This window comes from Oncorhynchus keta, chromosome 23, assembly GCF_023373465.1.
Source record: "Oncorhynchus keta strain PuntledgeMale-10-30-2019 chromosome 23, Oket_V2, whole genome shotgun sequence".
Taxonomy (NCBI): Eukaryota; Metazoa; Chordata; class Actinopteri; order Salmoniformes; family Salmonidae; genus Oncorhynchus; species Oncorhynchus keta.
This window is the reverse complement of record NC_068443.1, coordinates 14,300,458-14,372,546: the sequence shown is the minus strand read 5'-3', so window position 1 is coordinate 14,372,546 and position 72,089 is coordinate 14,300,458. Positions and strand designations below refer to the sequence as shown.

Here is a 72,089-nt window from a genome sequence, read left to right as displayed (position 1 = left end):
CACCTTTTGATGTTCCCAGACTCTGTTTAACAAAGGCTTTTCAAAAGTCATTCCGTAGAGTCAAGAGAGGAAAGGGAGAAAAGTATTTATGGGGGGTCATAAACCTTACCCACAGGCCAACGTCATGACAGTAGTCTCAAACAGAGCTCATCCAGTTTATTCTCCAGTGATTGCACGTTGGCAAATAGAACAGATGATAGAGGCAGGTTACCCACTCACTGACAAATTCTCACATGGCACCCTGTATATCCTTCTTTTCTTCATGCTTCATGAGTACATTACATTACATTTAAGTCATTTAGCAGACGCTCTTATCCAGAGCGACTTACAAATTGGTGCATTCACCTTATGACATCCAGTGAAACAGCCACTTTACAATAGTGCATCTAAATCTTTTAAGGGGGGTGAGAAGGATTACTTTATCCTATCCTAGGTATTCCTTAAAGAGGTGGGGTTTCAGGTGTCTCCGGAAGGTGGTGATTGACTCCGCTGTCCTGGCGTCGTGAGGGAGTTTGTTCCACCATTGGGGGGCCAGAGCAGCGAACAGTTTTGACTGGGGGGCTGAGCGGGAACTGTACTTCCTCAGTGGTAGGGAGGCGTGCAGGCCAGAGGTGGATGAACGCAGTGCCCTTGTTTGGGTGTAGGGCCTGATCAGAGCCTGGAGGTACTGAGGTGCCGTTCCCCTCGCAGCTCCGTAGGCAAGCACCATGGTCTTGTAGCGGATGCGAGCTTCAACTGGAAGCCAGTGGAGAGAGCGGAGGAGCGGGGTGACGTGAGAGAACTTGGGAAGGTTGAACACCAGATGGGCTGCGGCGTTCTGGATGAGTTGTAGGGGTTTAATGGCACAGGCAGGGAGCCCAGCCAACAGCGAGTTGCAGTAATCCAGACGGGAGATGACAAGTGCCTGGATTAGGACCTGCTCCGCTTCCTGTGTGAGGCAGGGTCGTACTCTGCGGATGTTGTAGAGCATGAACCTACAGGAACGGGCCACCGCCTTGATGTTAGTTGAGAACGACAGGGTGTTGTCCAGGATCACGCCAAGGTTCTTAGCGCTCTGGGAGGAGGACACAATGGAGTTGTCAACCGTGATGGCGAGATCATGGAACGGGCAGTCCTTCCCCGGGAGGAAGAGCAGCTCCGTCTTGCCGAGGTTCAGCTTGAGGTGGTGATCCGTCATCCACACTGATATGTCTGCCAGACATGCAGAGATGAGATTCGCCACCTGGTCATCAGAAGGGGGAAAGGAGAAGATTAATTGTGTGTCGTCTGCATAGCAATGATAGGAGAGACCATGTGAGGTTATGACAGAGCCAAGTGACTTGGTGTATAGCGAGAATAGGAGAGGGCCTAGAACAGAGCCCTGGGGACACCAGTGGTGAGAGCGCGTGGTGAGGAGACAGATTCTCGCCACGCCACCTGGTAGGAGCGACCTGTCAGGTAGGACGCAATCCAAGCGTGGGCCGCGCCAGAGATGCCCAACTCGGAGAGGGTGGAGAGGAGGATCTGATGGTTCACAGTATCGAAGGCAGCCGATAGGTCTAGAAGGATGAGAGCAGAGGAGAGAGAGTTAGCTTTAGCAGTGCGGAGCGCCTCCGTGATACAGAGAAGAGCAGTCTCAGTTGAATGACTAGTCTTGAAACCTGACTGATTTGGATCAAGAAGGTAATTCTGAGAGAGATAGCGGGAGAGCTGGCCAAGGACGGCACGTTCAAGAGTTTTGGAGAGAAAAGAAAGAAGGGATACTGGTCTGTAGTTGTTGACATCGGAGGGGTCGAGTGTAGGTTTTTTCAGAAGGGGTGCAACTCTCTCTCTCTTGAAGACGGAAGGGACGTAGCCAGCGGTCAGGGATGAGTTGATGGGCGAGGTGAGGTAAGGGAGAAGGTCTCCGGAAATGGTCTGGAGAAGAGAGGAGGGGATAGGGTCAAGCGGGCAGGTTGTTGGGCGGCCGGCCGTCACAAGACGCGAGATTTCATCTGGAGAGAGAGGGGAGAAAGAGGTCAGAGCATAGTGTGAGCAGAACCAGCGGTGTCGTTTGACTTAGCAAACGAGGATCGGATGTCGTCGACCTTCTTTTCAAAATGGTTGACGAAGTCATCTGCAGAGAGGGAGGAGGGGGGGATTCAGGAGGGAGGAGAAGGTGGCAAAGAGCTTCCTAGGGTTAGAGGCAGATGCTTGGAATTTAGAGTGGTAGAAAGTGGCTTTAGCAGCAGAGACAGAGGAGGAAAATGTAGAGAGGAGGGAGTGAAAGGATGCCAGGTCCGCAGGGAGGCGAGTTTTCCTCCATTTCCGCTCGGCTGCCCGGAGCCCTGTTCCAGAAGCTCTTTTCTGTCTTTAGAGACAGTAGCATCAACATTATGTACAAAAGAAGTTACAAACAATGTGAAAAAAGACAATTGCACAATTAGTTGGGAGCCCGTAAATCAGCAGACATCCCCCTGGTCCCATTTTTCCAATCTGTTAATGCCTAAATTTAAGCTTCAACAAAAGCTTTGACTTTTGTAACAACTTTGGAATTTGACGTTTGAAAAACATGGATGAATGTCTAATTATGATGTGAGCCTGTGAGAGCCAGATGGATGAACCACAAAGAGAGAGAAGGACAAGTTAAAGAGAGAGAGAAAGAAGGAAAGCGAGACAGTGGATGAGTGACAGAGAGAGTCACCCTGCTTTTGTAGAGACCAAACAGAGTGAAAACCTGAGGGAGACAACCATTCCTTCACTCCGCTTTCCTCTCCTCCTCCTCATCCCTCCAAACAGACTGTGTGTTGGTTTGGATCTGAACCATTCTAAATGGAAAGCTGTTGTTTTATTCCACAGGTCGGCTTGGCTTGCAGGATTGTGTGTGTGTGTGTGTGTGTGTGTGTGTGTGTGTGTGTGTGTGTGTGTGTGTGTGTGTGTGTGTGTGTGTGTGTGTGTGTGTGTGTGTGTGTGTGTGTGTGTGTGTGTGTGTGTGTGTGTGTGTGTGTGTGTGTGTGTGTGACAGTGGCATGTGGTGAAGAGGTAATGAATTCCTCAGCGAAGCAGCAACACGAAACAGCTTGCAGATACATTTTTAATAAGAGCTCTGCAGTGCACAGGCTGCGTGGCAAACATTGCGTTTCTGTGTGTGTGTGTCTATGTGTTTAATAAGAGCTCAGCAGTTGGCAGGCAGAGTAACAAACATATTGTAATGAGCAGTTCCTGCCTGCCCTGACTCCCCTTGGGTCCCCTGTGACTGACAGGGAAGATGGCACTACCAATGCGGCTGGCTCCCAATCAGGACACACAGGACTTGAACACACACCCTCCTCCACACTTGGGGCCTGGAGCCAGAGACCTTTACCAGAGTAAAGGCCTGTTTACAAAGTCTCAGGAGTACAGTAGGATGATGATACATATAATTTTGTCAGAACCCATACACAATGTTATCAGTAGTAGAACTTACACTCTGCAAACACTCTATAATATAGTATGTCATAAAACAATCATTCTCCCAACTAGCTCTCGCAGTCTCATGTCAGAATTAGACATGATCATGTTTCTCAAACATCACATTTTGAAGTTGGAAGAAAAGTCCAATTTCTAAGTGTTAATGGTTAGGTTTAGACATTAACTCCAAAATCTTAAGGTTAGGCATTAACTCTGAATGGTTATGGTAAGGGTTAAGGTTAGGCATTAACTCTGAATGGTTAAGGTAAGGGTTAAGGTTAGGCATTAACTCTGAATGGTTAAGGTAAGGGTTAAGGTTAGGCATGAACTCTGAATGGTTAAGGTAAGGGTTAAGGTTAGGCATTAACTCTGAATGGTTAAGGTAAGGGTTAAGGTTTGGGATAGGCTTAAAACAAAAATCGAGGGTTAGGGTTAGGGTTAGGGTTAGGGTTAGGGTAAGGGTTAGGGTTAGGGTTAGGATTCTTGCAACCTTTGGAATCAGAGGCAGATCCTTACACCCATCCGCCAACCCATCCACCAACCCTGTCCTCAACGCCCTAGCAAAACCAAAACCTACTTGAACAGCGCTCACTGTTGCTGCTGGTGGCCGGTTTCCACATCACCTCCCGCTGTGACCTGACTGCATTCCCCAACCAATACACATGGATGGATGTCAAACACTGACTTGTATCACAGGTGACCTGACTGCATTCCCCAACCAATACACATGGATGGATGTCAAACACTGACTTGTATCACAGGTGACCTGACTACATTCCCCAACCAATACACATGGATGGATGTCAAACACTGACTTGATTGATTTGGTACTGGTACCCCTGCACATTGATTTGGTACTGGTACCCCTGCACATTGATTTGGTTCTGGTACCCCTGCACATTGATTTGGTTCTGGTACCCCTGCACATTGATTTGGTACTGGTACCCCTGCACATTGATTTGGTTCTGGTACCCCTGCACATTGATTTGGTACTGGTACCCCTGTACATTGATTTGGTACTGGTACCCCTGTACATTGATTTGGTTCTGGTACCCCTGTATATAGCCTCTGTATTGTTATTTCCTTGTGTTACTTTAGATTTGATTTTGGATTTGATTTGATTTAGTAAATATTTTCTTAATTCTCCTAAAACTGCATTGTTGGTTATGGGCTTGTCAGTAAGCATTTCATGGTAAGGTTGTATTCGATGCATGTGACCTAGTAAGGTCGGTTCGAGACGCAGTTCCAGAACATAAAATAGAGTATGAGGTGTTACAGAGGAGGCTATGATATGATATGGCATTGTATTATATTGTTAACTTATGGAGCAGACAGTTTCACTCTAAACTAAAGTCTGACAGGGTTGATTAATCGGGCTGTTTATCAGTATGCAACAAGTGTTAACAATATAAACAGATAAACAGCCCACTTCATCAAGCAGAGATACAAGTCCAACCTTTACGGTGCCTTTTGGTGCAGACGCATTCGATATAAAGCCATCTGAATTGACAGTCAGATAAACATAGAGGAATAAGTAGATAAACAAATCACTTAGAGCAAGGAAGATAATTGCCTGACATTGATTCTTCCTATCTTTCCTTCCATAAAGAGTGTGTGTGTGCGCGTGTGTGTGTGTGTGTACATGTGTGTGTGGTATGCGTGTGTGAGTGAACATGTGTGTGAACATGTGTGTGTGAACGTGTGTGTGTGTGTGTGCACGTGTGTGTGTGTGCGTGTGCGTGCGTGTGTACATGTGTGTGGTATGTGTATATGTGTGTGTGGTATGCGTGTGTGAACATGTGTGTGAACATGTGTGTGTGAACGTGTGTGTGTGTGTACGTGTGTGTGTGTGCGTGTGCGTGCGTGTGTACATGTGTGTGGTATGTGTATATGTGTGTGTGGTATGCGTGTGTGAACATGTGTTTGAACGTTTGTGTGTGTGTGTGCACGTGTGTGTGTGTGCGTGTGCGTGCGTGTGTACATGTGTGTGGTATGTGTATATGTGTGTGTGGTATGTGTATATGTGTGTGTGGTATGTGTATATGTGTGTGTGGTATGTGTATATGTGTGTGTGGTATGTGTATATGTGTGTGTGGTATGTGTATATGTGTGTGTGGTATGCGTGTGTGAACATGTGTTTGAACGTGTGTGTGTGTGTGTGCACGTGTGTGTTCTGTCCTCGCTGCTTCCTTGATGGTGCAATATATTTAAATAATCAAGCTGCTCTCAATCTGTTTTTGGTGCTAGGAAACCGGTGAGCGTGACAACAGATGGATTACTCTTTCTCTTTCCCTTCATTCCTCATAAAGAGAGGGAGTAGACACCTGTAACAACAGACCGGAGCTCACTTAAACTTGACTGAAAGGCAAAGACCCTCACAATAACACTGTGGTCAGAGACTCACACACAAAAACAGTTATCACACATTGGATAGTTGCCAAGGACTGGGCAAAAGGCAGTATTTCCCAAACATGGTCCACTGGACCCCAAGGGGTGAACATTTGGTTTTTGCCCTAGCACTACACAGTTGATTCAAATAATCAACTAATCATCAAGCTTTGACTATTTGAATCAGCTGTGTAGTACTAGGGCAAAAACCGAAACATGCACCCCTTGTGGTCCCTAGGACCAAGTTTGGGAAACGCTGGTCTAAGGGCTCAAATCTGTTCCAAAACCCATCAGAGAACCAATTTTAGAGAGGATGGAGAACAGCGTGAATGTAACGTGTGTGTGTGGGGAATGTGTGTTGGAGGGCTTTATGACTAAATCATGAGGCTAATAAACATGATAAAATGTGTTTCAGAGACGCCGCTTCCCTTTTTGGACAGAGGCACCATTACTAAAAACACTGCAGTCTCAGTCTCTGTCTTTCTCCCTCAGTCTCTCAGTCAGTCTCTCTGTCTTTCTCGCTCTCTCTCTCAGTCTCTAACATTCTCTCAGTCTCTCTCTTCGTCTCACTCTCAGTCGCTCTGTCTCTCTCTCAGTCGCTCTGTCTCTCTCTCAGTCTCTCTCTGAGTCTCGCTCAGTCTCTCGCTCAGTCTCTCTCTCTCTCGCTGTCTCTCTCTCTCTCTCTCGCTCAGTCTCTCTCTGTCTCTCGCTCAGCCTCTCGCTCAGTCTCTCGCTCAGTCTCTCGCTCAGTCTCTTGCTCAGTCTCTTGCTCAGTCTCTCTGTCTCTCTCTAAGTCTCGCTCAGTCTCTCGCTCAGTCTCTCTCTCTCTCTCTCGCTGTCTCTCTCTCTCTCGCTCAGTCTCTCTCTGTCTCTCGCTCAGCCTCTCGCTCAGTCTCTCGCTCAGTCTCTCGCTCAGTCTCTCGCACAGTCTCTCACGTAGTCTTTCTCTGTCTCTCGCTCCGTCTCTCGCTCCGTCTCTCGCTCAGTCTCTCTCTGTCTCTCGCTTAGTCTATCTCTGTCTCTTGCTCAGTCTATCTCTGTCTCTTGCTCAGTCTCTCTCTGTCTCTCGCTCAGTCTATCTCTGTCTCTTGCTCAGTCTCTCTGTCTCTCTCTCAGTCTATCTCTGTCTCTTGCTCAGTCTCTCGCGCAATCTTTCTCTCTCTCGCTCAATCTTTCTCTGTATCTCACTCCGTCTCTCGCTCCGTCTCTCGCTCCGTCTCTCGCTCCGTCTCTCGCTCCGTCTCCCTCTGTCTCTCTCCCTCTTAGAGTCAGGGGTTTAGGTAAGTGTGCTGCTGGGCTCCTGGCTCGTCTGATATCAGAGTGATGCATGGAGGACTGACGATGTGGACAATCATCACCACACACACACAAATACACACAGACATGTACACACAGGTGATAAATCTAAGTGGTGAAGCTATGGCCTGCAGGTTTATCATTGATTAAAATGAAATAATTAATAATTGAGTGAAAAAACACTCCTCACGAGGGATTTGTCAAGTGTAATCTTATCGGATAAATAGAGAAGCAACGTAAAGGTTCAATGGTATTTCTATTTCATATGAAAGGATCACACCCTGACTTTCCTACTGTAGGCAATGTATGAGTGGGATATCTATATGCCTGCATGAATTAATTTATCATGAGATAATGTGGAGGGATGTGACACACACACACACACACACACACACATTTCTTCCATAAGCTGTCGCCGGAAACTTGCCACCCTGATTTGACCCTGAGCACCATGGGAATCCTGAGCTCCAGACTAACATTATGGATCTGTCTACTTACCCACACACACATACACTCATACACATGCATACACACCCACACACATGGACACACAAGTACACGCACATACACACACATGCACATGCACATGCACACAAACAGTATACACACACAGATACACACGCATGTACATTATAAATAAAGGCAGATAGCCAGTTCTCAGTTTAATCACAAATATGTGACTTGTTTCAGGAAACTAGGTGTATGTCGCGTGTGACTACTTCGCAGCAGAGCCATTTGAACGTAAACTTTTTTTTAAATCAAAATGTCACAACCTGATCTGTTTTCCCTGTTGCAGCTGCAACGTATCCTGGGATTTGCCAACTTTTATCACAGCGTTATCCGGGGTTACAGCACCCTGGCTTCCCCCCCTGTCTGCACCCACCTCTCCCAAGGTTCCATTCACATGGTCCCCAAATGCTGACCGGGCGTTCCGGGACCTCAAGCACTGCTTCACCACAGCTCCCATATTGGTTCATCCTGACCCGCACCGTCAGTTCGTGGTGGAGGCCGACACTTCGGATGTCAGAGTGGGGGCTGTCCTGTCCCAGCGTTCTGCCCTGGACCTCAAGTTACATCCCTGCGCCGCCTCCTCCCATCGTCTTAACGCCATGGGGAGGAATTATGATGTGGGGAATCATGAGCTTCTTAATATATTGTGGTGAAGATCGCGTTGGAGGAGTAGAAGAACTGGTTGGAGGGGGAGGAAAATCTTTTAATTATGTGTGGACGGATCACAAGAACCTGGAATATCTCCGCACCGCCAAGTGCCTCAATTCCAGGCCAGCTAGGTGGGCCCAGCTGTCATGCCACTATAACGCTGCGGCTACACCCTCGGACCCCAAGACCAACCTTCCCACCTCGTGCCTGGCAACGGCACTCAGCTGGGGAATAGAGAATCAGGTCCGCGAAGGGGCAGTGTTCCCAGCCGAACCTCAGGGGGCCCCAGATACCTTAATGTTTGTTCCTTGTAGTTTTCCAAAGCCGCCCTTTTCATTTCTCTCCCCAAGCTACCCTCTGCCAAAGAGAAGGCCCAGCTCATGGTGCAGTAAGTCTTCCGGATCCATGGACTCCCAGTGGACATGGTCTCTGACCCAGGATCCACAGTTCTTGTCCCAGTTATGGAAGGCGTTCTGCACGCTCATTGGGTCGTTGGCCAGCCTGTCCTCCGGGTTCCACCCTCAGTCTACCAGCCATTCGGAGCGAGAAAATCAAGACCTGGAGATGACACTTTGCTGCCTTGTCTCCGCCAACCCCACCACCTGGAGCCAACAACTTGTGTGGGTCACCCCTCTTCCCCGTCTCATCGACTGATGGGAAAATTATGATTAAATGACTGAACAAGTCATTTCAAATAAGAATTGTAACTAAGTAAACTTATACTCTGTTTTATTATATCTGATTAACAATATGAGTTCATAAGAAGGGATTGTGTGACACGGACAAGGAGTAATTAAAGTTAATGAACACCATTTCAACTAGGAAGAAACGAATGGGTTGGGGACTGTGTAAACAAATAAGGTTGTTAGCCTATGGTTGACCCTACAGAAACTTAGCTCTGGGATTTTTAGATAAGACAGTGAGTGCATTCCTAAGTTTTCTGTTAATTAGAACTGTCAGTTCAGTGGTGATCGATGATGTTGAGGGGTCAAAAGTTATCTGGGAGTGTGTTAGTAAGTTACTTTTCACCTCACTTTGTCCCGGTCGAGAGGAGGGGATTCTGTTAAAGCAATGAAATGACGTCATGATCTGTATATAAACTGCTGCTCGTGATTAAGTGGGAGCGCGCTCCGAGAATAAATTATATTACCTATTATTGAAAGACTGGTCTGTGTCTATTTTATGCAAACAAGAAATCTTAGAAATTATCATAAAATAGATTAAGGGCTTTCAATTGATGAAAGCACATTGGCATAATTAAATTACACTAACATCGACGGCCAACCGGCGTACACGGTGAGGCTCCTCACGATTGACAGCGGGGCAGGAGATTCCAGTACCTGGTTGACTTGGAGGGTTATGGCATGGAGGAGAGGTGCTGGTTCCCCGCTAGGGGACATTATGGACCCAGGCCTCATCGCTGAGTTCCACTGCCGGCAACCCGGTCAACCAGGTATGCACCCAGGTAGGACACCAGGTGGTGCGCCTAGAGGGCGGGTACTGTCACACCCAGATCTGTTTCACCTCTCTTTGTGCTTGTCTCCACCCCCCTATCCAGGTGTCTCCCATCTTCCCCATTATCCCCAGTGTATTTCTATCTGTGTTCTCTGTTTGTCTGTTGCCAGTTCGTCTTGTCTCGTCAAGCCTAACAATGTTTTTCCCATACTCCTGTTTTTTACTAGTCCCTTTTTTCTAGTTTACCCGGTTTGACTATTCTGCCTGCCCTTACCCTGAGCCTGCCTGCCGTTTTGTACCTTGTGACACTACCCTGGATTACTGACCTCTGCCTGCCCTGACCCTGAGCCTGCCTGCCGTTCCTTACCTTTCTGACTCTGCTATGGATTACTGTCCTCTGCCTGCCCTTGTCCTGTCGTTTGCCTGCCCTCTGTCTTTGTAGTGAACTTTTGTTACTTCAAACTGTCTGCATCTGTATCTTCTCCTAAGCCTTCTTACAAAATGCATATTTTGCCAGAAATGCCTTCTGGAACATGTGAACTTTCATAAGCCTTAATAGCAAACCTGTATGACATCTGTAAATACAAATACAATTGCCTAGTTGGTTTAGCCACAGAAAAAGTGAGCAACCTTCCCAGTAGCATTGATTGGCTGAGATAATGAATGGGCTGGACATGCGAAGAGATGAGTTTAGGTTGGTCTGCCATGTAGAATGCTTCTGTCTATAACATGAGCTGGTCAGTATGTGTAGGTAATCCTTTCTCATGCTGCTTTTTTGAAAGATATCATGAAGACCTGTTTCTGGAGGACCACGTTTTGAAATCAGTGGACAATTCTGGCCTAAATTCCACTATGCAAGTAACCATTTCAATAGAATGTTCATGATGTCACTGCAACAACTGTCAATAGACGTAGCTGGTACATTCCCTCTGGCTATCTACTCCGATGTCAGAGCACTCTCGTGTGAGTGTGCCAGAGCGCAGAGTAACTGACAAATTTACACACGCTAAACACCCGTTGATGATGTTTGGAAGTAGATAGCAAGCTAGCCAACGTTAGCTTGGTGCTTGACTGCTGTTGTTAGGTCAAAACCCTCGGATCAACCCTACTCAGCCAGAGTGCTCTCTGAATGCTCCAAGATCGAAAGCTCTGAATTGACGAATTGACAATCTGGCAATGCTCTGAGTTTATGAACGCTCAGAGAGCACTCTGAGCAGACTCTGGCACTCCAGATTCAATTTAGGAACACACCCGTAGTATAAACCAGACTTTAGTTTTAGTTTAGTACATGGACTCACATGTGAATCCTTAAAGAGATGGGTTGGACTAAGGCTTTAGAGGGTGTGAACGATGCTGAATGGGTGTAGACAGAGAAGAGCTCTCCAGTAGGTGTACCAGAACATTCAAGGCCATTTTCTCAAAAGTGAGGTTACAAGTTTATCAACTTTCAAAGCATAAGTACTTTCCCATTGTTCCTCAACTGTAGTGAATGACATACAATTTTCTAGTCTCTACTTTTATCCAATGTAAAAAACACCATTTCAAATTTTGCAAAATAAAATTGAATATATGAAGACATTTATGAAGGCATGTAGGAAGAGATGAGAATGTCAGCATGCAAAAAGCGCACTGGTGTCATTTGAAAAATCCAATGGAAAGACATCATTCTGTCTTTCCTCTTTCACTGTAAAATGCCACTAGACATACACACACACACACACACACACACACACACACACACACACACACACACACACACACACACACACACACACACACACACACACACACACACACACACACACACACACTGTTACATGTAATTCTCAGCTGTCCAACCAGCTCATGAAAAGACTTAATTAGATACTCCTGTCCCTAAGGGTGTGTGTAGTGTGTGTGTGGTGCGTACATGTGTATGTGTCTCCAGTGTGTACAGCATCTGACACCATCACATTAAACAGTGTCCCCTGGTCCCTCTGCATTTACATTAACATACAGGTCATCTCTGCTTTCACTGCTTCACAATAACCACTGATTACTACAGAGAGAGAAGAGGGAGGGAGGCAGGGAGGTGCCACCAAGAGAGGAGGAGAGGGGGAGTGGGGAAAGGAGGAGAGGACGAGAGGGGGAGATGAGGAGGGGAGGAGAGGAGAGTAGGAGCGGGGGTAGGGGTAGAGGAGGAGAGGGAGAGAGAAGGAGAGGAGGATAGAAGTTAAGTAGGAGAGGAGAAGGGAGGAGCAGAGGTGGAGAGGAGGATAGGAGAGAGGAGGATAAGAGACAGGAGGAGGGAGGTGAGGAATTAGAGGTGTCACAAGGAGAAGAAGAGAGGTGGAGAGGAGAGAGGAGAAGAAAGGAGGAGGAGAGTGGAAAGGAGGAGAGGGGGAGAGGGGAGGACAGCTGATGAAGGAAGGATAGAGAAGACAGCAGGGGTCACAGTAAAAAAGGGAAAGGTCTTCACTTGTGGCAAACAGTGATTGTCATTAATAGACCTGTCACACGTGCGCGCGCACACACACACACACACACACACACACACACACACACACACACACACACACACACACACACACACACACACACACACACACACACACACACACACACACACACACACACACACACAGGTCTGCTGTTCAGTAGGCTGTGAACATATCCTTGCTGCTGCATCTTAATATTTTATTGGCGGTCTACAGCAAAAGAGGAACTACTTTACACACACACACACACACACACACAGCCTGTGCAGGTGGAAGAACACTCTACATAAGGAAGACATTCCCTAACACACAGCCGTACTGTAAGTGAGGAAATAATCTCCTCTACACAACCTTTATACAACCTTTATACATAACTATGCAACATTTGGTTTCTGTACAGCACTTTGAGATATCAGCTGATGTACGAAGGGCTATATAAATTAATTTGATTTGATTTTGATTTGAACATACACACACTCACTCTCACATACACACATCTAAGTTATAGTTTCTAATGCTGGTAAGACTGTACTTCTGCATTGTGTTAGGCCTAAGGTGTTCTGTGCATCAGTCTGACTTTCTGAAAATATTGATCGCAGTCCATTACCCCAAATCATACTGCCATTACCATAGTGATTCTCCTTCTTTTCCATGCTCTTTCTTTGAGACTCCGTGCCCTTTCTTTGAGACTCCATGCCCTTTCTTTGAGACATTGTCTCCGGCGGCTCCATAGCGGCTAGTTTCCTCCAACTATATTTATAAATTACATGGTGGAAAGTGGCAGAGCCGCACGGGTCCCTGGACGGGTGCCTGGAGCCACACAGATCAGTGGGTGTCTTCTGAGCCTTCATTCATTCCAGGGCAGGGTAACAACAGGGGAGAGGAACAGTGATTACCATAACATTAATAAAACAAAAGGTAAGCTTAGACAAGGTGAAAAACAAAAGGCGGCATTGCTGTTTTCCCCATGGAATGGCAGAGCGGTATTCACACTAACACAGAGGGGTGTTTATCCAGGCTTGTAATGGTATTATTCCTCTGAAAGGTTCATTTCTCCAGCTCAGGGCGTGTAAGGGAGAGAGAGAGAGAGATAGAGGGAGCGAGAGATAGAGAGAGAGAGGGAAAGAGAGAATGGGAGAGAGGGAGAAATACAGTGGGGAGAACAAGTATTTGATACACTGCCGATTTTGCAGGTTTTCCTACTTACAAAGCATGTAGAGGTCTGTAATTTTTTATCATAGGTACACTTCAACTGTGAGAGACGGAATCTAAAACAAATATCCAGAAAATCACATTGTATGATTTAAGTGTGTGTGAGTGTGAAACAATCAGATACCACCTGGAGCTTTTTCCATCAGTAGTTGTTTTTTGAGGAACATGCAGACTGTGTTTTATTTTATTGAGATGTAAACATGAGTCTCTGAGCAATTTTGTCATCTGAACCATTATAGTAGTGAGTTCTTGTGTAGTTTGTTATTTGCATTAATTTATCTCTGTATCATCTGCTTACATTGGAACTTCAGACCCTGTACAGAGTAAAGGAAGATCATTAATGGATGTGCTGAACAGTATTGACCTTTGGGGAATGAAAGTTTTGTGGATATGAGTGGGAAAAAATAATAAGTTTGTTTTGATTTTTACGCTGATGAGACAGCGCCGACTTTTGAAAGATTTTAGATTTGCCTGTCACCACGTCGCTTGGTCCTGTTGTTGTGGATGATTCTGTCACGGCTTTCTTCCTGGGAAGGAGAGGCGGACCAAAATGTAGCATGGTTATAGTTCATGGTTCTTTAATAAGAAAACTCAAACATGAACAAACTACAAAACAAAAAACGTGAAAACCGTAACAGTCCTAACTGGTGCATAAAACACAAAGACAGGAAACAATCACCCACAAAATACCCAAAGAATATGGCTGCCTAAACATGGCTCCCAATCAGAGACAACAATAAACACCTGCCTCTGATTGAGAACCAATCTAGGCAACCATAGACTTACCGAGACACCTAAACTGAACACAACCGTATAAATCTACAAAAACCCCTAGACAAGTCAAAACACATAAATCACCCATGTCACACCCTGGCCTAACCAAAATAATAAAGAAAACAAAGATAACTAAGGCCAGGGTGTGACATTCAGCTCCTACCTGTTCACCAACCGCGAGCAGAACCTCCTCCACCTTAACTCCATTCTCAGGAACACACCTGAATCCATGCCGCATCGACAGCGTCTCCTCCGCGCTAGGCTGAGAAGCCATCAGGCACACCACACCTTCCAAACCCCAGGAAAGTTACTCTGTCCTCTTCCACCCTAACTTTGAAAAAACGGTGGACACCGCTAAAACAAATATTGCATTAACCCTCCAACATAGAAAATGACATGTAAAGAAAATAATCAAGAAAGTTAGTTAGGATAGAGCCCTGCATACCAAACACTCAAACTCCAAAAAACTCCCAGCATGCACTGCAAGAGAGAGAGAGAGAGAGAGAGAGAGAGAGAGAGAGAGAGAGAGGGGGAGTGTGAGAGAGAGAGAGAGAGAGAGAGAGAGAGAGAGAGGAGTGTGAGCGAGGCAGACGGACAGATGGGGATAGAGAGAGCGAGAGAGGTCATCTGCCTTTGGCCTATTGAGCAGGAACCCAGACTTCATCAAAGAAATTGGAAATATAGACATTCTAAAGGACACGGACCAACTGGCTTCCCTCTAGGTTACAGAGAGCTGGTAGTCCCATCCACCAAACTACCAGGTGTGAAACAAGGAAGAGACTCAGGGGGTATGCTAATTTGGTCTAGAGCAGACCTAACCTTCTCCATTAAATTAGTCAAAACAGGAACATTTTACATCTGGCTAGAAATTAATAAGGAAATGATCTCAACAAAGAAAAATGTCCTCATGTGTGCTACCTATATCCCTCCAATAGAATCCCCATACTTTAACGATGACAGCTTCTCCATTCTAGAAGGGAGATCAACCATTTCCAGGCACAGGGACATGTGCTACTCTGTGGCGAAATGCCAGGCCTGGACAATAACCTGACACTCTCAGCACACAGGGGGACAAACACCTACCTGGAGGTGACAGTATTCCCTCCCAAATATGCCCCCTAGACACAACTATGACAACACAACCAACAAAAATGTCTCATAACTCCTGCAGTTCTGTCTCACGCTGGGTTTGTACATCGCACACTTCGAGGAAACTCCTATGGTAGGTACACCTACAGCTCATCCATTGGCACTGACCTCAACCCAAAGTCTCTCAGAGCATTCACAGTCAGCCCACTAACACCCATATCAGATAACAGCAAAATCACAGTATACTGGACCTGAACAGAGCAATACTCAATCATGAGCCATCAACGCCAAAGGAACTGCACAATTTTAAGAAATGCTATAGATGTAAGGAATGTTGTGCAGAAACCTACCAAAAAATAATTAGGCAACAACAAATTAAATCCCTTTTAGACAAGTTCCATTACTGTAACGGCGTTCGTCTGTTGAAGGAGAGTCGGACCGAAATGCAGCGTGGTGGTTACTCATGTCTTTAATGACGAATAGCGAATACATGAAATAACTATACAAATACAAAAACAACAAACGGAAAGAGAAAACCTAATACAGCCTGTCTGGTGAACAACTACACAGAGACAGGAACAATCACCCACAAAATACACAGTGAAACCCAGGCTACCTAAATATGGTTCCCAATCAGAGACAACGAGAATCACCTGACTCTGATTGAGAACCGCCTCAGGCAGCCAAGCCTATGCTAGGCACACCCCTAATCAGACACAATCCCAATGCCTACAAAAACCCCAATACGACAACACAATAAACCCATGTCACACCCTGGCCTGAACAAATAATTAAAGAAAACACAAAATACTAAGACCAAGCCCCCCCCCCCACCCAAGGTGCGGACTCCCGGACGCACCTCAAAACCATAGGGAGAGTTCGGGTGGGCGTCTGTCCATGGTGGCGGCTCCGGCTCGGGACGTGGACCCCACTCCATAAATGTCATAGTTCCTCCCCTTCGCGTCCTGGGATAATCCACCCTCACTGCCGACCATGGCCTAATAGTCCTCACCCAGAACCCCACTGGACTGAGGGGCAGCTCGTGACTGAGGGGCAGCTCTGGATTGAGGGGCATCTCGGGACTGAGGGGCAGCTCGGGACTGAGGGGAAGCTCGGGACTGAGGGGAAGCTCGGGACTGAGGGGAAGCTCGGGACTGAGGGGCAGCTCGGGACTGAGGGGCAGCCCGGGACTGAGGGGCAGCCCGGGACTGAGGGGAAGCCCGGTACTGAGGGGAAGCCCAGTACTGAGAGGAAGCCCAGTACTGAGAGGAAGCCCAGTACTGAGAGGAAGCTCAATACTGAGAGGAAGCTCAGGCAGGTAGTTTGCTCCGGCAGATCCTGGCTGGCTGGCGGATCTGGAAGATTCTGGTTGACTGGCAGATCTGGAAGATCATGGCTGACTGGCGGATCTAGCTGCTCTGGCTGCTCCATGCAGACTGACAGCGCTGGCTGCTCCATGTAGACTGGCAGCTCTGGCTGCTCCATGAAGATTGGCAGCTCTGGCTGCTCCATGCAGATTGGCAGCTCTGGCTGCTCCATGCAGACTGGCAGCTCTGGCTGCTCCATGCAGACTGGCAGCTCAGGCTGCTCCATGCAGACTGACAGCGCTGGCTGCTCCATGTAGACTGGCAGCTCTGGCTGCTCCATGAAGATTGGCAGCTCTGGCTGCTCCATGCAGATTGGCAGCTCTGGCTGCTCCATGCAGACTGACAGCTCTGGCTGCTCCATGCAGACTGGCAGCTCAGGCTGCTCCATGCAGACTGACAGCTCTGGCTGCTCCATGCAGACTGGCAGCTCAGGCTGCTCCATGCAGACTGACAGCTCTGGCTGCTCCATGCAGACTGGCAGGTCTGGCTGCTCCATGCAGGCTGACAGCTCTGGCTGCTCCATGCAGACTGGCAGCTCTGGCTGCTCTATGCAGTCTGACAGCTCAGGCTGCTCCATGCAGGCTGACAGCTCTGGCTGCTCCATGCAGTCTGGCAGCTCAGGCTGCTCCGAACAGGCAGCAGGCTCCGGCAGCGCTGTAGAGGAGGAAGGCTCTGGAAGCGCTGAACAGGCGGGAGACTCCGGCAGCGCAGGAGAGGGGGAAAGCGCTGGCTGCGCTGAACAGGCGAGGCGCACTGAAGGCCTGGTGCGTGGTGCTGGAACTGGTGGTACTGGATTGAGGACACGCACAGGAAGCCTGGTGCGGGGAGCTGCCACAGAGGACTGGTATGTGAAGGTGGCACAGGATGGACTGGACCGTGAATATGTACTGGAGAGCCTGAGAGCAGGACTGGCACAGGACGTGCAAGGCTAGGTAGGTACACAGGAGGCCTAGTGCGTGAGGCTGGCACATTTTTCACCAGCCGACTAACACGCACCTCAGGACAAGTATGGAGCGCTGACCCAGGTGCCATCAAATCCCCGACACGCTCCGTCGGATGAATCTTGTACCTAAAGCACCAAGCTAGCAACTCCCTCATTACTCTCCACTCCACTTTCCCCATTAACTCCTTCACAGTCTCTGCTTCACTCACCTCTAACACCGGTTCTGGTTCTGGTCTCCTCCTTGGCTCCTCACGATTAACAAGGAGAGTTGGCTCAGGTCTATCTCCTGACTCTGCCACTCTCCCTCTGAGCCCCCAATACATTTTTGGGGCTGACTCACGGGCTTTCTTCTGCGCCGTCGTGATTGTCTCTCCAACTCCAACTTCTGTGAATGTAACAATTATTGCTCACTTCTATTGTTTATTTCCCTTTTGTTTATACATAGCCTTGGCAATGTAAACATATGTGACTCGATTTAGGAAACTAGGTGTATGTCGCGTGTCACTACTTCACAGAAGACTTTTGAATGTAAACTTTTGTTTTTTTGGCACAAATAGTTTTTGGGCAGAAATTCCTTCTGGAACATGTGAACTTTCATGTGACTTATTTACAAATGTTTATGCCATCTGTAAATACCAATAAAATTGTTAAATTACAAGCCTAGTTGGTTTAGCAACCTTCACGCTAGCCATGATTGACTGAGATAATGAGTGGGTTGGACATGCCGAGAGATGAGTTCGAATTGGTCTGCCATGTAGCATGATGTAGCATGATTCTGTCTATTTGAGCTGGCCAGTATGTGTAGATAATCCTGTCTAACGTTGGTTTAAAAATATACAGTGCCTTGCGAAAGTGTTCAGCCCCCTTGAACTTTGCGACCTTTTGCCACATTTCAGGCTTCAAACATAAAGATATAAAACTATATTTTTTTGTAAAGAATCAACAACAAGTGGGACACAATCATGAAGTGGAACGACATTTATTGGATATTTCAAACTTTTTTAACAAATCAAAAACTGAAAAATTGGACGTGCAAAATTATTCAGCCCCTTTACTTTCAGTGCAGCAAACTCTCTCCAGAAGTTCAGTGAGGATCTCTGAATGATCCAATGTTGACCTAAATGACTAATGATGATAAATACAATCCACCTGTGTGTAATCAAGTCTCATGCACCTGCACTATGATAGTCTCAGAGGTCCGTTAAACGCACAGAGAGCATCATGAACAAGGAACACACCAGGCAGGTCCGAGATACTGTTGTGAAGAAGTTTAAAGCCGGATTTGGATACAAAAAGATTTCCCAAGCTTTAAACGTCCCAAGGAGCACTGTGCAAGCGATAATATTGAAATGGAAGGAGTATCAGACCACTGCAAATCTACCAAGACCTGGCCGTCCCTCTAAACTTTCAGCTCATACAAGGAGAAGTCTGATCAGATGCAGCCAAGAGGCCCATGATCACTCTGGATGAACTGCAGAGATCTACAGCTGAGGTGGGAGACTCTGTCCATAGGACAACAATCAGTCGTATATTGCACAAATCTGGCCTTTATGGAAGAGTGGCAAGAAGAAAGCCATTTCTTAAAGATATCCATAAAAAGTGTCGTTTAAAGTTTGCCACAAGCCACCTGGGAGACACACCAAACATGTGGAAGAAGGTGCTCTGGTCAGATGAAACCAAAATTGAACTTTTTGGCAACAATGCAAAACGTTATGTTTGGCGTAAAAGCAACACAGCTCATCACCCTGAATAATTTTGCACGCCCAATTTTTCAGTTTTTGATTTGTTAAAAAAGTTTGAAATATCCAATAAATGTCGTTCCACTTCATGATTGTGTCCCACTTGTTGTTGATTCTTCACAAAAAAATACAGTTTTATATCTTTATGTTTGAAGCCTGAAATGTGGCAAAAGGTCGCAAAGTTCAAGGGGGCCGAATACTTTCGCAGGGCACTGTATATATTGCATAGTAGAACGGCATAAGTGTTGTTCTCTACTTTCTGGCGTACCGAGTTTAGAGTATGATAGCTAAGGAGATGGAGAAAACACCTGTCTCCGGATGACATCTTCAAACAAAGGGCAACCATGGCATCTGTAACAGAGACAGAGAAGTGTCCATCCATGTATACGGGTAATAGTCTAGCTAGCTACATTTTCAGATATTACACGTTCTACTTTTGTCAGAAAGTTGTTTTCATTTCAAGTTAGTGTACTGTTAGCTAGCTGACTGGCTCCCTAGCTAACGTTACATCTATGATCTGTGTAGTAATATTATTCGTATCTCAGAGCCATTTGCTTTGCTAGTTATAGCCTAATGTTAGCTAGCTAACACTGAACCTGGTTGGTTAGCTACCTGCAGATTCATGCAGAGTAGTAACATGGGTTGGGATTATGGTTAATTGTTTAGCTAGCTAGCTACATGTCTTAACAAAAGACTCCACCATGCAAGTAACCATTTCAATAGAATGTTAATGATGTCACTGCGACAACTGTTGATAGATGTAGCTGGTAAATTCGCTCTGGCTATCTACTCCGATTTCAGAACACTCTCGTGTGAGTGTGCCAGAGTGCAGAACAACCTGGAAATTTAAGAACGCTCAACACCTGTTGAATATGGCCAGTGTCAGTAAACGCTTTAATAAAAATAGTAAATTGTTGCCAGTAGCACAGTTGCAGTTACCAACGCTCTGGATAACATTTAAACAGCCTAACCAGCTCTGCTAGGTTGAGTAAAATTGTCAGAGTGAGCTGTTCTCTCATTTGTGTCTGGAAATAGCTAGCAAGCTAGCCAACTTTAGCAAGTTAGCTTGGGTGCTTGATTGCTGTTAGGACAGAACGCTGGGATCAACCCTTAAAGAGATGGGTGGGTCTAAAGCTTAAGATGATGTGAACAATGCTGAATGGGTGTAGATGAAAAAGGGCTCTCCAGTAGGTATACCAAAACTTTGAAAGGCCATTTTCTCAAAAGTGTGGTTACAAGTTTTTCAACTTTCAAAGCAGAATTACTTTCCCATTGTTCCTCAACTGTAGTGTATGATATACAATTTTCTAGCTTTGAGTCTCTACTTTTGTCATTTCAAATTTTGCTACATAAGACCGAATGGAGCCGGTCGGTCACATATGTTTCCCATGCCAATAAAGCTCCTTGAATTGAATTGAAATGAAATTGAAGGAGAGAAAGAGACAGAGAGAAAGGGAGAGAAAGACAAGGAAAGAGGAAGAGGAAAAGGGCAGGGAGACAGAGGGACACAGAAGGAGCAAGAGAGAGTGAGAGTGGAGACAGAGGGAGAGGGAGAGAGATAGAGAGAAAAGAAAGTTGAGGAAGAGACACAGGAGCGCGAGACAGGTAGAGAAGTAAGGAGAGAAATAAAGTAAAAGAATTTCAAGCAAGAGACAGAACGAACAAGAGGGAGAGAAAAAAAAAGGACAGAGAAAAATATGGAGAGAGGGGAGCGCAGCCGATCGATTCCACTGTGACGAAATACCAAATTAATGTTTCTTAATTCTAATTCAGGGACGTTGTCATGGTGTGGTGCTTTTCTACTGCCGCATATGGCCGCACTTGATCAAGCTAACGATCTCACTCAACAAGCTCATTATTCTACCTAATTTATGCTCCTGAAGAGACTCCTGTTTGGGGCCAGACAATAGCAGCAAAACAAAACTAGATCAATTTTTAAGTGACCAATAAACACAACAAAACCAAAGGGAGAATATATCCAAAGTGTTTAATCAACTAACTCAGCTGGTGTTAAATGTTGCAGGTGAGGAGGCAATAGTTAGATGTGGGCTGTGGCTTTCAGTGTTTATCACTCTATTTGATGGCCTACCTTATGAACTGCTTGTGAAGCACTACTAAATCATTTTCCAGTGGAGGCTCCTCAGATAAATAAGGGGAGGACCATCCTACTCTGAAAATAATCATAATAATCAAACAAAAAAATGTTTTATAGATAAAACTATACTAAATATATCCACGTCATCAAATACCTGATTAAAACACACTCTTTTGCAGTGAAGGTCTACAGTGACCTCAACAACATTCTGTAGGGTAGCACCATGGAGTAGCCAGAGACAGCTATTTTCCGTCCTCCTCTGGCTACATTGACTTCAATAATAGCCCTACTGTAGGAAGATTGTGCTGCTGACCCCTTCCATAGACTACATGTTAATTATGACAACATCCGGAGGACGTCCTCCAACCAATCAAAGCTTGTTTGAACTAATCAAAGGATCGGAGAATGAACCTAGTACTACGCATATGTAATTTAGAAGCTTTGTGAGTTGGTGACATACAGTGCCTTGCGAAAGTATTCGGCCCCCTTGAACTTTGCAAACTTTTGCCACATTTCAGGCTTCAAACATAAAGATATAAAACTCTATTTTTTGTGAAGAATCAACAACAAGTGGGACACAATCATGAAGTGGAACGACATTTATTGGATATTTCAAACTTTTTTAACAAATCAAAAACTGAAAAATTGGACGTGCAAAATTATTCAGCCCCTTTACTTTCAGTGCAGCAAACTCTCTCCAGAAGTTCAGTGAGGATCTCTGAATGATCCAATGTTGACCTAAATGACTAATGATGATAAATACAATCCACCTGTGTGTAATCAAGTCTCATGCACCTGCACTGTGATAGTCTCAGAGGTCCGTTAAACGCACAGAGAGCATCATGAACAAGGAACACACCAGGCAGGTCCGAGATACTGTTGTGAAGAAGTTTAAAGCCGGATTTGGATACAAAAAGATTTCCCAAGCTTTAAACATCCCAAGGAGCACTGTGCAAGCGATAATATTGAAATGGAAGGAGTATCAGACCACTGCAAATCTACCAAGACCTGGCCGTCCCTCTAAACTTTCAGCTCATACAAGGAGAAGACTGATCAGAGATGCAGCCAAGAGGCCCATGATCACTCTGGATGAACTGCAGAGATCTACAGCTGAGGTGGGAGACTCTGTCCATAGGACAACAATCAGTCGTATATTGCACAAATCTGGCCTTTATGGAAGAGTGGCAAGAAGAAAGCCATTTCTTAAAGATATCCATAAAAAGTGTCGTTTAAAGTTTGCCACAAGCCACCTGGGAGACACACCAAACATGTGGAAGAAGGTGCTCTGGTCAGATGAAACCAAAATTGAACTTTTTGGCAACAATGCAAAATGTTATGTTTGGCGTAAAAGCAACACAGCTCATCACCCTGAACACACTATCCCCACTGTCAAACATGGTGGTGGCAGCATCATGGTTTGGGCCTGCTTTTCTTCAGCAGGGACAGGGAAGATGGTTAAAATTGATGGGAAGATGGATGGAGCCAAATACAGGACCATTCTGGAAGAAACCCTGATGGAGTCTGCAAAAGACCTGAGACTGGGACGGAGATTTATCTTCCAACAAGACAATGATTCAAAACATAAAGCAAAATCTACAATGGAATGGTTCAAAAATAAACATATCCAGGTGTTAGAATGGCCAAGTCCAGACCTGAATCCAATCGAGAATCTGTGGAAAGAACTGAAAACTGCTGTTCACAAATGCTCTCCATCCAACCTCACTGAGCTCAACCTGTTTTGCAAGGAGGAATGGGAAAAATGTTCAGTCTCTCGATGTGCAAAACTGAGACATACCCCAAGCGACTTACAGCTGTAATCGCAGCAAAACGTGGCGCTACAAAGTATTAACTTAAGGGGGCTGAATAATTTTGCACGCCCAATTTTTCAGTTTTTGATTTGTTAAAAAAGTTTGAAATATCCAATAAATGTCGTTCCACTTCATGATTGTGTCCCACTTGTTGTTGATTCGTCACAAAAAAATACAGTTTTATATCTTTATGTTTGAAGCCTGAAATGTGGCAAAAGGTCGCAAAGTTCAAGGGGGCCGAATACTTTCGCAAGGCACTGTAAATGGAAAGATTGAGATTGAGATAGTGAAAAGGGATAGTTGAGCATTTTTAGGATATTATTCACTTCAAATTAATGTAGTTTCTTCAAACTAAAGGAGACGGAGAAGGAAGATTATATATAGTTTTTTTGGTTTCAGAATTTATCTTGTGTTGAGTGCAATGTATTTAAATTTGTGTTGCTATCTTCTGTAGCAAGTAGCTAGCTGTTTTCCCTACCAGAATGGCTAATGCTGTGAGTTATGTTGTCCAATCATAGTTGTTATCTCTGAGTCTGTGTAGAGCAACCCTCTCATTTCCATTCCCCCTAGTATTTGACTATAAAGGTCAGTTTAGTAAAAAATAGACAGTTTGCCATCTCTGTGCGTTTCGCACCTATACCATGGGTCTACCATCCTCCTAAATTGTTCAAGTCAACAGCTGCCACTGGTGTGATCATCATTAGTATCATTAGTAAAGCACACACACACACACAGACACACACACACACTCACACACACACACACACACACACACACACACACACACACACACACACACACACACACACACACACACACACACACACACACACACACACACACACACACACACACACACACACACACACACACACACACACCTCATCTCTCTTTCTCGCCCCCTTTTTCTCTCTAATCTGTGTGATTTTTGACTGTTCTCCACCTGTCGGCTACTATCACCCAATGCAGTAGTCCAGGAAAAGTTTCAGGAGAAATTAATTGCAGATTTTTTAAAAAGGAGGATAAAAAGTATTTTTCCTCACACCGTCAGTCATAGAGGGAGAGTAGAGGGAAGGGGTGGAATGGGACAGGGATGGGATAGAAATTAGTTCGTCAGGGTGGAGAGGAAAGGTATAAGGCAGACGCGCACTTAAAAAGAAATACATTAATTTAGCCAGAGTATGTTGTCAGATGTGGCGTGGTTTTACCGCAGGAGGGGAGAAGATTATAGCCTTTATGTTGGATCTCTCGCTGTGTGTCGCGCCACAAATGGGATTTTCCACCATTTCCTCTATTTCACAGATGCTGCATTTGAGCAACATTGTAGCACAGCAAAGGCAGAGGTAGATAAACAGCCAACTGCTTGGAGGTTGTTTGGGGTTATGTTTCGGTATCATTTCATTTTTTATTTTATTTAACCTTTATTTTGACAGGGAGTCATGCTGAGACCAAGGTCTCTAACAGATGAGCTAGCTTTGAGCTACCTGTGTATAATGCATTATATACAGGTAGTACAAAGAAGGTGATACCAAAGATCTCCCTTTCTTGTTCATGGAGAAAGCTCCATTATGGGAATCAATCCCTTAACTCTGGATTTTCAAGCACCATGTTTCAATCAACTGAGTTTATCGAACTACACAATGTTTGTGTCAAGTAGGGCTGTGTCGGTCATAACATTTTGTCAGCCAGTGATCGTCAAGCAAATAACTGCCAGTCTCATAGTAATTGAACGTTAATGAATATAAACACATGTATCATCTCCTGGCTTCCACAGATACAATCTACTGATGCAAACCTTTGTAACATCTACATTTTAAAAAGTCTAATAAATCCATGTAATGAAGCCTACACCATCACAATAAATCCATTATCAGGTCTAAAGAAACATGATGTAAAAAATGTTTAGTCTATTTCAAGAAGAACAGAATAGCATACTCTGAGTTGTCCTTATGTTAGGTCCTGATCTGGCTATGTCATATGGCTGTGTGCTACACTAGTTCATTTAGCAGACAAGATTTGCTTAGAATTCTGTGGCATTATTTTATATTGTTTTATAGTATGAACAATACAATTGAACATAGCTCAATAAAATACCAAGGAAGTTTTCTCCAATTGATTTCTGAGCGAGTGCACGCATGAGGCTATTCTGTGTTGAACGGTGAACAAAGAAACATGTCCTCCTATACGCTTCATTTGGAGTTTTTTATGCAACTTTAGTTGTGATACAAACGTTGGACTATATGTTTAGATATATACGTTTTTATCCCATCGTCTTAACCCCACTGAGAGGAACTACGACGTAGGAAATCGAGAACTACTCGCGATCAAGGTGGGGTTGGACTCGCGATCAAGATGCCGTTGGAGGAGTGGAGGCACTGGTTAGAGGGAGTGGAACATCCATCCATAGTATGGACTGATCACAAGAATCTGGAATATCTCCCCACCGCCAACCACCTCAACTTTAGGCTAGTGTGATGGGCCTTGCTTTTCACTTGGTTCAACCATCTCCTACCACCCAGGGTCCTAGAATGTGAAGCCGGATGTGCTCTCACGCCCCTCTAGCCCCGCTGCTACACCGTCAGACCCCTTGGCCATCCTCCCTACCTCTTGTCTAGCGGCTGCACTCATCTGGGGTACAGAGAACCAGGTCCGTGTGGTGCAGCGGAGGAGGGGGGAGTGTGTGTATAGGTTTTCCAATGCCGCCCATTTCATTCTCCTTCCTAAAGAGACGGCCCAGCTCATGGTGCAGCACGTCTTCCGGATCCATGGACTTCCAGTGGACATGGTCTCTGATCGCGATCCTCAGTTCTTGCCCCGGCATTCTGCATACTCATTGGGTGGTCGGGCAGCCTGTTTTGACCCCAAGTCCAGCTGCCTGTTGGAGCAAGCCAATCATGCCTTTGTTGCCTCATCTCCGACAACCCCAACACCTGGAGCCAGAAACTTGTGTGGGTTGAATTCGCCCAGAACACCCTCCCTGCTCGACCACTGGTCTCTCGCCTTTCGAGTGTTTCATGGGATATCAGCCCCTGCTCTTCCCTAAGAAATAGGAAGATGTCATCATACCCTCAGCCCAGATGCTCATCCACCGCTGTCACCAAACCTGGAAGAGAAGCTGGTCCACTCTTCTCAAGACCACCTCCAGTTATCGGCGACAGGTGGACCATCACCGGACGACAGCTCCCGGGATCGTCTTGGGCAGAGGGTATGGCTGTCCACTCAATACCTGCCCCACTGGGTGGTGTCTCGTAAACTTTCCTGCCTTTTCATCAGCCCTTTCCCCATTTCTAAAATCCTTAGCCCCTCTGCTGTTCATCTTCTGTTGCCTGCACCCTCCGTATACATCCCACCTTTCATGTACCTAGAATTAAACCCCTGTCTCACAGCCTTTTGCCTGCCTTAACTACTCTTTTGCCTGCCCCTTGTACTATAATAAACTCTGAGACTCGTACTATCGGCCTCCTTTGTCTGCGTCTGCCTCTTAGCCTGAGTCCGGATAGAGTCCTGATAAGTAGGCTATAAACACACATTTTCCGAAATGAAATCAATTAGCGGGAAAACACCATTCTCAAAAGTGACCAGAAATGTGTTTATGCATGTAATTCTTTATTGTTAAGCTGCATTTTTATGGTAAAAATGATCTTCCCGAAACGTGAAACTCACACAGCCCTAGTTTGCCAGTTAGACTCTTTCATTGGCAAGATAACATTTACATTTACATTTAAGTCATTTAGCAGACGCTCTTATCCAGAGCGACTTACAAATTGGTGCAAACACCTATGACACCCAGTGGAACAGCCACTTGCATCTAAATCTTGTTGGGGGAAAGGGGGTGAGAAGGATTACTTACCCTTACTTGCCCTATCCTAGGTATTCCTTGAAGAGGTGGGGTTTCAGGTGTCTCCGGAAGGTGGTGATTGACTCCGCTGTCCTGGCGTCGTGAGGGAGTTTGTTCCACCATTGGGGGCCAGAGCAGCGAACAGTTTTGACTGGGCTGAGCGGGAACTGTACTTCCTCAGTGGTAGGGAGGCGAGCAGGCCAGAGGTGGATGAACGCAGTGCCCTTGTTTGGGTGTAGGGCCTGATCAGAGCCTGGAGGTACTGAGGTGCCGTTCCCCTCACAGCTCCGTAGGCGAGCACCATGGTCTTGTAGCGGATGCGAGCTTCAACTGGAAGCCAGTGGAGAGAGCGGAGGAGCGGGGTGACGTGAGAGAACTTGGGAAGGTTGAACACCAGACGGGCTGCGGCGTTCTGGATGAGTTGTAGGGGTTTAATGGCACAGGCAGGGAGCCCAGCCAACAGCGAGTTGCAGTAATCAAGACGGGAGATGACAAGTGCCTGGATTAGGACCTGCGCCGCTTCCTGTGTGAGGCAGGGTTGTACTCTGCGGATGTTGTAGAGCATGAACCTACAGGAACGGGACACCGCCTTGATTTTAGTTGAGAACGTCAGGGTGTTGTCCAGGATCACGCCAAGGTTCTTAGCGCTCTGGGAGGAGGACACAATGGAGTTGTCAACCGTGATGGCGAGATCATGGAACGGGCAGTCCTTCCCCGGGAGGAAGAGGAGCTCCGTCTTGCTGAGGTTCAGCTTGAGGTGGTGATCCGTCATCCACACTGATATGTCTGCCAGACATGCAGAGATGCGATTCGCCACCTGGTCATCAGAAGGGGGAAAGGAGAAGATTAATTGTGTGTCGTCTGCATAGCAATGATAGGAGAGACCATGTGAGGTTATGACAGAGCCAAGTGACTTGGTGTATAGCGAGAATAAGAGATGGCCTAGAACAGAGCCCTGGGGGACACCAGTGGTGAGAGCGCGTGGTGAGGAGACAGATTCTCGCCACGCCACCTGGTAGGAGCGACCTGTCAGGTAGGACGCAATCCAAGCGTGGGCCGCGCCGGAGATGCCCAACTCGGAGAGGGTGGAGAGGAGGATCTGATGGTTCACAGTATCGAAGGCAGCCGATAGGTCTAGAAGGATGAGAGCAGAGGAGAGAGAGTTAGCTTTAGCAGTGCGGAGCGCCTCCGTGATACAGAGAAGAGCAGTCTCAGTTGAATGACTAGTCTTGAAACCTGACTGATTTGGATCAAGAAGGTCATTCTGAGAGAGATAGCGGTAGAGCTGGCCAAGGACGGCACGCTCAAGAGTTTTGGAGAGAAAAGAGAGAAGCAAGAGATAAGCAAGCTTAGGGATGACATGTGTCATGACGTTGGCCTGGGGGATAGTTTTATGACAGTCATAAATACCTCTTCCCCCCTTTTTCCTCTCTCTACCCTACCGTCTACCTCTCATCCCCTTGGATGTACACAGAGAGCTAATATTAATAATATGCATGTCATGGCTGAAAGTGGAGGAGAGATTGACTTCATCACTACTTTTATTTATGAGAGGTATTGACAAGTTCAATGCACCAAGCTGTCTGTCTAAACTACTGGCTCACAGCTCGGACACCCATGCATACCCCACAAGACATGCCACAAGAGGTTTCCTCACAGTCCCCAAGTCCAGAACAGACTATGGGAGGCACACAGTACTACATAGATCCACAGAGATTTAAAAAACAGATAAAAAACACCTAATGGAACAGCGGGGACTGTGAAACAACATTGGCACAGACACATGCATACACACACACACACACACACACACACACACACACACACACACACACACACACACACACACACACACACACACACACACACACACACACACACACACACACACACACACACACACACACACACACACATGGATTTAGTACTATAGGTATGTGGTAGTGGTAGTGTGGTATGTGGTAGTGGTGGAGTAGGGGCCTGAGGGCACACAGTGTGTTGTGAAATCTGTGAATGTATTGTAATGTTTTTAAAATTTGACGGTATAAACTGCCTGAATTTTGCTGGACCCCAGGAAGAGTAGCTGCTGCTTTGACAGCAACTACTGAGGATCCATAATACATACAAATACAAATGTGCTTCATTTTAAGCAGTTATTTGGCCACTTTAGTTGTGATACAAACCTCAAAATATATAGGCCGATGGGTTAGGCTACATGAGGTGTGTGACTAGGATTTGAAAAAGTTGCAAGAAAAGACTGTGCTGTTTCTTGCCTTGTTGCACACAATCTTGGCATCATTCATAAGTGATAATATATAATTCACAAGTGATAATATATAATTCACAAGTGATAGGCTAATATTGTCACACATCAGACTATTCTTGATTTAATCTTTTATTTACATATACCTAAACAATATGTGTTTGAATTGAGTTTTGATTTAAAATGGACCATTATCATGCACCTGTCTCAGAACATGGGCATGGGAAAGAAATACATGTCATCTATGCACTTAAACAGCGAATGGATGACACTTTAACAGTGGTTGCCAGCCAGGAAGGCTATAGTCCTGTTGTAAAGAGAAGCAATGTGCTTAATATTGGGAAAGTTGAGAAATAAATATAGTAGGCCTAGCCTATAGAAAGCTGATGGGGCCCTCCTATTTTTAATAAAGGCCATCAAAACAGAGTTTTTCACACAATTGCATAGCCTATAGAAATGTTGCGCTACATGAGCTCATGGACTCTAATGAAGTGTTTGAGTATATTATGATTATATTTGCATTTATGGCAGAATGATTAGAGGGACAATAGAGTGATGAGTACCGGGCAGTTAGCAAGTTTGGTAGGCTGCTAATGATCATCAGCAGCCATATATCTTGGGGAAGCTTAGTGATTAAAAGGTCATGGAGAATTTGACAGCGGTCATGAATCATGACTGCCGATGTGGAGGTAATACGCTCACGACAACAGCCCTAGTGTCAACTCTTATTTAATACTGATTTCTAGACCTCTCTCAACCCCAAGGTTACCCTAAAACCATCCTCCAGTACCCAAAGCAAATGAGAAAATCCCAGAATTTCTTCATTTTCAATTAGAATCTCCCATTTTTCCATGATCTTTCTGGGGTTCCTCCAGCCTGGTGTGAGTGATGGAGCAGTAATGGTATCTAGTTTTCTAGCCCATTTGGTGCCAGCAGCAGTTTGTGTAATGTTGTGTGTCTAATGTCCACAGGCAGCCATGTTCAGTAATGATGGTAAATGACCATGGTGGCCGATGATGATGATGTGTGCTATGAGGACATTTAAAGAGCAACTCCTGTGGTACAATTAGGGAACATGGGGCAGTGGCTTCATATAGATGGAGTACTGTGGAGATATAGAGACCAAAACTGCTCCTCTACCGGAAACAGTTCTTACCCCTCCTGTCAATCCCTCTCTATCACAAAGTGCTATACAGAAACCCAGTTTAAAACCCCAAAAAGCAAGTAATGCAGATTTAGAAGCATGATGGCTAGGAAAAACTCCTTTGAAAGGCAGCAACATAAGAAGAATCTGAGAGAGGAACCAGGCTCTAACAGGTGGACAGTTCTCTTCTGGCTGTGCTGGGTGGAGATTATAAGAGCACATTGGCCATTAAGGCCAGATTGTTCTTCAAGATGTTAAAACGTCCATAGTTGACCAGCAGGTTTGAATAATAATAGAGGGTGCAACAGATCACGAGTAAATTTCAGATTTCAAAGCCAATAATTCAGAGGCAGACACAGCAGGCGCAGTAGAGAGAGAGAGAGAGAGAGAGAGAGAGAGAGAGAGAGAGAGAGAGAGAGAGAGAGAGAGAGAGAGAGAGAGAGAGAGAGATAGATAGATAGATAGATAGATAGATAGGCCAGGAAGTCCTGAGGCACAGTCCTAGGGTGAGAGAATGAGAGGGAGCACACTTACATTCACATAGGGCACCAGATAAGACAGGGGAATCACACCTCTCCTGTCCTCCCTCTCTCCACCTCATTCCCTCCCTCTCTCCACCTCTACTTCCTTACCTCTCTCCACCTCTCCTTCCCTCCCTATCTCCACCTCTCCTTCCCTCCCTCTCTCCACCTCTGCTTCCCTCCCTCTCTCCACCTCTCATTCACTCTCTCTCTCGACCTCTCATTCACTCTCTCTCTCCACCTCTCCTTCCTTCCCTCTCTCCACCTCATTCCCTCACTCTTTCCACCTCTCCCTCCCTCCCTGCACCTCATTCCCTCCCTCTCTCCACCTCTCCTTCCCTCCCTCTCTCCACCTCTGCTTCCCTCCCTCTCTCCACCTCTCATTCACTCTCTCTCTCCACCTCTCCTTCCTTCCCTCTCTCCACCTCATTCCCTCCCTTTTTCCACCTCTCCCTTCCTCCCTCCACCTCATTCCCTCCCTCTTTCCACCTCTCCCCCCCACCACCTCATTCCCTCCCTCTCTCCACCTCTCCTGTCCTCCCTCTCTCCACCTCTCCTTCCCTTCCTCTCTCCACCTCTGCTTCCTTACCTCTCTCCACCTCTCCTTCCCTCCCTATCTCCACCTCTAATGTCCTCCCTCCATCCACCTCTACGTCCCTCCCTCTCTCCACCTCTCCAGTCCTCCCTCTCTCCACCTCTCCTTCCCTCCCTCTCTCCACCTCTCCTTCCTTCCCTCTCTCCATCTCATTTGGTCCCTCTTTCCACCTCTCCTTCCCTCCCTCTCTCCACCTCATTCCCTCCCTCTCTCCACCTATCCTGTCCTCCCTCTCTCCACCTCTGCTTCCTTACCTCTCTCCACCTCTAATGTCCTCCCTCTACCCACATCTCCTTCCCTCCCTCTCTTCACCTCTCCTGTCCTCTCTCTCTACCTCTCCATCCCTCCCTCTCTCCATCTCTCCTGCCCTCCGTCTACCTCTCATTCCCTCCCTCTCTCCACCTATCCTGTCCTCCCTCTCTCCACCTCTGCTTCCTTACCTCTCTCCACCTCTAATGTCCTCCCTCTACCCACATCTCCTTCCCTCCCTCTCTCCACCTCTCCTGTCCTCTCTCTCTACCTCTCCATCCCTCCCTCTCTCCATCTCTCCTGCCCTCCGTCCCTCTCTCCACCTCTGCTTCCTTACCTATCTCCACCTCTCCTTCCTTCCTTCCCTCTCTCCACCTCATTCCCTCCCTCTCTCCACCTCTGCTTCCTTACCTATCTCCACCTCTGCTTCCCTCCCTGTCTCCACCTCTCATTCACTCTCTCTCTCCACCTCTCCTGCCCTCCCTCTCCACCTCTCCTGTGCTCCCTATCTCCACCTCTCTTTCCCTCCCTCTCTCCACCTCTCCTTCCCTCCCTCTCTCCATCTCTCCTGCCCTCCCTCTCTCCACCTCTCCTGTCCTCCCTTTCTCGACCTCGCCTTCCCTCCCTCTATCCACATCTGCTTTCTTACCTCTCTCCACCTCTCCTTCCTTCCCTCTCTCCACCTCATTCCCGCCCTCTTTCCACCCTCCTTCCCTCCCTCTCTCCATCTCTCCTGTCCTTCCTCTCTCCACCTCTCCTTCCTTCCCTCTCTCCACCTCATTCCCTCCCTCTTTCCACCCTCCTTCCCTCCCTCTATCCATCTCTCCTGTCCTTCAACTCCATCTCTCCTGCCCACCCTCTCTCCAACTCTCCTGTCCTGCCTTTCTCCACCCCTCCGTCCCTCCCTCTCTCCACCTCTACTTTATTACCTCTCTCCACCTCTCCTTCCCTCCCTCTCTCCACCTCTCATTCACTCTCTCTCTCCACCTCTCCTTCCTTCCTTCCCTCTCTCCACCTCATTCCCTCCCTCTCTCCACCTCTGCTTCCTTACCTATCTCCACCTTTCCTTCCCTCACTATCTCCACCTCTCATTCACTCTCTCTCCACCTCTCCTTCCTTCCTTCCCTCTCTCCATCTCATTCCCTCTCTCTCCACCTCTGCTTCCTTACCTATCTCCACCTCTCCTTCCCTCACTATCTCCACCTCTCATTCACTCTCTCTCCACCTCTCCTTCCTTCCCTCTCTCCACCTCATTCCCTCGCTCTTTCCACCTCTCCTTCCCTCCCTCTTTCCATCTCTCCTGTCCTTCCTCTCTCCACCTCTCATTCCCTCTCTCCACCTCTCATTCCCTCCCTCTCTCCACCTCTCATTCCCTCCCTCTCTCCACAGCTCCATCCTTCCCTCTCTGCCTCTTATTCCCTCCCTCTCTCCACCTCTCCTTCCTTCCCTCTCTCCACCTCTCCTTCCCTCCCTCTCTCCACCTCTCATTCACTCTCTCTCTCCACCTCTCCTTCCTTCCTTCCCTCTCTCCACCTCATTCCCTCCCTCTCTCCACCTCTGCTTCCTTACCTATCTCCACCTCTCCTTCCCTAACTATCTCCACCTCTCATTCACTCTCTCTCCACCTCTCCTTCCTTCCTTCCCTCTCTCCATCTCATTCCCTCCCTCTCTCCACCTCTGCTTCCTTACCTATCTCCACCTCTCATTCACTCTCTCTCCACCTCTCCTTCCTTCCCTCTCTCCACCTCATTCCCTCCCTCTTTCCACCTCTCCTTCCTTCCCTCCCTCTCTCCACCTCTCATTCACTCTCTCTCTCCACCTCTGCTTCCTTACCTATCTCCACCTCTCCTTCCCTCACTATCTCCACCTCTCATTCACTCTCTCTCCACCTCTCCTTCCTTCCTTCCCTCTCTCCATCTCATTCCCTCCCTCTCTCCACCTCTGCTTCCTTACCTATCTCCACCTCTCCTTCCCTCACTATCTCCACCTCTCATTCACTCTCTCTCCACCTCTCCTTCCTTCCCTCTCTCCACCTCATTCCCTCCCTCTTTCCACCTCTCCATCCTTCCCTCCCTCTCTCCACCTCTCATTCACTCTCTCTCTCCACTTCTCCTCCCTTCCCTCTCTCCACCTCATTCCCTCCTTCTTTCCACCCTCCTTCCCTCCCTCTCTCCACCTCTCATTCCCTCCCTCTCTCCACCTCTCATTCCCTCCCTCTCTCCACAGCTCCTTCCTTCCCTCTCTCCGCCTCTCATTCCCTCCCTCTCTCCACCTCTCCTTCCTTCCCTCTCTCCACCTCTCATTCCCTCCCTCTCTCCAACTCTCCTTCCTTCCCTCTCTCCGCCTCTCATTCCCTCCCTCTCTCCACCTCTCCTTCCTTCCCTCTCTCCACCTCTCCTTCCTTCCCTCTCTCCACCTCTCATTCCCTCCCTCTCTCCACCTCATTCCCTCCCTCTCTCCACCTCTGCTTCCCTCTCTTTCTCCACCGCTCCTTCCTTCCCTCTCTCCATCTCAATCCCTCCTTCTTTCCACCTCTCCTTACCTCCCTCTCTCCATCTCTCCTGTCATTCCTCTCTCCACCTCTCATTCCCTCTCTCAACCTCTCCTTCCCTCCGTCTCTCCATCTCTCCTGCCCTCCCTCTCTCCACCTCTCCTGTCCTCCCTTTCTCGACCTCTCCTTCCCTCCCTCTATCCACATCTGCTTTCTTACCTCTCTCCACCTCTCCTTCCTTCCCTCTCTCCACCTCATTCCCTCCCTCTTTCCACCCTCCTTCCCTCCCTCTATCCATCTCTCCTGTCCTTCCTCTCCATCTCTCCTGCCCACCCTCTCTCCAACTCTCCTGTCCTGCCTTTCTCCACCTCTCCGTCCCTCCCTCTCTCCACCTCTACTTTATTACCTCTCTCCACCTCTCCTTCTCTCCCTCTCTCCACCTCTCATTCACTCTCTCTCTCCACCTCTCCTTCCTTCCCTCTCTCCACCTCATTCCCTCCCTCTCTCCACCTCTGCTTCCTTACCTATCTCCACCTCTCCTTCCCTCACTATCTCCACCTCTCATTCACTCTCTCTCCACCTCTCCTTCCTTCCTTCCCTCTCTCCATCTCATTCCCTCCCTCTCTCCACCTCTGCTTCCTTACCTATCTCCACCTCTCCTTCCCTCACTATCTCCACCTCTCATTCTCTCTCTCCACCTCTCCTTCCTTCCCTCTCTCCACCTCATTCCCTCCCTCTTTCCACCTCTCCTTCCTTCCCTCCCTCTCTCCACCTCTCATTCACTCTCTCTCCACCTCTCCTTCCTTCCCTCTCTCCACCTCATTCCCTCCTTCTTTCCACCCTCCTTCCCTCCCTCTTTCCATCTCTCCTGTCCTTCCTCTCTCCACCTCTCATTCCCTCTCTCCACCATTCCCTCCCTCTCTCCACCTCATTCCCTCCCTCTCTCCACCTCTGCTTCCTTACCTATCTCCACCTCTCCTTCCCTAACTATCTCCACCTCTCATTCACTCTCTCTCCACCTCTCCTTCCTTCCTTCCCTCTCTCCATCTCATTCCCTCCCTCTCTCCACCTCTGCTTCCTTCCCTCCCTCTCTCCACCTCTCATTCACTCTCTCTCTCCACCTCTGCTTCCTTACCTATCTCCACCTCTCCTTCCCTCACTATCTCCACCTCTCATTCACTCTCTCTCCATCTCTCCTTCCTTCCCTCTCTCCACCTCATTCCCTCCTTCTTTCCAACTCTCCTTCCTTCCCTCCCTCTCTCCACCTCTCATTCACTCTCTCTCTCCACCTCTCCTTCCTTCCTTCCCTCTCTCCACCTCATTCCCTCCTTCTTTCCACCCTCCTTCCCTCCCTCTTTCCATCTCTCCTGTCCTTCCTCTCTCCACCTCTCATTCCCTCTCTCCACCTCTCATTCCCTCCCTCTCTCCACCTCTCATTCCCTCCCTCTCTCCACCTCTCATTCCCTCCCTCTCTCCACAGCTCCTTCCTTCCTTCCCTCTCTCCGCCTCTCATTCCCTCCCTCTCTCCACCTCTCCTTCCTTCCCTCTCTCCACCTCTCATTCCCTCCCTCTCTCCAACTCTCCTTCCTTCCCTCTCTCCGCCTCTCATTCCCTCCCTCTCTCCACCTCTCCTTCCTTCCCTCTCTCCACCTCTCCTTCCTTCCCTCTCTCCACCTCTCATTCCCTCCCTCTCTCCAACTCTCCTTCCTTCCCCTCTCCGCCTCTCACCTCTCACCTCTCCTTCCTTCCTCTCCCTCCACCTCTCATTCCCTCCCTCTCTCCACCTCACCTCCCTCTCTTCCCTCTCCCTCTCTTCTCCACCGCTCCTTCCTTCCCTCTCTCCATCTCAATCCCTCCTTCTTTCCACCTCTCCTTACCTCCCTCTCTCCATCTCTCCTGTCCTTCCTCTCTCCACCTCTCATTCCCTCTCTCCACCTCTCCTTCCCTCCCTCTCTCCACCTCTCCTGCCCTCCCTCTCTCCACCTCTCCTGTCCTGCTTCTCTCCACCTCTCCTGTCCTCCCTCTCTCCTTCCCTCCCTCTCTCCGCCTCTCATTCCCTCCCTCTCTCCACCTCTCCTTCCTTCCCTCTCTCCACCTCTCATTCCCTCCCTCTCTCCACCTCATTCCCTCCCTCTCTCCACCTCTGCTTCCCTCTCTTTCTCCACCGCTCCTTCCTTCCCTCTCTCCATCTCAATCCCTCCTTCTTTCCACCTCTCCTTACCTCCCTCTCTCCATCTCTCCTGTCCTTCCTCTCTCCACCTCTCATTCCCTCTCTCCACCTCTCCTTCCCTCCCTCTCTCCATCTCTCCTTCCCTCCCTCTCTCCACCTCTCCTTCCTTCCCTCTCTCGACCTCTCATTCCCTATCTCTCTCCACCTCTCCTCCCCCCCTCCCTCTCTCCACCTCTCCTTCCTTCCCTCTCTCCACCTCTCATTCCCTATCTCTCTCCACCTCTCCTTCCCCCCCTCTCTCTCCACCTCTCCTTCCCGCGTTCTCTCCACTTCACATTCCCTCCCTCTCTCCATCTCTCCTTCCCTCCCTCTCTCCACCTCTCCTGTCCTCCCTTTCTCCACCTATCCTTCCATATCTCTCTCCATATCTCCTTCCCTTCCTCACTCCATCTCTCATTCCTTCCCAACCTCTCTCCACCTCTCCTTCCCTCCCTCTCTCCATCTCTCCTGTCCTCCCTTTCTCCACCTATCCTTCCCTATCTCTCTCCATATCTCCTTCCATTCCTCCCTCCATCTCCCCTGTCCTTTCTCTCTCCACTTTCTCATTATTCTTCTATCATATCCTCTCTCTCTTCAACTTTCTTCTTCTTTCTCCAGCTCCCTTCTCTTCTCCCTTTCTTTCCTCCTCCTCCTTCCACACCAGAACCATCCCTCTATCCGCTCTGCTCTTCAGTCTCATACCATTCCACCAGAGGCGAGGGAGCCAAAGTTTAACCCTGGCATTCTTTGATGTGACAATAGTTAGGTTTCGGGGAGGAATTTTTATTTCAAAATGTCGCTGTCACACTTTCATGGTGTTTGTAAGGAAGGACGTTTGTGTTTCAGCCAGTAAAATCATCATAAACTTTCAGGATAAATCTCCCAATCCCTTTTAGCATGCAGGGACAGGAATCTCTCTTTGAAAATTCACCAACAGGAATCAGTCTATGAAAATTCAGAGTGAGCCATTTCAACATGGAATACACTTTGAGTGAGAGCAGAGTAAGAGCAGTAACAGCTAATGTTACACTGTATATTGGTATTACAATATAGATGGACATCTTTATATGATTTAACTATTTCTAGGGGTGCAGCAGAAAGTAATTTTAAGAGCCGTTCCCAATAACTTGGTCTCTCGTTTTATGGAGAAACATATTTTGGGGGTTTAAGTTAATTGTAGCCAGTAAAATGGGTGTCGCTTTCCTCAGAGTTTTGTGCCAATTACCCTTTAAAGGTTCATTAACCAATCAGAGAGCTTCTCGTGTTTGACTCTCACCCTGGTACGCGCTAATGACACAGAGAGTTGTGATGTCGAATGTGTTTTATGCATGACCAGACTGGCATGGCCCAATTGTAATCAGAATGATGCAGCACATCTCTCTCTAACACAGAATCAAGCATACTCAAATCAACACCAGAGTGACTAAAAATAAGTCCAATATAAGACCTATAGAAGCCACTTCCTCCCTGATTACACATCTCCAACAGGGTTCTGCATCCCAGATTGAGAGACAGAGTAGGAGAATGCTCAGGGGTTTTCAGCGCCAGGTGCCTGCCTACTACAAACATACACACATTTACAGAGATACACACATCCACTGTGTTTGGCATCATACACAGTCATCAATACTGCAACCCAATACCCTCCTTTCGTTATTACGATTCACCCTCACCAATTTCCCCCAGTGGGATGGATCCCTTTAATTCTGTCTCCCTCTCGCCCCTGGTGAAAAATATGGAAGAAGACGGAGAGGTTTCCATCTCTCTCATCAGTCTCTTCTTCATTCAGAGACAATGAGCTGCTGGTAGGTTAGCCAATTTTTCTGAAACAGAGCATGATTGGGCTGATTGAGATGATGGACCTCGCACACACACACACATACACACACACACACACACACGTATACATGCACGCGAGCACACAAACACACACATGCTGGCAGTGTGTGATGGACAGGGGAGGGCACTGAGATCACTGCGTGACAAGGCAGGAAATCAGTGTGGTAACCAGGATGTAATTCACCAGATGCTACAGCTGTTACTCCTCCTCCAACACAAACATCCTAACCAACACTCACACACACTTCACACAGCACACACACAGCACACACACACACAGGACACATGCCAAAAAACACCCAACACACGCTCCCTTCCACTCGCTCACAAATACACTGTAAAGTGCAAGGCTGCTGGTTGATGGTTATGGGTATTGATGGGCCAATATCCGATCTGCTTCACCTTCCTAAACACTTCAACCTGACTACTTCACATTCCTAAACCCTTCAACCTGACTGCTTCACCTTCCTAAACCCTTCAACCTGACTACTTCACCTTCCTAAATACTTCAACCTGACTGCTTCACCTTCCTAAACACTTCAACCTGACTGCTTCACCTTCCTAAACACTTCAACCTGACTGCTTCACCTTCCTAAACCCTTCAACCTGACTACTTCACCTTCCTAAACACTTCAACCTGACTACTTCACCTTCCTAAATACTTCAACCTGACTGCTTCACCTTCCTAAACACTTCAACCTGACTACTTCACCTTCCTAAACACTTCAACCTGACTGCTTCACCTTCCTAAACACTTCAACCTGACTACTTCACCTTCCTAAACACTTCAACCTGACTGATTCACCTTCCTAAACCCTTCAACCTGACTGATTCACCTTCCTAAACACTTCAACCTGACTGCTTCACCTTCCTAAACACTTCAACCTGACTACTTCACATTCCTAAACACTTCAACCTGAGTACTTCACATTCCTAAACCCTTCAACCTGACTGCTTCACCTTCCTAAATACTTCAACATGACTGCTTCACCTTCCTAAACACTTCAACCTGACTACTTCACATTCCTAAACCCTTCAACCTGACTACTTCACCTTCCTAAACCCTTCAACCTGACTGCTTCACCTTCCTAAATACTTCAACCTGACTGCTTCACCTTCCTAAACACTTCAACCTGACTGCTTCACCTTCCTAAATACTTCAACCTGACTACTTCACCTTCCTAAATACTTCAACCTGACTGCTTCACCTTCCTAAATACTTCAACCTGACTGCTTCACCTTCCTAAACACTTCAACCTGACTGATTCACATTCCTAAACCCTTCAACCTGACTACTTCACCTTCCTAAACACTTCAACCTGACTGCTTCACATTCCTAAACCCTTCAACCTGACTACTTCACCTTCCTAAACCCTTCAACCTGACTGCTTCACCTTCCTAAATACTTCAACCTGACTGCTTCACCTTCCTAAACACTTCAACCTGACTGCTTCACCTTCCTAAATACTTCAACCTGACTGCTTCACCTTCCTAAACCCTTCAACCTGACTGCTTCACCTTCCTAAATACTTCAACCTGACTGCTTCACCTTCCTAAATACTTCAACCGGACTGCTTCACCTTCCTAAACACTTCAACCTGACTGATTCACATTCCTAAACCCTTCAACCTGACTACTTCACCTTCCTAAACACTTCAACCTGACTGCTTCACATTCCTAAACCCTTCAACCTGACTACTTCACCTTCCTAAACCCTTCAACCTGACTGCTTCACCTTCCTAAATACTTCAACCTGACTGCTTCACCTTCCTAAACACTTCAACCTGACTGATTCACCTTCCTAAACACTTCAACCTGACTGCTTCACCTTCCTAAACCCTTCAACCTGACTACTTCACATTCCTAAACCCTTCAACCTGACTGCTTCACCTTCCTAAATACTTCAACATGACTGCTTCACCTTCCTAAACACTTGAACCTGACCAGAGATATGCCAAGAAGGGCCCACACACACACTGAAGCGTGGCTGCTGAGGAGATTGAATAATTAAAGTGTGTGTGTTTGTGTGTGTGTGTGGTGTGTGTAATTGATTGGGGCTGGACAGGATGCCGGAAGCCAGGCGTGTGGTCCGGCCCAGGGGGAGACGGGACAGTGCTGAGAGGGCAGTACTTCACCCGAGAGAGACACACACACACACGCACACACGCGCACACACACACACACACACACGCACACACAGGCACATGCACACACGCGCACATACTCCATTACCGATAATGAGATGATAATGAGATGATAATCCCGGGGCATATGTACATCCAATTACAAGTGATTAAGGAGTTGACTCTGTCTGAGGAGATGATGAATTATCCATGGTTTCTGGGATCTTTACAGAAGGAAAGCCTGCCTCTCTATGATCAGAGAGGAGATGGAAGGTCTGGGAGAAGAGAGAGAGAGATAGGTAGAGAGGTAGAAAGAAGAGAGGAGTAAAAGGGGGAGAAGAGGGAGAGATAGATGGTAGAGAGGTAGAAAGAAGAGAGGAGTAAAGGGGGAAGAGAGGGAGATAGAAAGAGGGAGAAAGGGATATAAGGAGAAATTGAAAAAGGAGGCAAAAGAGGCAAGAGAACAAAGGGAAATAGCTAGGGAAATAAAGTAGAGCGAGGGACGCTGTCTCATATCTTTGCCATCATATGCTGAATAAGGTGAGTCTAAAGAAGTGTGTAAATGTGTATTATTTCATCACACTACTATCTCTCAACACTATTATTGCTGTCCCCCTCTGGGAGATGAATAGTTTTAATAACCTCGACATTAGAAATTCTGCTTTTTCCTCGTGTGTGTGTGTGTGTGTGTGTGTGTGTGTGTGTGTGTGTGTGTGTGTGTGTGTGTGTGTGTGTGTGTGTGTGTGTGTGTGTGTGTGTGCGTGCGTGCGTGCGTGCGTGCGTGCGTGCGTGCGTGCGTGCATGTGAGTGAGTGAATGCATGCTTATGCGGGAGGTGTTGGCAGAGCAAGAATGTAAATGATAAGTGAACACACATACACACTACACTGACACACTACACTGACACACTAAATCAAATCAAATGTATTTGTAAAGCCCTTTTTACATCTGCAGATGTCACAAAGTGCTATACAGAAACCCAGCCTAAAACACAAACAGCAGGCAATGCAGATGTAGAAGTGCTTATGAAACAGTGCTTATGAAAACTCCCTAGAAAGGCCACTCTACTTCTGGCTGTGCCAGGGGGAGATTATTAGAGAACATGGCCATTAAGGCCAGATAGTTCTTCAAGATGTTCAAAAGTTCATCTCCCGGGAAATGGGGAGAGACCTGAGCCAGGAGTGTGGAACACACACACACAAACGCTCTAAAAAACCCTCACAGGAAGTAGTTACAGTGGTAGTAACACTCACATAGTGGCAGGAAAATGGTGAGGGATCTTAAACAAGTTGTTGTTGTTCTGAGCAAGTGCAACAACCGAGAATGATAGACTCTGCAGTACCTCGCATCTGATGGAGTCTAACACACACGCACACACACACACACACACACGCACGCACGCACGCACGCACGCACGCACACACACACACACACACACACACACACACACACACACACACACACACACACACACACACACACACACACACACACACACACACACACACACACACACACACACACACACACACACACACACACACACACACACACACACACACACACACACACTCCGCAGCACTTAGCATCTGACAGAGTCATAAAGGAAACAGCACACTCATTACATTCAGCCATAAACAACAGTAGCAGACAATCTCTGTGTATGGATCTGCAAATGAATCAATATGCAAAGTGAATATAGTGTTTCCTGTCGAGCCTGGGGAAGGATTTTAATGTGACACACGCGTAACCCTATAAAGAGCAGGCATCAGTTACCCGAAAGTACAGCCGACTAAGAGGTTCGCTCATACACACAGTGATAAATCTAGACACACACACACAAACACTCAGACCGCTGATTGGAGGAAAGAGGGAGGGAGGGAGGCAGGGTGACCTTTATTGTCATGAGTTTTGTCCTGGAGGCAGAACTGAGCAATATCCCTTTAGATAGGCCAGGTGCAAAGTCAACATTTTCTATATTGTAAAAAGGAATGAAAACCAAAATCTGAATTTTGGTTTTCATTTAAAGGGATACTTTGGAATTTTGGCAATGAGGCCCTGTATCTACAGTGCATTTGGAAAGTATTCAGAACCTTTGACATTTTCTACATATTGTTACGTTACAGCCTCATTCTTAAAACGTTTTTTTCCTCATCAATCTTCACAAAATACCCCATAATGACAAAGCGAAAAAACTGAAACACCTTATTTACATAAGTATTCAGACCCTTTGCAATGAGATTCGAAATTGAGCTCAGGTGCAACCTGTTTCCTTTGATAATCCTTGAGATGTTTCTACAACTTGATTGGAGTCCACCTGTGGTAAATCCAATTGATTGGACCTGATTTGGAAAGGCACAAAACTGTCTATATAAGTCAAACAGTTGACAGTACATGTCAGAGCAAAAACCAAGCAATGAGGTTGAAGGAATTGTATGTAAAGCTCTGAGACAGGATTGTGTCGAGGCACAGATCTGGGGGAAGAGTACCAAAACATGTCTGCAGTGTTGAACGTCCCCAAGAACACAGTGGCCTCCATCATTCTTAAATGGGAAGAAGTTTGGAATCACAAAGACTCTTCCTAGAGCTGGCCGCCCGGCCAAATTGAGCAATCGGGAGAGAAGATCCTTGGTCAGGGAGGTGACCAAGAACCCAATGGTCACTCTGACAGAGCTCCAGAGTTGCTCTGTGAAGATGGGAGAACCTTCCAGAAGAAGAACCATCGATGCATCTTCTAGCTCATTTTACGTTATTTGAAAACAAAATAATCTACAAAATATTTAAGGGCATTGCACTAATAATGATGCTGACCAGGGAAACGTTCCCGCTGTTCTGTTTTTATTGCCAGTCTGCACGTTCAAACTAAAACAATATAACTAATAATGTCATCTTTCTGTTTTGATTAATAAAATAATGATAAAAATACTCTTTCAAAATGCAGATGTTTATTTAGTTATGGATCCATAATGAATTACTATGGGAATAAATATCACTGAATTACAGAAATATCCTCCATTCCTCTGCATGTAATTATTGGCAGAGATTCACGTCATATTTTTCGATATACTGTAGACCTACCATAGGCGACATGAGTCTCACTAGTGTTGAGTAATGTGCTGTTAAAAGTGGTGTAGGTCTTATTTATTTAACTTCTCTAGGGTAGGGGGCAGCATTCTGAATTTTGGATGAAAAGCATGCCCAAATTAAACTGCCTGCTACTCGGGCCCAGAAGATATGATCTGCATATATTGGTATATTTGGGTAGACAACACTCTAAAGGTTCCAAAACTGTTAAAATAGTGTCTGTGAGTATAACATAACTGATTTGGCAGGCAAAAACCTGAGAAAAATACATTCAGAAAGTAGTTTTTTTATTTTTTTAGTTTTCTATTCAATGCCATTACAGTATCCATTGACTTAGGACACAAATTGCAGTTCCTATGCCTTCCACTAGATGTTAACCGCTTGAACCTCTGGGGGCAGTATTTCATTTTTGGATGAAAAACGTTCCCGTTTTAAACAATATATTTTGTCACGAAAAGATGCTCGACTATGCATATAATTGACAGCTTTGGAAAGAAAACACTCTGACGTTTCCAAAACTGCAAAGATATTGTCTGTGAGTGCCACAGAACTAATGTTACAGGCGAAACCAAGATGACATTTCATACAGGAAGTGAGCCAGATTTTGGAGGCGCTGTGTTCCAATGTCTCCTTATATGGTTGTAAATGTTGTGAATGCGCAAGGAATGAGCCTACACTTTCTGTCATTTCCGCAAGGTGTTTGCAGCATTGTGACGTATTTGTAGGCATATCATTGGAAAATTGACCATAAGAGAGTAGTCGGTGTCCTCCGTCGAAACTATTGCGTAATCTCCAGGTGCGTGCATGTTTCCATTTTGAACAGAGGAGAAACCAAACTACCATCTCTGATTTATCATCGAATAGATATGTGAAAAACACCTTGAGGATTGATTCTAAACAACGTTTGCCATGTTTCTGTCGATATTATGGAGTTAATTTGGAAAAAAGTTTGCGTTGTAATGACTGAATATTCGGGGGGTTTTCTTAGCCAAACTTGATGAACAAAACGGAGCGTTTTGAAAACAGTTTTTCATACACTTGTAGCTCGATTATCAGGACAATAGACTCTTTATAGCCCGGCTACTGTGGGTGTGAACATCCCCCTACCTGCAATATATTCAAGGCTTAAGTACTCTTAAGTGTTACGTTTCTAACTCAAAACAGCAGTACTGTATTTCTTCATCGGCATCTTTATGCTTTTGTTAATAAAAAAAATACTCATTCAACATGCAGATGTTGATTTAGTTATGGATCCATAATGAAATACTATGGGAATAAATATGACTGAATTACAGAAATATTGGAACAAAGTTGTCTAATGAAGGCAAACAAATTGTTGCTTACTGGAAAATACTCTTTCAAACACACATGGTCACATTGTAAAGCGTCATTATGGCTATTAGCAGGGCTATATTTTGGCCTTTATAAATATTATGTTGCCTATTCTGCCCTTGAGTTGCGTTCCCATGCAAAACTAGACAGATAGCTAACAACTAAGTCTTCAATAAAACTCCCAAGGCGTGACTTTTCTTGAATGAATATATTGAAACGTTTATGTTGTGAAACTGCAAAATACAGAAAAGAATATACTTTAGTGTTCAATTCACACCGACATACTGTAGCTGTACATTAAACATTTGAAGTTGCATAAATACAAAGCACGCGCTAAGGTACCATGCATCTGGCATGATGCCAAACCATATAGCTAATTGTTAACCATATGGTGATTGCTCCTTTCATTACTCTAATAATGTATAACCATCTATGTAGAATAACAAAGCATATTACACTAAAAACAGTAACAAAACTACAGTATTGTATATTTTACAATTCGTTTGCATGACGCATGAGCAAAGTAATACAGCTAACGACATACACAAAAGGCATTGCAATTTGTGAGTAAATGCAACCAACATTGATATGTAAGAAACTCTATCAATAACAAGATTATCATCATTAGCTAAATGCTTGAATCGAACTTACAAACAAATATTTTTCCAAGGCTGAAGCGTGACAAGAAATAACTACATTGGAAGACCTGCACTGTAGCGTTGTTTGTAGCTGCTTCTATGCGTGCAAAACAAATTCTGAACTTCCGTTTGCGTTGACTTTCTAAGTACCAGAAAGCGCCACTAGGGGGCAAATAACACCATTGAACACAATGAAAATCCAATTTAACCATTGTAATAAAATAATCTGTTATCTTCTAACAGGATGGCAGCACATTGCCCTTTATTCAGATTACAATTGCTTACTGTTGTTTTTTTTTAAACAAAATCATCTCCAAAATGTCCTTATATATAGATTTCAAGTTGTCTATATCAGCATTGTTTCGCGCTGCTCTGAGATAAGCATGGAGAAACAAAAATGTTCAATTATATTCTATGATATACTTAAGATACAGTGCCTTGCGAAAGTATTCGGCCCCCTTGAACTTTGTCACCTTTTGCCACATTTCAGCCTTCAAACATAAAGATATAAAACTGTATTTTTTTTGTGAAGAATCAACAACAAGTGGGACACAATCATGAAGTGGAACGACATTTATTGGATATTTCAAACTTTTTTAACAAATCAAAAACTGAAAAATTGGGCGTGCAAAATTATTCAGCCCCTTTACTTTCAGTGCAGCAAACTCTCTCCAGAAGTTCAGTGAGGATCTCTGAATGATCCAATGTTGACCTAAATGACTAATGATGATAAATACAATCCACCTGTGTGTAATCAAGTCTCCGTATAAATGCACCTGCACTGTGATAGTCTCAGAGGTCCGTTACAAGCGCAGAGAGCATCATGAAGAACAAGAAACACACCAGGCAGGTCCGAGATACTGTTGTGAAGAAGTTTAAAGCCGGATTTGGATACAAAAAGATTTCCCAAGCTTTAAACATCCCAAGGAGCACTGTGCAAGCGATACTATTGAAATGGAAGGAGTATCAGACCACTGCAATTCTACCAAGACCTGGCCGTCCCTCTAAACTTTCAGCTCATACAAGGAGAAGACTGATCAGAGATGCAGCCAAGAGGCCCATGATCACTCTGGATGAACTGCAGAGATCTACAGCTGAGGTGGGAGACTCTGTCCATAGGACAACAATCAGTCGTATATTGCACAAATCTGGCCTTTATGGAAGAGTGGCAAGAAGAAAGCCATTTCTTAAAGATATCCATAAAAAGTGTTGTTTAAAGTTTGCCACAAGCCACCTGGGAGACACACCAAACATGTGGAAGAAGGTGCTCTGGTCAGATGAAACCAAAATTGAACTTTTTGGCAACAATGCAAAACGTTATGTTTGGCGTAAAAGCAACACAGCTCATCACCCTGAACACACCATCCCCACTGTCAAACATGGTGGTGGCAGCATCATGGTTTGGGCCTGCTTTTCTTCAGCAGGGACAGGGAAGATGGTTAAAATTGATGGGAAGATGGATGGAGCCAAATACAGGACCATTCTGGAAGAAAACCTGATGGAGTCTGCAAAATACCTGAGACTGGGACGGAGATTTATCTTCCAACAAGACAATGATCCAAAACATAAAGCAAAATCTACAATGGAATGGTTCAAAAATAAACATATCCAGGTGTTAGAATGGCCTAGTCAAAGTCCAGACCTGAATCCAATTGAGAATCTGTGGAAAGAACTGAAAACTGCTGTTCAAATGCTCTGCATCCAACCTCACTGAGCTCGAGCTGTTTTGCAAGGAGGAATGGGGGAAAATTTCAGTCTCTCGATGTGCAAAACTGATAGAGACATACCCCAAGCGACTTACAGCTGTAATCGCAGCAAAAGGTGGCGCTACAAAGTATTAACTCAAGGGGGCTGAATCATTTTGCATGCCCAATATTTCAGTTTTTGATTTGTTAAAAAAGTTTGAAATATCCAATAAATGTCGTTCCACTTCATGATTGTGTCCCACTTGTTGTTGATTCTTCACAAAAAAAATACAGTTTTATATCTTTATGTTTGAAGGCTGAAATGTGGCAAAAGGTGGCAAAGTTCAAGGGGGCCGAATACTTTCGAAAGGCACTGTATTTGTATTGACTGAATATAAGCAAGTGATGTCTGCTAAATAATCAAGTTAGTTTTCTCCAGAAATAAATAATTCCAAACCAAAAACTAGCTTTATTTACAAATTAGTGAGAATGTCTCACCCCATGTTCAATAATTGACTTTTTCTCGCTCACTCTAGGTTAATGCGTGAAAGTTACATATTTCAAAAAAAATATTTGAATTTTGCACACTGCCTTTTCAGCGGAATTTTGTGGGGTGTTCCGCTAGCGGAAAACCTGCCCTAGAAAGGTTAACAGGAATTTGAGCTTTTAAATGATGTATGACACTCCTATTTTCATGAATGTTTAAAAATACGATTTTTGTCATTTGAATTTCGCACTCTGCAATGTTGTCCAGGTGGGACGTTAGCATCCCAATGATCCGTAAGAAGTTATATAAAGGATAAATGAGGATAAATGCCCCTTAGATATTTATTTAGAATCCTCTAAATGTAATTATTGGTGGAGTGTCACATAATATTTTTAGAGATACTGTAGGCCTAACATACCTGAAATGAGTATTGGTTACACTACAATTAGGGTGTGTAAATGTTATGCCCCTTAGATATTAATTTAGAATCTTCCAGTCCTCTTATGCTGTACTCCAGACGATCACGTTTTACAGCGCAATATTTTCCATTCCATCCTAACAGAAACCCTGAGAGTTTAGTTTTTAATTTTCCTCGGAATAGAAACACCATAATATTAATATAATTAATTAAGCCACATTTATAAATCAATCCCATGTATGATGTTATTCCAAAAAAAACGTTTTTAAATTTACTAGAAATGCCAATAATCTGGTTCAGGTTATTAATCAACCTACCAGGGTATTTACAAACACTACAGGAACAAGACCACCCACATGTACCGATCACATTTTTACTATTACTGTAGAACTTTGTTCTAAAGCTGTATCCGTACCCATTGGATGCAGTGATCACAATATAGTGGCTATATCCAGGAATGCCAAAGTTACAACAACGGGGCCTAAAATAGTGTAGAAGAGATCATACAAAAGATTTTGCTGTGACTCTTATGTGGATGATGTAAAAAATATTTGTTGGTCTGATATGATTAATGAGGAGCATCCAGACGACGCACTTGATGAATTTATGAAATTGGTTCTTATTGATAAATATTCACCTGTTAACCTCTTGACGCTACCCATCCCTTAACTTTTTATGGCTGCAGGGGCAGAATTGAGTAGCTTGGAAGAAAAGGTGCCCATTGTAAACGGCCAGTTCATCAGTCTCAGTTGCTGATATATGCATATTGTTATTAGTATTGGATAGAAAACTGTCAAAATATTGTCTGTGATTATAACAGAACTGATATTGCAGGCGAGGAAAATCCAAACAGGAAGTGGCTTCTATTTTGAAAACTCCATGTTCCATAGCCTCCCTTTGCTGGATTTAAAGGGATATGAACCAGAGTCCTTTTCCTATCGCTTCCTCAAGGTGTCAACAGTCTTCAGACATAGTATCAGGCTTTTATTTTGAAAAATGAGCCAGAATGATAACAGTGCGTCAAGTGGTCACATGAGTTTTGCTCACGCAGCAGAGATTGGATAGGTATTGCTTTTCCCTCTCCTACTGTGAAAGACATTTGCGGTTGATATATTATCGATTATATGTTTTAAAAACAACCTGAGGATTGATTATAAAAACATTTGACATGTTTCTGTGGACATAATGGAAACTATTTGTAATTTGTCTGCGTTGTCGTGACCGCTCTTTCCTGTGGATTTCTGAACATAATGTGACAAACTAATGGAGGTATTTTGGATCGAAAGATTATCTTTATGGAACAAAATAAACATTTATTGTGTAACTGGGAGTCTCGTGAGTGAAAACCGAAGATCAAAGGTAAACGATTAATTTGATTGCTTTTCTGATTTTCGTGACTGAGCTACCTGATGCTAAGTGTACTTAATGTTTTATCGTGCGATCGATAAACTTACACAAACGCTTGGATTGCTTTCGCTGTAAAGCATAATTTCAAAATATGACACGACAGGTGGATTAACAAAAGGCTAAGTTGTGTTTTCCTATATTGCACTTGTGATTTCATGAATATAAATATTTATAGTAATATTTATTGTATGTAGCGCTATGCTATTCAGCGGTTGTTGATGACAAGTTAATTGAAGTACTTTTTAAAACTTTAGCTTCATAATACAGTTTCTTCTTCTTTTTGTTGAGTTTAGTCACATCATTTCTTAATGTGCAGTAAGTAAGCCAGATGTGCAGCCAGACTTATTAGCCACTCCTTTTGCCCCATCTCTTTCCACAGTACAGTTTTTCAATTCCTAATCAATCCATGGAGCCTTAACAATTCCAACAGTCAGTTTCTTAACCTCTCTGGGATCGTTCGGGACGCTAGCGTCCCACCTCGCCAACAGCCAGTGAAATTGCAGGGCACCAAATTAAAAAAAACAGAAATCTCATCATTAAAATTCCTCAACCATACAAGTATTTTACACTATTTTAAAGATACACTTCTCGTTAATCCAACCACAGTGTCCGATTTCGAAAAGGCTTTTTGGCGAAAGCAGAACATATAGAACACTAGTCACAGAAAGCATTCAGCCATTTTCCAACCAAAGAGAGGTCACAAAAAGCAGAAATATAGATAAAATGAATCACTAACCTTTGACGATCTTCATCCGATGACACTCCCAGGACTCAATGTTACACAATACATGTATGTTTTGTTCGATCAAGTTCATATTTATATCCGAAAACCTCAGTTTCCATTGGAGCCATGTTCAGAAATGCCTCCAAAACATCAGGAGAAATTGCAGAGAGCCACATCAAATAACAGAAATACTCATCATAAACTTTGATGAAAGATACATGTTTTACATATAATTAAAGATAAACTTGTTGTTAATGCAACCGCTGTGTCAGATTTTAAAAAAGCTTTACGGCAAAAGCACAATATTTAATAATCTGAGAACAGCCTTCAGCCACAAAAGCAAACCATAGTTACCCGCCAAATTGTTGAAGTCAACAAAAGTCATAAATAGCATTATACATCTTCACTTACCTTGCCGATCTTCGGCAGAATGCACTCCCAGGACTCCCACTTCCACAAGAAATGTTTGTTTTGTTCGATTACGTCCATATTTAAGTCCAAATACCTCCGTTTTGTTCGCGCGTTTAGTTCACTATTCCCAAGGCACAATGAGCAAGCGCAAAATCCAGATGAAAAGTCAACAGAGTTCCATTACAGTTTGTAGAAACATGTCAAACGATGTTTACAATCAAGCCTTAGGGTCTTTTTATAATAAATCTTCAATAATATTCCAACCGGACAATAGCGTATTCACTACAGAGGAAAAAGAAGGAACGGCGCGCCCGCGTGACCGCGCAGCAAACAGCTGATTGGCCACAGCCTAGTCCACTTGTTGAAACAGCTCTTATTCGACACCCTTCCACAATAGAAGCTTCAAACAACTTTCTAAAGACTGTTGACATCTGCTGGAATCCTTGGGAAGTGCAATCTGGCCATAGACACAGCATACTGGATAGGCAATCACTTAAATGAAACTACAAACCTCAGATTTCCCACTTCCTGGTTGGATTTGTTTCAGGTTTTCGCCTGCCATGTGAGTTCTGTTATACTCACAGACATCATTCAAACAGTTTTAGCAACTTCAGAGTGTTTTCTATCCAATACTACTAATAATATGCATATATTAGCATGTGGAACAGAGTAGCAGGCAGTTTACTCTGGGCACCTTATTCATCCAAGCTACTCAATACTTCCCCCCCTGTCACCAATAAGTTAAATGAAATTATGGGCAGCAAGGCACATTCACCTCCATATTTCATCGAATCAGATGGCTCATTCATCACAAAACCATTTGATGTTGGCAATTATTTTAATGAATATTTTGTTGGCAAAGTGGGCAAACTTAGGCAGGAAATGCCAACGACAAACAGTGAGCAATTATATTCATGCATAAAAAAACAAATATGAAAGGAAAGCAGTGCAAGTTTGAATCTTGTAAATTTAGTGTGGGAGAGGTGGATCAATAATGACAAACCTCCCGGCATTGACAACTTAGATGGAAAGCTACTGAAGATGGTAGCTGACTCAATAGCCACTCCTATCTGTCCTATTTTTAATCTGACCCTAGAGGAAACTATTTGTCCTCAGGCCAGGAGGGAAGCCAAAATAATTCTGCTACCCAAGAGTGGTAAAGTGGCCTTTACTGGTTCTAACAGTAGACCTACAAGCTTCCTGCCAGCTCTTAGCAAACTGAAAAAATATATGTTTGACCAAATACAAAGCTATTTCTCTGTAAACAAATTAACAACAGACTTTCAGCATGCTTATAGAGAAGGGTACTCAACATGTCCTGCATTGACACAATTGACTGAAGATTGGTTGAAAGAAATTGATAATAAGAAGGTTGTGGGAGCTGTACTGTTAGATTTCAGTGCAGCCTTTGACATTATTGACCATTATCTGTTGTTGAAAAAACATAAGCGGTATGGCTTTTCAACCTCTGACATACGTGGATTCAGAGCTATCTATCTAATAGAAGTCAAAGGGTTTTCTTTAAGCTGCGGCTGGCCCAGAACAGAGCGGCACATTTTGCTCTTAATTGTAATCAGAGGGCTGATAAACAGTCATTAAAACACATTTTTCAACCACTCCACAAATTTCTTGTTAAACAAACTATATTTTTGGCAAGTTGGCAATATCTACTTTGTGCATGACACCAGTAATTTTTCCAAAAATTGTTTACACTTATTATTTCACTTACAATTCAATGTATCACAATTCCAGTGGGTCAGAAGTTTACATAAACTAAGTTCACTGTGCCATTAACTTCATATGGCTGCAGGGGCAGTATTACAGTGGGGCAAAAAAGTATTTAGTCAGACACCAATTGTGCAAGTTCTCCCACTTAAAAAGATGAGACAGTCCTGTTATTGTCATCATACGTACACTTCAACTATGACAGACAAAATGAGAAAATGAGAAAAAAAAATCCAGAAAATCACATTGTAGGATTTTTAATTTATTTATTTGCAAATTATGGTGGAAAATAAGTATTTGGTGACCTACAAACAAACAAGATTTCTGGCTCTCACAGACCTGTAACTTCTTCTTTAAGAGTCTCCTCTGTCCTCCACTCGTTACCTGTATTAATGGCACCTGTTTGAACTTGTTATCAGTATAAAAGACACCTGTCCACAACCTCAAATAGTCACACTCCAAACTCCACTATGGCCAAGACCAAAGAGCTGTCAAAGGACACCAGAAATAAATTTGTCGACCGGCACCAGGCTGGGTAGACTGAATCTGCAATAGGTAAACAGCTTGGTTTTAAGAAATCAACTGTGGGAGCAATTATTAGGAAATGGAAGACATACAAGAACATTGATAATCTCCCTCGATCTGGTGCTCCACGCAAGATCTCACCCCGTGGGGTCTAAATGATCACAAGAACAGTGAGCAAAAATCCCAGAACCACACGGGGGGACCTAGTGAATGACCTGCAGAGAGCTGGGACCAGAGTAACAAAGCCAAACATCAGTAACACACTACGCCGCCAGGGACTCAAATCCTGCAGTGCCAGACGTGTCCCCCTGCTTAAGCCAGTACATGTCCAGGCCCATCTGAAGTTTGCCAGAGAGCATTTGGATGATCCAGAAGAAGATTGGAAGAATGTCATATGGTCAGATGACACCAAAATATAACTTTTTGGTAAAAACTCAACTCGTCGTGTTTGGAGGACAAAGAATGCTGAGTTGCATCCAAAGAACACCATACCTACTGTGAAGCATGGGGGTGGAAACATCATGCTTTGGGGCTGTTTTTCTGCAAAGAGACCAGGACGACTGATCCGTGTAAAGGAAAGAATGAATCGGGCCATGTATCGTGACATTTTGAGTGAAAACCTCCTTCCATCAGCAAGGGCATTGAAGATGAAACGTGGCTGGATCTTTCAGCATGACAATGATCCCAAACACACCGCCCAGGGCAACGAAGGAGTGGCTTCGTAAGAAACATTTCAAGGTCCTGGAGTGGCCTAGCCAGTCTCCAGATCTCAACCCCATAGAAAATCTTTGGAGGGAGTTGAAAGTCTGTGTTGCCCAGCAACAGCCCCAAAACATCACTGCTCTAGAGGAGATCTGCATGGAGGAATGGGCCAAAATACCAGCAACAGTGTGTGAAAATCTTGTGAAGACATACAGAAAACGTTTGACCTCTGTCATTGCCAACAAAGGGTATATAACAACGTATTGAGATAAACTTTTGTTATTGACCAAATACTTATTTTCCACCATAATTTGCAAATAAATTCATAAAAAATCCTACAATGTGATTTTCGGGAAAAAAAAATCTCATTTTTGTCTGTCATCGTTGAAGTGTACCTATGATGAAAATTACAGGCCTCTCTCATATTTTTAAGTGGGAGAACTTGCACAATTGGTGGCTGACTAAATACTTTTTTGCCCCACTGTAAGTGGCTTAGCTGAAAAGGTGCCCATTGTAAATGGCCAGCTCCTCAGTCTCAGTTGCCAATATATGCATATTATTATTAGTATTGGATATAAATATTGTCTCTGAGTATAACAGAACTGATATTGCAGGCGAAACCCTGTAAATGCTATGCATGCCAGTTTTGCTTGGCTATAGGGTTGAGAGACTGACTGCATCACTTCTTTTTATAAGAAACATGAATGTGTCAAAAATCCCAAATGGTTTGCGTAGTAAACTTACACACAGCTCTGACACACACACTTATCCCACCAGACATGCCACCAGGGGTCTTTTCATAGTCCCCAAATCCAGAACAAATTCAAGAAAACGTACAGTATTATTGAAACTTTCTTCCATCTCATATTGCTCAAATAAACAGAAATCCTGGTTTCAAAAAACACATAAACCAACACCTCACGGCACAATGTCTCTCCCCTATTTGACCTAGATAGTTTGTGTGTATGCACTGATATGTAGGCTTCGTGTACCTTTTTAAATGTGTACGTAGTTCTGTCTTTGAGCTGTTCTTGTCTAATGATGTTCTCTCTTATGTCATTCTGTATTATGTTTTATGATTTGTGTAGACCCCATGAATAGTAGCTGCTGCTTTTGCAACAGCTAATGGAATCCTAATAAAATACCAAATATGGGAGACTATCAAATGCTTCTCAAAGTTGCCCTCTGGTGGTCAAACTAGACCTAACTTGCATTAACAGAAAAATGGCTTACAATTAAATAACGTACCATAGAATGCTGCAGCAGCCCGCAAGGTGTGCTGCAGTATGATGCAACTTTTAAAGGAGGAACCACTGTAGTGACCACTCTGTAGAGCTACCTTCGGAACAAGATTCATCGTGAAAAACGCTAACCTGCGGGAGAGAGGGAGGGTGGGACGGAAGTTTCAGTTAGTTTCATGAGCGGAGCTATGATGGGTGTCAGAAAGTCAATGCTTTCCTTCAGGAGTACTTTATCTCGCTCTGTCTCTCTCTATCATTTGTCTTTCTCTCTCTTTTTCTATCTCATTCCCTGGTGTTCCGATCAATGTCTCCTTTTCCCTTCAAAGAAAGCATGTTAGTGCTAATTCAATGGAGTGCAGGGAGGTAGGCCAGTTTTGAAGCAGGGCTAGGAGTAAGGGAAGAGGATAGGGCAAGTCCTTAGGGGTAGGGCCTAGGGGGAGTATCTAGGGGCAGAGGCTGTCTCTGGACTCCCAACCAAACAAGATGATGACAGAGAAGAGGCAGGAGAGCGCAATGAGATGGAGGGAGGAAAAAGATGGGAAGATGTTGAAAGCCCGTCTGTCAGTGATAAACTCAACTCAAGGCATAAACACTCATCACTTTCACTGCCGTTTAACCACTCTTTTCCCTGAAAGGATGGATGTAACCACCAATCCTCACCCTCCTTCTCCTCTCCTCAGTCTTCCCTCCTTCCCACCAAAGTGCAGAGAGCTCTTGATCAATATGAGATCACCAGAAACGACGTTACACTTTTCACCCTGAACAACCATAAAAGCCTGCATGTGTCAATATCATGGTTTAGCATACGCAGTTTATAACGAATGCAAGTAGCTGCTCTGTCTCCTTCATTCTCTCTATAATGGGTTGGTCAGTCATGTCCCTGGACATGTACACTAAAACCATTCTCTGCCTGAAGATAATATAAGATCCCCAAGGACACAGGAGTCATATTGTGGTGTTTCTTCTGCAGCGAGGAGTAGGGCTAGGTATCTGAGACACACACACACCCACTAGTTTAACTGGGTTTAATAGATCTGTGGTATAGATGGCTCTATCGCAACCCGGCTTTAATAATGTCAATGTGTCTCCCTGGATCTGGCTCGGTGCAGACAAATATCCATAATATCTTTATTTCTGAGCTTTTCTGCTTTCTCTTGTCTAGACAGCTAAAATAAGGATGTCTGCTTCCCGATCCAACCAAGGAAATGGATAATAATAGTAATGCACCATGTGTAGGCAGCATTGTACTGCAAATTAACCCTTTCAAACACACTTTCATCTGCTTAGATAATGTCACACACACACACACAAACAACCAGACACACACACACACACACACACACACACACACACACACACACACACACACACACACACACACACACACACACACACACACACACACACACACACACACACACACACACACACACACACACACACACACACACACACACACACACTAGGTCACAGTATCATATTGGATAGACAGAGCCATTTAATATCAAGGGAATGGTACACTGGAAAGTAGTGGAAGGACTCTCTCTCTCCGTCTCTCCCTCTCCCCCTCTCTCCCTGTCTCTCCCTCTCCCCCTCTCTCCCTGTCTCTCCCTCTCCCTGTCTCTCCCCTCTCCCTCCCTGTCTCTCCCTCTCCCTGTCTCTCTCCCCTCCCCCCTCTCTCCCTGTCTCTCCCTCTCCCCCTCACTCCCTGTCTCTCCCTCTCCCCCTCTCTCCCTGTCTCTCCCTCTCCCCCTCTCTCCCTGTCTCTCCCTCTCCCCCTCTCTCCCCGTCTCTCCCTCTCCCTCTCTCTCCCTCTCCCTGTCTCTCCCTCTCCCCCTCTCTCCCTGTCTCTCCCTCTCCCCCTCTCTCACTGTCTCTCCCTCTCCCTGTCTCTCCCTCTCCCCCTCTCTCCCTGTCTCTCCCTCTCCCCCTCTCTCCCTGTCTCTCCCTCTCCCCCTCTCTCCCTGTCTCTCCCTCTCCCTGTCTCTCCCTCTCCCCCTCTCTCCCTGTCTCTCCCTCTCCCCCTCTCCCTGTCTCTCCCTCTCCCTGTCTCTCCCTCTCCCCCTCTCTCCCTGTCTCTCCCTCTCCCCCTCTCTCCCTGTCTCTCCCTCTCCATTCCCTCTCCCTTCTCCAGTGTAGGCTGCTGATTGGAAGACAGCTCATAATAATGGCTGGAAGGAAGCAAATGGAATGGCACCATGTGTTTGATGTATTTGATACCATTCCACTCATTCCACTCCAGCCATTTCCACGAGCCCGTCCTCCCCAATTAAGGTACCACCAACCTCCTGTGACCCTCTCTGTCTCTGTCCCCCTCTCCCTCTCTCTCTGTCCCCCCTCTCTCTCTGTCCCCCCCCCCTCTCTCTGTCCCCCTCTCCCTCTCTCTCTGTCCCCCTCTCTCTCTCTCCATCTCTCTTCTCTCTCTCTCTCTCTCTCTTTCTCTCCTTTTTTTCAGCAGTTCTCCTCTAAATCCAACTGATAGTTTGACCATTGACAGGAATGGTCATCAGAGCAACCGTGAAAATGAGTCTATCTGTCACTTACAGAGGTATCATAAACTGTGTGTTTAAATGTGTGTGTGTGACAGAGGTCGAGATAGGCATTGTGAATCTGTCACTTGGAGACAAGGACGGAAGCATGTTGAGATCTCTGTAAGCCTCCCATTATTACTTTACCAGTATGTATAACGCTATAGTGTCTTTACAAGTCCGTTGAGACAATAAGAGTTCCAGTAGCAACCAGATATTTTCCATAAACTAGCTGTGGTGTGTCTGGACTGCTTCTCTAAGCATCGCATAGAAACAGCATACAGTGTGTACATTTTGGAGGGTATGTACCAACAGAGCAAACACAATGTAAGCTGATGCATTTATTTTATTTAACCTTATTTTAACGAGGCAAGTCAGTTAAGAACAAATTATTCTTCACAATGACAGCCTACTCCGGCAAAACCCAGACGACGCTGGGCCAATGAACCTTATGATGGGATAAATGTCAGCACGTTTGGTCAGGGAGTTGGTCAAATCAAATTCAATTGTATTGATTGCATATACTTACTTTGCAGATGTTATTGCAGGTAATGCTTGTGTTTCTCCAACAGTAATGTGTACCTAAGAATACAAAACAATACACACAAATCCCAAAAATAAAAACAAAGAAATTAAGAAACACCAGAACGAGCAATGTCACAGTCAGGAATCTAAATATAGATTCATATACAGTGCATTGGGAAAGTATTCAGACCCCTTCCTTTTCCAGGTTTTGTTGTGTTACAGCCTTATTATAAAATGGATTAAAGAAAAATGTTTCATCATCAATCTACATCCAATACCCCATAATGACAAAGCAAAAAAACAGGTTGACATTTTTGCAAATGTATTAACACAAAATACCTTATTTACAAAAACTATTAAAAACACAAATACCTTATTTACATAGGTATGACAGCCAGCTTGGCACCTAAAGGACTCTTAGACCATGAGAAACAAGATTCGCTGGTCTGATGAAACCAAGATTGAACTCTTTGGCCTGATTGCCAAGCATCACGTCTGGAGGAAACCTGGCACCATCCCTATGGTGAAGCACGGTGGTGGCAGCATCATGCTGTGAGGATGTTTTTCAGTGACATGGAATGGGAGACTAGAGCATTCAGGACCTCAGACTGGGGCGAAGGTTCACCTTCCAACAGGACAACAACCCTAAGCACACAGCCAAGACAAAGCAGGAGTGGCTTCAGGACAAGTCTCTGAACGTCCTTGAGTGGCCCAGCCAGAGCCTGGGCCTGAACTAACATCTCTTGAGAGACTTGAAAATAGCTGTGCAGTGACACTCCCCATCTAACCTGACAGAACTTGAGAGGATCTGCAGAGAAGAATGGGAGAATCTTCCCAAATATAGGTGTGCTAAGCTTGTAGTGTCATACCCAAGAAGACTTGAGGCTATAATCGCTAACAAAGGTGCTTCAACAAATTACTGATTAAAGGTTCTGAATATTTATGTCAATATAATATTGTTTTTATTTTTAATACATTTACAAAAATGTTTTTTAAAAACGGTCTATTCTTTGTCATTATGTGGTATTGTGTGTAGATTGATGAGGGAAAAAAAATGAATCTAATACATTTTAGAATAAGGCTGAAAAACAAAAACGTAGAAAAAGTCAAGGTGTCTGAATACTTTCCGAAAACACTTCTCACTGAGTGTACAAAACTTTAGGAACACCTGCTCTTTCCATGACATAGACTGACCAGGTGAATCCAAGTGAAGCTATGATGCCTTATTGATGTCACCTGTTAAATCTATCAATTCGTCACGAATTGAGGTTGTTCTGAGGGCAAAAGGGGATACAACTCAATATTAGAAAGGTGTTACTAATGTTTTGTACACTCTGTGTAGCTATCTGTTGCCTACTGGGTCAATTACACAACAAATAGTCTGAAGCAACAGGACTTTTCTCGCAGGCTCTATTTCCCTATTTGGGAGCATTGCGAACTGTAGTTTGGGGTTTTTGACCTGATTACATTGAACAACAGCAGCCTTTCAGCATGTTCTGTTATTTCTGTTTAATAACAAAAAAATAGATAATGATGTTGGCTCTTTTACAATGGGGGTAAATGAAAAGATAATCGTGTTTGAGGGAAATTCCTTCTTATGGCATGAATACAGACTCAGGAGTACATGCCACCTTTCCATTCAAACAATGCAGTCAATCCACACTCGCTGAAATCAGTTGATGAAATGACTTAGACAAGTTAAATGCAACAAGTACAGATATTGTATCATGTAATTACATTTACATTTAAGTCATTTAGCAGACGCTCTTATCCAGAGCGACTTACAAATTGGTGCATACACCTTATGACATCCAGTGGAGCAGCCACTTGCATCTAAATCTTTTTTTTTGGGGGGGGTGGGAAGGATTACTTACCCTTACTTACCCTATCCTAGGTATTCCTTGAAGAGGTGGGGTTTCAGGTGTCTCCGGAAGGTGGTGATTGACTCCGCTGTCCTGGCGTCGTGAGGGAGTTTGTTCCACCATTGGGGGGCCAGAGCAGCGAACAGTTTTGACTGGGCTGAGCGGGAACTGTACTTCCTCAGTGGTAGGGAGGCGAGCAGGCCAGAGGTGGATGAACGCAGTGCCCTTGTTTGGGTGTAGGGCCTGATCAGAGCCTGGAGGTACTGAGGTGCCGTTCCCCTCACAGCTCCGTAGGCAAGCACCATGGTCTTGTAGCGGATGCGAGCTTCAACTGGAAGCCAGTGGAGAGAGCGGAGGAGCGGGGTGACGTGAGATAACTTGGGAAGGTTGAACACCAGACGGGCTGCGGCGTTCTGGATGAGTTGTAGGGTTTAATGGCACAGGCAGGGAGCCCAGCCAACAGCGAGTTGCAGTAATCAAGACGGGAGATGACAAGTGCCTGGATTAGGACCTGCGCCGCTTCCTGTGTGAGGCAGGGTCGTACTCTGCGGATGTTGTAGAGCATGAACCTACAGGAACGGGACACCGCCTTGATGTTAGTTGAGAACGTCAGGGTGTTGTCCAGGATCACGCCAAGGTTCTTAGCGCTCTGGGAGGAGGACACAATGGAGTTGTCAACCGTGATGGCGAGATCATGGAACGGGCAGTCCTTCCCCGGGAGGAAGAGGAGCTCCGTCTTGCTGAGGTTCAGCTTGAGGTGGTGATCCGTCATCCACACTGATATGTCTGCCAGACATGCAGAGATGCGATTCGCCACCTGGTCATCAGAAGGGGGAAAGGAGAAGATTAATTGTGTGTCGTCTGCATAGCAATGATAGGAGAGACCATGTGAGGTTATGACAGAGCCAAGTGACTTGGTGTATAGCGAGAATAAGAGAGGGCCTAGAACAGAGCCCTGGGGGACACCAGTGGTGAGAGCGCGTGGTGAGGAGACAGATTCTCGCCACGCCACCTGGTAGGAGCGACCTGTCAGGTAGGACGCAATCCAAGCGTGGGCCGCGCCGGAGATGCCCAACTCGGAGAGGGTGGAGAGGAGGATCTGATGGTTCACAGTATCGAAGGCAGCCGATAGGTCTAGAAGGATGAGAGCAGAGGAGAGAGAGTTAGCTTTAGCAGTGCGGAGCGCCTCCGTGATACAGAGAAGAGCAGTCTCAGTTGAATGACTAGTCTTGAAACCTGACTGATTAGGATCAAGAAGGTCATTCTGAGAGAGATAGCGGTAGAGCTGGCCAAGGACGGCACGCTCAAGAGTTTTGGAGAGAAAAGAGAGAAGGGATACTGGTCTGTAGTTGTTGACATCGGAGGGATCGAGTGTAGGTTTTTTCAGAAGGGGTGCAACTCTCGCTCTCTTGAAGACGGGAGGGACGTAGCCAGCGGTCAGGGATGAGTTGATGAGCGAGGTGAGGTAAGGGAGAAGGTCTCCGGAAATGGTCTGGAGAAGAGAGGAGGGGATAGGGTCAAGCGGGCAGGTTGTTGGGCGGCCGGCCGTCACAAGACGCGAGATTTCATCTGGAGAGAGAGGGGAGAAAGAGGTCAGAGCATAGGGTAGGGCAGTGTGAGCAGAACCAGCGGTGTCGTTTGACTTAGCAAACGAGGATCGGATGTCGTCGACCTTCTTTTCAAAATGGTTGACGAAGTCATCTGCAGAGAGGGAGGAGGGGGGATTCAGGAGGGAGGAGAAGGTGGCAAAGAGCTTCCTAGGGTTAGAGGCAGATGCTTGGAATTTAGAATGGTAGAAAGTGGCTTTAGCAGCAGAGACAGAGGAGGAAAATGTAGAGAGGAGGGAGTGAAAGGATGCCAGGTCCGCAGGGAGGCGAGTTTTCCTCCATTTCCGCTCGGCTGCCCGGAGCCCTGTTCTGTGAGCTCGCAAGGAGTCGTCGAGCCACGGAGCGGGAGGGGAGGACCGAGCCGGCCTGGAGGATAGGGGACATAGGGAGTCAAAGGATGCAGTAAGGGAGGAGAGGAGGGTTGAGGAGGCAGAATCAGGAGATAGGTTGGAGAAAGTTTGAGCAGAGGGAAGAGATGATAGGATGGAAGAGGAGAGAGTAGCGGGGGAGAGAGAGCGAAGGTTGGGACGGCGCGATACCATCCGAGTAGGGGCAGTGTGGGAAGTGTTGGATGAGAGCGAGAGGGAAAAGGATACAAGGTAGTGGTCGGAGACTTGGAGGGGAGTTGCAATGAGGTTAGTGGAAGAACAGCATCTAGTAAAGATGAGGTCAAGCGTATTGCCTGCCTTGTGAGTAGGGGAGGAAGGTGAGAGGGTGAGGTCAAAAGAGGAGAGGAGTGGAAAGAAGGAGGCAGAGAGGAATGAGTCAAAGGTAGACGTGGGGAGGTTAAAGTCGCCCAGAACTGTGAGAGGTGAGCCGTCCTCAGGAAAGGAGCTTATCAAGGCATCAAGCTCATTGATGAACTCTCCGAGGGAACCTGGAGGGCGATAAATGATAAGGATGTTAAGCTTGAAAGGGCTGGTAACTGTGACAGCATGGAATTCAAAGGAGGCGATAGACAGATGGGTAAGGGGAGAAAGAGAGAAAGACCACTTCGGAGAGATGAGGATCCCGGTGCCACCACCCCGCTGACCAGAAGCTCTCGGGGTGTGCGAGAACACGTGGGCGGACGAAGAGAGAGCAGTAGGAGTAGCAGTGTTGTCTGTGGTGATCCATGTTTCCGTCAGTGCCAAGAAGTCGAGGGACTGGAGGGAGGCATAGGCTGAGATGAACTCTGCCTTGTTGGCCGCAGATCGGCAGTTCCAGAGGCTACCGGAGACCTGGAACTCCACGTGGGTCGTGCGCGCTGGGACCACCAGATTAGGGTGGTCACGGCCACGCGGTGTGGAGCGTTTGTATGGTCTGTGCAGAGAGGAGAGAACAGGGATAGACAGACACATAGTTGACAGGCTACAGAAAAGGCTACGCTAATGCAAGGAGATTGGAATGACAAGTGGACTACACGTCACGAATGTTCAGAAAGTTAAGCTTACGTAGCAAGAATCTTATTGACTAAAATGATTAAAATGATACAGTACTGCTAAAGTAGGCTAGCTGGCAGTGGCTGCGTTGTTGACACTACACTAATCAAGTCGTTCCGTTGAGTGTAATAGTTTCTACAGTGCTACTATACGGGGGGCTAGCTGGCTAGCTAGCAGTGTTGTTTACGTTACGTTGCGTTAAAAGAACGACAATAGCTGGCTAGCTAACCTAGGAAATCGCTCTAGACTACACAATTATCTTTGAAACAAAGACAGCTATGTAGCTAGCTACGATCAAACAAATCAAACCGTTGTACTGTAATGAAATGAAATGAAAATGTGATACTACCTGACCGGTGATTGAATTCGAAACAGTAGACGTTGGCTAGCTGTTAGCTGTTAGCTGTTGGCTAGCTAGCAGAGTCTCCTACGTTAAGGACGACAAATAGCTGGCTAGCGAACCTCAGTGAATTAAGATAATCACTCCAAGGCTACACACACTAAACTACACAATTATCTTGGAAACAAAGACAGCTATGTAGCTAGCTAACACTAGACTAATCAAGTCGTTCAGTTGAGTGAATAGCACTACAGTGATGCTAATCTGTGTGCGTTAGCTAGCGCTTGCTAGCTCCTGGGCGAATAGCAGTGAAGGCTACGTTAGGGCGACGAAATACGATAATTATGCAATTATCTCTGATACAAGGACGGCTATGTAGCTAGCTAAGAAGAATTGCTAAGATTAGACAAATCAACCGTTGTACTATAATGAAATGTAATGAAAAAGTTATACAACCTGCAGAGCGAAGTGCGAATGCGACCGCTCGCTCCAACCCGGAACCGGAAGAACCATGTAATAGCAATAATTACAGTTTTCCAAGAAAATTTTAAAAAATAACATTTATGGTCTGTTTACATATATACATTAGAGGCTATTTATTTAGAATAAAAAAATTGATATATATATATATATATATATATATATATATATATATATATATATATATATAACCGCAACATGTAAAGTCCCATTTTTCAAGAGCTGAAATAAAAGATCCCATAAATGTTCCATACACACAAAAAGCTTATTTCTCTCATATGTTGTGCACAAATTTGGTTACATCCCTGTCAGTGAGTATTTCTCCTTGCCAAGATATTCCATCCACCAGATAGGTGTAGCATATAAAGAAGCTGATTAAACAGCATAATCATTAAACAGGTGCACCTTGTGCTGGGGACAATAAAAAGGCACTCTAAGATGTGCAGTGCCACAGATGTCTCAACTTCTGAGGGAGTGTTCAATTGGCATGCTGACTGTAAGAATGTCCTCCAGAGCCGCCTCCAACGTCGTTTTAGTGAATTTGGCAAAATGTCCAACCAGCCTCACAACCGCAGACCACATGTAACCACGCCAGCCCAGGACCTCCACATCCGGCTTCTTCACCTGCAGGATCTTCTGAGGTCAGCCACCCGGACAGCTGATGACACTGTGGGTTTGCACAACCAAATAATTTTCTCCTAAACTGTAAGAAACTGTCTCAGGAAACCTGACGGCATTTCGGCATCATAACCGACTTCAGTTGGCAAACGCTCATATTTGATAGCCACTGGCACGGTGGAGAAGTGTGCTCTACACGGATGGGGATGTCGTGGGGACGAACGGATGGCGGCATCGTGGGGACGAACGGTTTGCTCATGTCAACGTTGGGAACAGAGTGCCCTATGGTGGCGGTGGGGTTATGGTATGGGTAGGCATAAGCTAAGGACAATGAACACAATTGCATTTTATCGACGGCAATTTGAATGCACATAGATACCGTGACAATATCCTGAGGCCCATTATCGTGCCAATCATCCTCCACCATCACCTCATGTTTGCGGCCCCATGTCGCAAGGATCTGTACACAATTCCTGGAAGCTGAACATTTCCCTGTTCTTCCATGGCCAGACATGTGGGACAACATTCCACATGCCACAATCAACAGCCTAATCAACTCTATGCAAAGGAGAAGTTTGGCGCTGCATGAGGGAAGTGGTGGACACGCCAGATAGTGACTGGTCTTCTGATCCACGCCCCTACCTTTTTTTTTGAAGATATCTGTGACCAATAGATGAATATCTGTATTCCCAGTCATGTGAAATCCAAAGATAAAGGCCTAATTAATTAATTTAAATTGGCTATCTTTATACGAACTGTAACTCAGTAAAATTTTATAAATTGTTGCATGTTGAGTTTACATTTTTGTTCAGTGTATATTGATAATTAGAAATCAAATCAAATGGTATTAATCGCATGCGCCGAATACAACAGCTGTAGGCCTCACAGTGAAATGCTTACTTACGAGCCCCAAACCAACAATGCAGTTTTAAAAAATACGATAAGAATAAGAAATAAAGGTAACAAGTTATTAAAGAGCAGCAGTAAAATCACAATAGCGAGACTACATACAGGAGGGCACCGGAACAAAGTCAATGTGCAGGGGCACTGGTTAGTTGAGGTAATAAGTGACTATGCATAGATGATAACAACAGAGAGCAAAAGCGGTGTAAAAGGGGGTGATGCAAATAGTCTGGGTAGCCATTTGATCAGGTGTTCAGGAGTTTTATGGCTTGGGGGTAGAAGCTGTTTAGAGCCTCTTGGACCTAGACTTGGCGCTCTGGTAACGCTTGCCGTGCGGTAGCAGAGAGAACAGTCTATGACTAGGGTGGCTGGAGTCCTTGACAATTTTTAGGGCCTTCCTCTGACACCGCCTGGTATATAGGTCCTGGATGGCAGGAAGCTTGGCACCAGTAATGTTCTGGGCTGTTCACACTACCCTCTGTAGAGCCTTAGATGGATGCTGAGCAATTGCCATACCTGGCAGTGATGCAACTAGTCAGGAAGCTCTCGATGGTGCAGCTGTATAAACTTTTGAGGATCTGAGGACCCATGCCAAATCTTTTCCCTCTTTTTCCTGTTATCTTGATCACGTTGAGGGAGAGGTTGTTGTCCTTGCACCACACGGCCAGGTCTATAACCTCCTCCCTATTGGCTGTCACGTCGTTGTCGGTGATCAGGCCTACCACTGTTGTGTCATCGGCACACTTAATGATGGTGTTGGAGTCGTGCCTGGCCGTGCAGTCATGAGTGAACATGGAGTACAGAAGGAGACTGAGCGCCCCTGTGTTGAGGATCAGCGTGGCGGATGTGTTGTTACCTACCCTTACCACCTGGGGGTGGCCCGTCAGGAAGTCCAGGATCCAGTTGCAGAGGGAGGTGTTTAGTCCCAGGGACCTTAGCTTATTTATGAGATTTGAGGGCACTATGGGGTTGAACGCTGAGCTATAGTAAATGAATAGCATTCTCACATAATTGTTCCGTTTGTCCAGATGGGAAAGGGCAGTGTGGAGTGCAATAGAGATTGCATCATCTGTGGATCTGTTGGGGCGATAGGCAAATTGGAGTGGGTCTAAGGTTTCTGGGATAATGGTGTTTATGTGAGCCATGACCAGCCTTTCGAAGCACTTCATGGCTACAGATGTGAGTGCTACGAGTCGGTAGTTCTTTAGGCAGGTTTCCTTAGTGTTCTCGGGCACAGACACTATGATTGTCTGCTTAAAACATGTTGGTATTACAGACTCAGACAGAGAGGTTGAAAATGTCAGTGAAGACACTTGCCAGTTGGTCAGCGCATGCTCACAGTACACATCCTGGTAATCCTTGTGAATGTTGACCTGTTTAACCTCTCTAGGGTATGTGGGATGCTAGCGTCCCACCTGGCCAACATCCAGTGAGATGGCAGAGCGCCAAATTCAAATACAGAAATACTCATTATAAAAATTCAGAAAAGATACAACTATTTTACATAGGTTTAAAGATGAACTTCTTGTGAATCCAACCAAAAATGCTTTACGGCGAAAGCATACCTTACAATTATTTGAGAACATAGCCCAGCAGACAAATCCTTACAAACAGTAACCTGCCAGGTAGAAGAGTTACACAAGTCAGAAATAGAGATAAAATGAATCACTTACCTTTGATGATCGTCATATGTTTGCACTCAGAAGACATTAATTTATTCAATAAATGTTCATTTTGTTCGATAAAGTCTCTCTTTATATCCGAAAATCTCAGTTTTGTTTGCACGTTTTCTTCAGTAATCCACAGGCTCAAACGCAGTCACAACGGGCAGACAAAAAATCCAAATTGTATCCATAAAGTTCATAGAAACATGTCAAACGATGTTTATATTCAATCCTCAGGTTGTTTTTACCCTAAATAATCGATAATATTTCAACCGGACAATAACATCATCCATATAAAAGGTCAACAAGAAAGGCACTCTCTCGGTCTCGCGCATGAAAAAGCCTTGTGATACGGCAGGGTCCACTCAATCAGACTGCTCTTACTCCCTAATTTTTCAGAATACAAGCCTGAAACCATTTCTAAAGACTGGTGACATCTAGTGGAAGGCATAGGAACTGCAATTTGAGTCCTAAATCAATACTGTAATGGCATTGAATAACTACAAACAAACAAATAACTACAAACAAACAAAAAAATCCTACTTCCTGAGTGGATTGTTCTCAGGTTTTCGCCTGCCAAATCAGTTATGTTATACTCACAGACATTATTTTAACAGTTTTGGAAACTTTAGAGTCTTTTCTATCCAACTCTACTAATTATATGCATATCCTATATTCTGGACCTGAGTAGAAGGCAGTTTAACTTGGGCATGCTTCTCATCCAAAATCTAAATGCTGCCCCCTACCCTAGAGAAGTTAAAGGTCTTTACTCACATTGGCTGCAGAGAGCATGATCACACAGTCTTCAAAAACTGTTGTTTGCCTCGAAGCGAACATAGAAGTAGTTTAGCTCGTCTAGTAGGCTCGTGTCACTGGGCAGCTCTCGGCTGTGTTCCCCTTTTGTAGTCTAGTCTGTAATGGTTTGCAAGCCCTGCCACATCTGACGTGCGTCAGAGCTCATGTAGTACGATTCGATCTTAGTCCTGTATTGACATTTTGCCTGTTTGATGGTTCGTCAGAGGGCATAGCGGGATTTCTTATAAGCTTCCGGATTAGAGTCCCGCTCCTTGAAAGCGGCAGCTCTAGCCTTTATGTTCTTCTTCTGGTTGGGGTATGTATGTACTGTCACTGTTGGGGTGACGTCATTGATGAACTTATTGATGAAACCAATTACTGATGTGGTGTACTCCTCAAAGCCATTGGAGGAATCCCGGAACATATTCCATTCTGTGCTAGCAAAACAGTCCTGTAGCTAAGCATCTGCTTCATCTGACCACTTTTTATTGGTGCTTCCTGCTTTGATTTTAGCTTGTAAGCAGGAATCGGGAGAATATAATTATGGTCAGATTTGCCAAATGGAGGGCGAGGGAGAGCTTTGTATGCTCTCTGTGTAAGAAGTAAAGGTGGTCCAGAGTTTTTAAATCCTCTGGTTGCACATTTAACATGCAGATAGAAATTTGGTCAAATGGATTTATGTTTCCCTGCATTAAAGTCCCTACTAGGAGCGCCGCCTCTGGGTGAGCATTTTCTTGTTTGCTTATGGCGGAATACAGCTCATTCAATGCTGTCTTATTGCCAGCCTCTGACTGTGGTGGTATGTAAAAAGCTACAAGCAAAACCTTGATTCTTCCTTAGATATCGTGCACCAGCTGTTATTTACAAAAATACATAGTCCACAGCCCCTTGTCTTTCCAGACTCCGCTGTTCTATCCTGCCAGTACAGTGTATAACCAGCCAGCTGTATGTTCATAGTGTCGTCATTCAGCCACGTCTCCGGGAAGCATAAGATATTACAGTTTTTAATGTCTCGTTGATTGTTTTATCTTCCGTGTAGGTAATCCATTTTTTTGTTCAAAGATTGCACGTTTGCTAGCAGAATGGAAGAAATTGGGGGTTTAGTTGATCACCTACGAATTCTCAGAAGGCAGCCCGCCCTCCGGACCATTTTTCTCCGCCTCCTCTTCACGCAAATCACAGGTATCTGGGCCCCGAGAAAGCAGTATATCATTCGCGTTTGCCCGTCAGACTCGTTAAAGGGAAAAAATATATTCTGCCAGTCTGTGCTGAGTAATCACAGTCCTGATGTCCAGAAGTTATTTTGGGTCATAAGAGACGGTAGCAGCAACATTATGTACAACATAAGTAAAAAGTTACAAACAAAGCAAATAAATAAACAAAAACACAATCGGTTGGAGGCACGTAAAACTTCGGCCTTCTTCTCCGGCGCCATCTTACATGACAATATTTTGCGTTATCAATAATTCAGTTACACTTTTTCTGACATCACATGCCTTACTTTTATTTTCATGCAGAAGTCAAATCAAGATTATGCCTCTACAGCCATTAATTCCAATTGAACTAATTTGGATTATTTTACCAATATGGCTCCCATTTTAGTTGGAACTTTTAGGGTTTATGACATGGCATGTCAGTAATTTAATAGGATCTCTACGCTCTCAACATTGTGCTTGAGCATGTGTGTGTTTATGTATATAAGGGAGTGTCACACCCTGATCTGTTTCACCTGTCTTTGTGATTGCCTCCACCCCTCCAGGTGTTGCCCATCTTCCCCATTATCCCCTGTGTATTTATATGTATCTGTCTTGTCTGTTGCCAGTTTGCTCTGTTTAGTCAAGCCTGCCAGCGTTTTTCCCTCTGGTCCTGTCTCTGGATTGTTCCTGTTCTCTAGTTTTCCCGGTTTGACCTTTTCTGCCTGCCCTGACCCCGAGCCTGCCTGTAACTTTGTTCCACCTTTGTGGAGTATTGACCCCTGCCTGTCCTTGACCTGTATTTTGCCTATCCCTGTTGGATTATTAACCTCTTAGTGCGTAAATCACTCTTGGGGGATCAAATTCGACAACATCCGGTGAAATCGGAACACGCCAAATTCAAAATACAAAATCGTAATTTTAAACATTCATGAAAATACAAGTGTCCTACATCATTTAATAGCTTAACTTCTTGTTAATACAGCCACTAGTCAAATTTCAAAAAGGCTTTACGGAGAAACCATGCAATTATCTGAGGACAGCACCCCGCACACAAAAGCATTACAAACATTTTCCAAACAAGCAGAGGCATCACGAAAGACAGAAATAGCAGTAAAATAAATCACTTACCTTTGAAGATCTGTTTGCAACCACAAGGGTTCCAGCTACATAACAAATAGTCCTTTTGTTCAATTAAGTCCTTCTTTTGATCCAAAAAAAGTCAGTTTAGTTGGTGCGCTTGACTCAGTAATTCACCGGTTTCCCTCGTTCAAAATGCATACAAATGAATCCCGAAAGTTACCAATAAACTTCGTTCAAACAAGTCTAACAACATTTCTAATTAATCCTCAGGTACCCTAATATGTAAATAAGCAATACAATTTAAGACGGAGAAATGTATGTTCATTACCGGAGATAAATAATGAAGTGTGCGCCCTCACCGAAGCGCGCCACAATACTACAGCCAAAATGGGAGCCACCTAGAACAACTACAAATTCTAGCTCATTTTTCAAAAAACAATCCTGAAAGTCTTTCTAAAGACTTTTGACATCTACTGGAAGCCCTATGAACTTTAATATGGGAGGTATTCCATTGATTCAACTATAGACAGGCATTTAACCTCTTGCTCCTACCTGGCACGCAGGCGTCCCATCTAGAGCTCTGGAAATGCAAATGCGCTACGCTAAATGCTAATAGTATTAGTTAAAACTCAAACGTTCATTAAAATACACATGCAGGGTATTGAATTAAAGCTACACTCGTTGTGAATCCAGGCAACAAGTCAGATTTTTAAAATGCTTTTCGGCGAAAGCATGAGAAGCTATTATCTGATAGCATGTTACACCCCAAAAGACCCGCAGGGGACGTAAACAAAATAATTAGCATATTCGGCGCTACACAAACCGCACAATAAAATATAAAACATTCATTACCTTTGACCATCTTCTTTGTTGGCACTCCTAGATGTCCCATAATCACTATTGGGTCTTTTTTTCCGATTAAATCGGTCCATATATAGTCTAGATATCGATCTATGAAGACTGTGTGACGGAAAAAAATAGCGTTTCATAACGTAACGTCATTTTTTTAAATTCAAAAAGTCGACGATAAACTTTCACAAAACACTTCGAAATACTTTTGTAATGCAACTTTAGGTATTAGTACACGTTAATAAGCGATAAAATTCATCAGGAGGCGATGTAAATTCTATAGGTGTCCGTCTCGAAAAAATGTCTGGAGAGAGCTCGACCAAAACATCCGGTCGGAGACCGGAGGGAATCGGTTCCCTTGATTCGGTTTGACCAAGAATCAAAGCTGAATCAAATGACAAGACTCTAGACATCGTGTGGAAGCTGTAGGCACTGCAACCTCGGCCTCATTTAATTCGGTTCACTTTGAACAATTCCTGGAAGTAGCGCAAGGATATTTATTTCCATTTTCAGTGATCAGATTTTCCTGCACTTTTCGATGAAACGCACGTTCTACTATAGTCACAGCCGTGATTTAACCAGTTTCATAAACGTCTGAGTGTTTTCTATCCACACATACTAATCATATGCTTATACTATATTCCTGGCCTGAGTAGCAGGGCGCTGAAATGTTGCGCGATTTTTAACAGAATGTTCGAAAAAGTAGAGGGTCGACTTAACAGGTTAAAATGGTGTCACCTCCAAAACAAACATTTCCGGATGGATTCTCCTCGGGTTTATTATTCTCCTCAGATTCTCCTCGGGCTATATCCGTTCTGTTATACTTACAGACATACTTTTAACAGTTTTGGAAACTAGAGTGGTTTCTATCGAATGCTATCAATTATATGCATATCCTAGCTTCTGGGCCTGAGTAACAGGCAGTTTACTTTGGGCACGTCAGTCATCCGAAATACCAAATACTGCCACCGGCCATCAAGAAGTTGAACTGTTGTTAATTCAACATTGTCTGCATCTGGGTCTTACCTTGAAACGTGATAGTACGAACTGGCCATGACTGACCAAGCAGACCCGGGCTAGCTGCCCAATGCAATCTCCTCCCAAGGAGCCACCATCATTAGGCATGAGGAATTGCTTCGTGGCCTTATGGAGGGGGTCCAAACATTGGCTGAAAGCCATGACCGGGTGTTGGGCATTTGGCAGGGTAACCCCACAGCCCCTCAGTAACTCAGCTGCTAGCAGCGCCGTCTCATCGGTAACTCCACCTTCTCGGGAGCCTCGCTTACCTCACCCGGAACGCTTCAATGGAGAGCTGAGTACCTGTTGGGCATTTCTAGCTCAGTGTGCCCTCATCTTTGAGCT

General features: G+C 45.1%; 1 protein-coding gene across 1 annotated transcript; it reads right to left on the bottom strand.

Annotated features, from left to right (window-relative positions):
- Positions 1 to 25,732: 25,732 nt before the first annotated feature.
- On the bottom strand, positions 25,733 to 61,431 carry LOC127911144 (uncharacterized). Its single transcript, XM_052477409.1, has 3 exons — positions 60,344 to 61,431; positions 27,178 to 27,616; positions 25,733 to 25,837 (listed from the first exon to the last, which is right to left on the bottom strand). Exons 1-3 carry the CDS (start codon positions 60,544 to 60,546, stop codon positions 25,733 to 25,735), a joined length of 747 nt encoding a protein of 248 aa, XP_052333369.1. The 5' UTR covers positions 60,547 to 61,431.
- Positions 61,432 to 72,089: the final 10,658 nt, after the last annotated feature.

Coding starts and splice junctions, on each gene's coding strand:
- LOC127911144 (XM_052477409.1), bottom strand. CDS start 60,546: ATGACGGATCACCACCTCAAGCTGAACCTCAGCAAGACGGAGCTCCTC. Junction 27,617..60,343: donor GCGGTGTCCCGTTCCTGTAG/GTTCATGCTCTA, acceptor CCGTTCCTGTAG/GTTCATGCTCTACAACATCC. Junction 25,838..27,177: donor CAAAACTGTTCGCTGCTCTG/GCCCCCAATGGT, acceptor TCTGTACCCCAG/ATGAGTGCAGCCGCTAGACA.